The following is a 72,089-nucleotide window of genomic DNA, read 5'->3' as shown; positions in this document are numbered from 1 at the left end:
AAAGTCTAACCTCTGTTGAGTAGTAACGAGTCCAGGTCAAGACACCTACTAGAACATAATAAATAGAATAAAAATGTAATAACAAGAAGTAACAGAAAAAAGAGAAATAAGTAATATGAAGCAAGTTAATAACATAGACTAATGAAAGGATCGAAAGAACAAATATAACATAAAGGAAGCAATTGAAAAGAACCACAATGATCATATACAGACAATAATGGATGGAACAAGGAAGAACAAAACAACAAGAAGTGTTCCCACCAATAACTCTTTGCAACATGAGATAAACAACAAGAATCACAACGAGGTACCGCCTCATGTACAATAAGAATCAAAACCAAGGTACCACCTCGTATATAACAAGAATCACAACCTAGGTACCACCTCGTATATAAAAAGAATCACAATCGAGGTACCGCCTCGTATTCACATTTCTCAATTTCAATCACAATCTTTTCTTATACTGCCGCGTGAGCCTTACATTTAAATAGTTTTGAAAATATTTTTCCCCAAATAGCTACATGCACTTTAGCCCACCTAGTGATGCCTCGTGGCTTCACGTAATTCCTTTACAAGCAACACGCACATAATTCCCACCTTATGCCACCGCATTCACATTAACCCCTTTCCTTATACTGCCGCATGCGTATCAATATCACATCGCAATAACAACTCGCACCACAACTGCCCATATGTCACAACTTGCCAATAATCAACAATATCAATGTTTCCATAACAATAGCCCATGGCTCAACCACAATGTGTACAAGAAAATCAACAATAGCAATGAATGTAAATTTCTCAACAAGAAGGATATCTCAACAATAAAGAACTTCGCCTAAACGAGATAACGTCTTTCACAACTTCAACACCAATAACTCAACAATGAGAGAGATAATGTGTAATCACGATATTAAATAATAATAAATCACAATGGAAGAGATAGCGTATAACAATTACTTCAAATATTGATGATCAACAATGAAAGAGATAACATGTACAATGATTTCAATAATGATAATCAACAATGAAAGAGATAACATGTACAATGACTTCAATAATGAAAGAGATAACATGAAAAAAAAAGAGGCAACATGTTCAACTAAAGAATAAGAGCAAATTATTAAGTAGGATGTAGAACAAGTGTTAACAAAGTCATTTAAGACATATAAGGATACACTAACACTAGTAAGAATAGATTGAATATGAGAATTTAGAACATGATTTGACAAATCAATTAAAGCATGGAAAGCATCTAAGTAGCATAACTGGTCAAATAACACATACAACTCGTGTACCCACTTATCACCTTGCGTACACGGCTTTCATATAGAAAAAATGACACAATCAATCCCAAATCCTAGGGGGTAGTTCCCCCACACAAAGTTAGGCATGATACTTACCTCAATTAGGCTAATTCAACCCTCGAAAATAACTTTTCCCCTAAAATTCGCCTCAACATGGCTCAAATCTAACCAAAATTGACTTAATATCATCAAACAATGCATGGGAAAACAATTATAATAAATAAAGCCATGATCTTTATACTTTTTTCTAAAAAGTTAACAAAAATCAACCCAAGGCCCACCCGGTCAAAACTCGAGTCCAAGGGTAGATTCCGACTACCTATAACCCCATGAGTCTATATATATGATTAGTTTCAAAATCTGAGTCCAAATCGACTCTCAAAACTCAAATTCTTATTTTTTAAGAACTTGACAAAGTTTCACAAATTTTCACTTTGATTCACATGATTTTGATGTTAATATCTAATATATATTGATGGAATATAGGTGGAATTAGATTAGAATCACTTACCCAAAATTTGTGAAAGAAAGTCCCCTCTCCAAATCGCCTCTTACCGAGTCTAGGGTTCTAAAATGAGAGAATATGATATGAAATCCTGTCATTCTAACATTTTGTTCATCTGTAGACGTCGCAATTGCGACACTGGGTTCGAAGAAAAGCTCGCAATTGCGGCACTGACAGCTTAGGTAAATTCTTGAAAATGCGAAGATGGGTGTGCATTCTCTCATAAAAGCGACAATGTTGTCGGAAATGCGAACCTAGCCCAGCCCACGATACCTTATCAATTGTGACCCATGCATAGAAATTGTAATACTTGTGATCCCCTGCTAAGGTCATAATTGCAACCCTGGTGGTCGCAAATGTGACACCAGAGGCCGATGCACACCAGATTTCTGATTTCAGTCCAAAACACTCTGGTGCTTGTCCTAAACTCATCCCTGCCCTCGAGGCTCAAAACCAAACATCCACACAAGTCTAAAAACATCATAAGAACTTGCTCGCGTGATCAAAGCACAAAAATTACATCTAAAACTATGAATCAAACACTAAAACGCATGAATTTCAAAGTAAATTTCACGAACCTCTAGAATTGCAACTAAACGTCTGAATCCTATCAATTAAACTCCAAATGATAACAAATTTTGTAGACAAATTCTAAATCGCATAACGGACCTGTTCCATGTCCCAAAATCAAATTCTGAACTTGATAGCTAAAAGTCAACCTGCGGTCAAACTTTTTAATTTCAAATTGCCATATTTCGGCAAAATAACACAAATCAACCTACGAACTTCCCAATTCAATTCCGTGCATACGCCCAAGTGCAAAATCACAATACGAAGCTATCAGAGCCATCGAAACACCGTTCCAGGATCGTTTTCACAAAAGTCAAAGTTTGGTCAACATTTCTAACTTAGGCTTCTAAGCCAAGAATCAAAGGGTCTAAATTAACCTGAAATGTTCCCGGAATAAAACTAATTAACCCCTAAAGTTCCAAATCCCGGCTTAATCCCCTGGGCTTTTACACAGACCCTTTGATCGTCCGGACGTCAAAATGCAAGGAAAATTCGTACTCTGAGAAACTGCCACTACCGCGGCGCATGAGGCGCCACGCGTGTACAATTTCCCACTGCCTGTCAGAACCAACTCTTTGGATTTCCCCACATATACCTCGTATGGCGCGTCACCCCATGCTGTGCGCCTGTGTAATTTTTATAGAGTGAAAATCCTATTTCGGCTAGGAGAAGGTGATCTCTTCTGGGGCCGACCCTACATGGTATAAATACATGAAAAAATATTATTTTCTGGACTTGTGACACAGATTCGACCTAAGGAGGCTAAGGAGGAGTTGGAAGAACATGGGCACAAGGATTTCATCATTCCTTCCTCGCTCACGACACGAGTTTGTATTGAATTTATGTTTTCCTATCTTTTCATTATATTTGTGATGAATTGCTCCATATCTATGGAGTAGTTCTCTTTAGGGTTTGATGGATTTGATGTATCGATGATTATTTGTGGATTATAACTCTAGTTTTATGTATTTAAGCATTTTTGGATGATTTCACTGTTGCATCTATATTTACCTGTTCATGTAATCGAGAGAGGCATAACTTGTGATATTTTTGCATAATATTGTTGGTTGAGTTCATTAATTCTTCTTAGTAATCGAAAGAGGCTAGTTGAATTATTGATTAAACCTAGTTAGGAGAATAATCGAAAAAGGTTTTCATAAAGATCAATCCACTACGCATTCTTGCATATTTTCACGTGCTTAAATTGGTTCATCTCGTAAGGTTAAGAATTAATTGAGAGAGAAGTTTTTGCTGAACGTTTGAACTAATAATTGAGTTAATTTGAGAGACTCACTTAAATATTAGAAGTGAATTATGTAGATTTAGATCCCAAACAATTATCTTGCACCTACCCTATCAACCCCTATTTTCACCCACTGATAACCTCCTTGCTTACCATTGTTGCGATTGTCATTAGTCAATAGCTTTAGATTCTTAGTTAATTTTAGTTATTATTATAAATATCGATTGTTGATTCTCATGGATAGCAATCAAGCTAGAAACTACGAAATTACTGTTTAACTCCAATCCCTGTAGAGATGATAATCTTACTACACTATATTTGATTAGCGAGTATAATTTAGGCCTGTGTTTCGAGCTTGTCAAATTTTGTGTTGTAGTAGTGGGAAAATTGAAAAACAAACACAAAACTGAAAAAAATTCAATTTTTCCCGACGATGGATATTATTCGGCGGGTAGACAAAACGATTTTATTTTGTTAGGTAGCGTATTAATTCTCCTTTGGTTTTTCTTTGTGCCACGGTTTTTTTCCAAGGGTTTTGTTTGAACCAGGTGTAGTTAGTTTTTATTTTTATTAGGAGTAGGAAACCTTGTGCTATGATTTGAATTTAAGGCAATATCTCTAGACTTTATGATGCCTTGAGAATAGTGAATACTTTAGTTGTGATGCTTAGGCTCAATTTGTGACTCTTGTATAAGTACCTTAAATTGTTTGATCTTAACTTTGCTTAATATATTTGACTAGAGTGTCTTGATAGTCTAATCTTGAGTGAGTTATGTGCCATGTGTGTGTGAGGTTTTGTGTATTCTGTGTATTGCATTTGATATCTAGAACTTGCCATGTGTGTTTGCAAAGCGAAATAACAGTTTTATTCAGTCTTGGAAGTGATATAGGTATATCTTTGTTGAGACAGTTATATGCTTTTGCCCACCTAATTGTTATGTATCTTAGCTAACCTCATTGAGCCTGTAATCGTGTTTCTTTGGAAACCACATTACAAGCCTTACCCATTTGTTTGAATTGACCAACTATTTGAACCTTTTACCTCTCGTGAGCACTTCAATTTGTTATGAACTTTGTAAAAGTTGAAGTGTGGGGTGGTTGGTTTGTATTTAGAGTGGAACTAATGAAATAATGAGAAAGGTGCACTGTATTCAAAAAGTAAGAGGCACTTGAATAGTAAAAGAAAATAAAATAATAGTGTATGATTGTGCAAAATGTTCCTTGATAGTGGTGACTCTTGATGTAATTATTCTTAAAGAAGTAGGGAGTTAATGTATATTGATGTGAAGGTGGAGTTATGGTTCGACATAAGTGTGGGGTTTAAAATTTTATTGTATATGTATTAAAGTGCTTAGTGAGGTGTAGTCGCTCTTATATCTAAATGTATCCTACCCATCCCGCAACCTATATTACAACCAATTAAAGTTCAACTTGATCCTTGACTGAATGAGCTCGATTAGGAGAGTAGTACACTACGGGCAAGCCTATGGTACGTCTTTTGTGGCATATGAATGTTGTTTCTGAGAGTGAGTGAATTCTTTCTATCTTGAGTTCCTAATTGTTCTTAATTTCTATTATGTGTGGAACTACTCTCTATTATTGTGTGAGGGCAGTTGATTCATGAAGGAAAGGTAATGCTTGACCCCCGTGTTAGAGTAAATGAGCGAGTTATAAATTATGCATGGTGCTGTTGAGTCAATTCTTGTGGCGAGGATGTTACGTTAGAGTGCTTTATCTGTTTTAAATATTCTTGGTATGATGAGTTGTGAGAATTGTTGAAAAATGTCGTGTCTATATGAAGTGTAGTTTGTTTGCTCGAGTACGAGCAATGGTTTAAGTGTGGGGTATTGATGGTAGGCTATAATCTCGTATTTTAGTCGCTTATTGCACTCTAATTCATTGCACTTTATTCGTTTTGAGCATTAATTGATAGTGTTTTGCGCTTATTGTGTGTTTATGCCTTGTAGGAGTGATTCCGAGCTATGTAGATGTTATGGAGCTAATTCGAGTGATTTGGAGCTTTGAATTCTATGTAAAAGCCCAAGGGATTAAGCTGGGATCATTTTTGGGGGTCGATGACCAAGTCTGGACGTCAAAACACACGAAAATCCGTACTATGAAAAATCCCCACTGCCGCGGCGTGTGGGGTGGTGTGTGGGGTGCTGCGCGTGGCGCACCGCGCGTATACAATTTCCTGCTACCTATTAGAACCAACTCTCTGGATTTCTCCACTAATGCCCCGCATGGCGCGTCGCCCCATGCAGCGCGCCTGTGCAATTTTTACAGAGTGAAAATCCTAATTCGGCTAAAAGAAGGTGATTTCATCTTGGCCCGACCCTACGTGGTATAAATACATGGAAAAACATTATTTTCTGGACTTTTAACACAGATTTGACCTAGGGAGGCTAAGGAGGAGTTGGAAGATCACGAGCACAAGGATTTCATTATTCCTTCCTCACTCATGACACGAGTTTGTATTGAATTTATGTTTTCCTATCTTTTAATTATATTTTTGATGAATTGCTCCATATCTATGGAGTAGTTCTCTTTAGTGTTTGATGTATTTGGGATATTGATGATTATTTGTGGATTATAACTCTAGTTTTATGTATTGAAGCATTTTTGGATGATTTAACTGTTGCATCTATATTCGCTTGTTCATGTAATCGAGAGAAAGCATAACTTGTGATATCTTTGCATTATATTATTGGTTGAGTTCATTAATTCTTCTTATTAATCGAAAGAGGCTAGATGAATTATTGATTAAACCTAGTTAGTAGAATAATCTAAAGAGGTTTTCCTAAAGATTAATCCACTACACATTCTTGTATATCTTCACGTGCTTAAATTGGTTCATCTCGTAAGGTTACGACTTAATCGAGAGAGGTGTATTTGCTGAACGTTTGAATTAATAATTGAGTGAATTCGGGAGACTCACTTGAAAATTAGAAGTGAATTATCTCGAGTTAGATCCCTAACAATTATCTTGCACCTATCCTATCAACCCCTATTTTCTCCCATTGATAACCTCATTGCTTACCTTTGTTGCGATTGTCATTAGTCCATAACTTTAGATTCTTAGTTAATTTTAGTTATTAATCATATAAATCTCAATTGTTGATTTTCCTGAATAGCAATCAAACTAGAAACTACGAAAATACTGTTTAACTCCAATCCCTGTGGAGACGATAATTTTACTATACTATATTTGATTAGCAGCATAATTTAGGTGTGCGTTTCGAGCTTGTCACTCCTTGGGTTCAAATTATGTCAAAAGTCCATAAAATAATATTTTCCCATGTATTTATACCAAGTAGGATTAGGTCCAGACGAAACCACCTTGTCCTAGCCGAAATATGACATTGGCTCTGTAACAATTACACAGGCGTGCCGCATGCGGCGAGGCGCCATGCGGGGCATTAGTGGGGAAATCCAGAGAGCTCAAGATTTGACAGGCAACAAGATTTGGGCAGCCATGGAACACCACGCACCAGCCCACGCGCCGCGGTTGTGAAGTTTTCTCAGACTACGGATTTTGGTCCTCGACCTCTGAACACGATCGTGGCTTAATCTCTTAGACTTTTACTCAAACTTCAAAGCTCCAAATAGATCGAATTAACTCCACAATATCTACATAGCTCGAAATCACTCCTACAAGGCACAAAACACATAATAAGTGCAAAACACTACCAATTAAAGCTGAAACACAAATAAAGTGCAATGAATTAGAGTACAATAAGCGACTAAAACACGCAACTATAGTCTACAATCAACACCCCACACTTAAACTATTGATCCTCCTTGATCAATCAAACTACACTTCATATAGATACGACCTTTTTTCAACAACTCTAATAACTCATCTCACAAAGAATATTTAAATTAGACTAAGCACAATACCGTAACATCCTCGCCTCAAGATTTGACTCAAAAGCACCATGCATTTTTTCACAACCCGCTCACTTACTCTAAAATAGAGGTCAATGAAATTACCTTTCCTTCATGAATCACGTGCCCTCACACAACAATAGAGAGTAGTTCCACACATAATGGAAATTCATGAACAATTAGGCACTCACGATAGAAAGAATTCACCCACTCTCAGAAGTAACATTCATATGACACAAAAGGCGTACCATAGGCTTGCCCGTAGTATACTACTCTACTAATTGAGCTCATTCAGTTAAGGATCAAGTATGAATTTAATTGATTGTAATGTAGGTTGTAGGATGGGTTGGATACATTTAGATACAATTAACCATTCAAAACCCCGCACTTATGTCAACCCATAACTCCACCTTTACATCAATATACATTAACCTCCTACTTCTTTAAGCACAAATACATCACGTTACCAATATCAAGGAATATGTTTTCATAATCATACACTTATTGTTTTCTTTTTGTTTTCACTTCAAGTGGCTCTTACTTTTTCAAAACAGTGCACCTTTCTCCTTAGTTCAATAGTTCTACTCAAAAGCCAACCCAGCCACCCTACACTTCTACTTTTACAAAGTTTATAACAAATTCAAGTGCTCACGAGAGGTAAAAGGTTCAAATAGATGGTCAATTCAAACAAATGGGTAAGGCTTGTAATGTGGTTGTGAAAGAAATAGGATTACTGGCTCAAAGGGGTTAACTACGATACATAATAATTAGGTGTGTAAACATATCATTGGCTCAACAAAGAAACACCTATATCACTCCCAAAACTGAATAAACTACTATTTCGCTCTGCAAACACACATGGAAAGTTTTAGACATCAAATGCAATGCACAGAATAACACAAGACCTCTCACACACATGGCGCATAACTCACTCAGAATTGGACTATCACGACACTCTAGTCAAAGTAGTTAAGTAAAGTTAAGATCATACAATTTAAGGTACTTATACAAGAGTTGATGATGGTAGGTTATAATCCCGTATTTTAGTCGCTTATTGCACTCTAATTCACTGAACTTTACTTGTGTCTAGCTTTAATTGCTAGTATTTTGAACTTATTATGTGTTTTATTCCTTGTAGGAGTGATTCCGAGTTATGTAGATGTTGTAGAACTAATTCGATCTATTTGGAGCTTTGAAGTCTGAGTAGAAGCCCAAAGGATTAAGCTAGGATCGTGTTCGGGGGTCGAGGATCACTTTTGGACGTCAAAAATCAAGGAAGAAGCAATAGCTAAAGAAATGCACTAGTGCGACGCAACAGTGTAATTTTGTGTCAGTAATTGACAAAGTTCAGAGGTTGGGTTTTTGTGGTCTGACAAAAAAAAGCACTAATGCTATGCACCCTGCTATGGAAAGTGCGACGTATGAAAAGCAATAAGTTTGCAAGTTTTTCTATTTCGGGTAATAAATGGGGATTTCATCTAGGCCCGACCCTACTTGGTATATATACATGAAAAAATGTTATTTTCTGAACTTTTGACATACTTTAGACATTAGGAAGCCACGGAGGAGTTGCAGGAGCAAAATCATAAGGATTTCATCATTCCTTCCTCACTCAAGACCCGAGTTTGGTTTGAATTTATGTTTTCCTATACTTTTATTATATTTGTGATGAATTACTTCATATCTATGGAGTAGTTCTCTTTAGCGTTTGATGGATTTGGTGTATTGATGATTGGTTATGGATTATAACTCTAGTTTTATGTATTAGAGCATTTTTGAATGATTTAATTATTGCATCTATACTCACTTGTTCATGTAATCGAGAGAGGCATAACTTGTGATATCTTTACATTATCTTGTTGGTTGAGTTCATTAATTCTTCTAAGTAATCGAAAGATGCTAGTTGAATCATTGATTAAACCTAGTTAGGAGAATAATCGAAAGAGGTTTTCCTAAAGCCAAATTCACCACGCATTCTTGCATATCTTCATGTGCTTAAATTTGTCCATCATGTGATGTTGAAACTTACTCATTAGATGAGTTTTGCCGAACATTTGAACTGATAATTGAGTGAATTCGAGAGACTCACTTAAACATTTGATGTGAATTATGTAGAGTTAGATCCCAAACAATTATCTTGCACCTATCCTATGAACCCCTATTTCCTCCCACTGATAACTTCCTTGCCTATCTTTATTCCGATTGTCATTAGTCAATAACTCTAGACTCTTAGTTAATTTTAGTTAGAAATCATATAAATCTCAATTGTTGATCATCTTGGATAGCGATTAAGCTAGAAACTACGAAAATACACATTAACTCAAATCCCTGTGGATACGATATTATACTATACTATCTTTGACTAGTGGTATTTTGCGCTCGTCAAAATTTGGCATCGTTGCTGGGGATTAACAATCAATAGTGTTTGAAATAGTTTGCAGTGAAATTCAGGAAATTTTCTTTTATTTGTCTCTTTTTACGTTTGGTGTTCTTTGACTGTGCGTATGTTAAGGGTTAGATTGGTGCATGACTCAAACATTTGCAAAGGAAGTGCTACCATACAAGCAAGAAATGGAAAAACAACTGCGACAACTGAGCAAGGAAATAAGTCTCACCGAGAAATCACAAAAGGCTGGGCAATCCTCAACCAAAGATATGGCTGGAATCAGTGATGATAATGTAGATTTGGCTGCGAGAGAAGCAGCCCAACGAAGAGAACAAGCTGCACGGGATGCTGAGGAAGTAGCTATTAGATATGCACAGATTATTTACGAAGATGAGAGGGGTCATAGAATTGCTCAAAATCAACCTTTGGGTGAAGACCAGTTCGAAAATATAGCTCCCACACCTGGGAGACCACTTGGTGATTATGCTAGACCGGTCTACAATCAAGGTTTATCAAGTGTTAGACCACCCCAATTGTAGCAAAGAATTTCGAGTTGAAGCAAGGGTTGCTTCAAACTCTTCAGAATTGTTGTGTCTTCAAAGGAAAGCCAAACGAAGACCCAAATACACATCTAATGGACTTCGAGGATATTTTGAACACCTTTCAATACAATGGTGTGTCCAAAGATTTAGTGTATTTAAGGGCATTCTCCTGTTCTCTTAAAGATGATGCACAACAATGGCTTCGAAGCTTGCCCACGGGATCAATTAGAACTTGGGAGGAGATGACCAGAAAATTCCTTGATAAATATTTCTCCTCAGCTAAAACGAGAAATATTAGAAGAGAAATCCATAGCTTCCGCCAGAAAGATACAACTCCAGGACTTAATTTGAAGCATGGAGGCTTAAGGAGATTGTTGGAAAGTGTCAACATACCGAAATTGAACTATGGATGCAACTCCAGGACTTTTGGGATGGATTGACACCGGACTCGCGTAGAACATTAAGCAATGCAGCTGGAGGCCCGTTGATGAAGAAGACATCAGAAGAGATAGTTACAATTCTTGATGAGTTATCTGAAGATGCGAATCAATGCCTCTCTGATAGTGCGGAAAGAAGATCAACTAGTGTTCACTAGGTTGATGCTAACACATCTGTGCAGGTATAACATGATGCTATGGCCAAAGAGATAAGGAAACTGACCTTATCCTTGATTCAAAATGAGCCTCATGCAGCATGTGATATATGTGGAAGTGGACACCCTACTCATGAGTGTCAATCCTCAAATGAGGAAGTGAATGCTGTGGAAAACTATAATTTCAATGCAATGGGTCAGAGGCACCCCAGTTTTTCATGGAGTTCACCTTGAGGTACTACAAATGCTTGGAAACAAAATAACTCTAGACCATAGGGACAAGGATATCTAGCATACCAAAATCAGGAGAGGCAACAATTTCAGCTTCAACAGCCCATTCAGCCTGGTCTAGAGGATCTAATTAAGGCTTTCATTATCAAGACAGATGAGAGGCTGGATGCTCATGGAGCAGTTATCAAAGAATTGGGCACTGGTTTGCAAAACTTGGATATTCAAGTGGGACTGATTGCGACAATATTATCTGAGAGGGTTCTAGGTACTCTCCACGCTGATACAGAAAATAATCCCAAAGAAACGGTAAATATTGTGACCTTAAGAAGTGGGCAAGTGTTGAAAGATCCCACCCGACCCAAGATGATGTGATACTTGAAAAAGAAAGTTGGAAGCAACTGAAAAATGATGTTGATAAAAAGAACAAGGGCCCAATGAAAACCGAGAAGAAAAAAAAGGAAGAAACTTCGAGAAGAGAGGAACCTGAAGAGAGCAAGCATATGCCTGTTTTACCTTTCCTTCTAAAGCAAAGTAGAGAAAAGCTGGACAAGCAGTTTGAGAGATTTCTGGATATGCTGAAACATGTTCATGTAAATTTGCCATTCACAGAAGTTCTCTCACACATGTCGGCTTATGCCAAATTCTTGAAGGAGATCCTTACGAAGTAGAGGAACATAGAGGAGACCGCAGTGGTGAACTCACGGAGCATTGCAGCACGATATTGCAAAATAAACTCCCATAAAAGTGTGGATATCTAGGGAGTTTTACTATACCTTGCTCATTAAGAACTATAAATTTTGATAAGTCTTTATGTGATTCTGGTTCCTCAATTAATTTAATGCCTATATCTATTTACAGGAAACTAGAGAAAGAAATCAGAGAGATAAGGTCTGCACCAATATCTTTGCAGCAGGCAGACCAAACGACTATAATACTCGAGGGGATAGTGGAAGATGTGTTAGTTCAGGTGGATAAGTTTGTATTTTATATGGATTTTATAGTGGTGAATATGGAGGAAAACAAGGAGGCCCCCCTTATCTTAGGAAGACCATTCTTAGCGACGGGTAGAACTATATTAGATATACACGAGAGAAAACTCATGCTTAGAGTGTGTGAGGAACTATGATGTTTGTGATGAATGTAGAAAAATGGGCATAAAAATAAAAACCAGCTGCAAGTGTTGGGTGGAAAGTGAAGGGCTCAAAAGAGAAGGCTATAGTGAGCTACAAAGATAAGTGTAGGGTGTATCCCAAAAAGGCTGAGAATAAGCTGTCGGCATGGATATGCGCATTAGTCCGAAGATGAGGAATGGAGCCAGGCTTCGACTCAGATCTCGACTAAATGTACAAGGAAGTTTACTTTACCTTATGCTTTTTAATTATGTGTCATAGGGACATGCCACAACTTATAGTATGGGGTGGGGGATAATTGTATGTTGTATGTATATGTGTTAGTCGTAGTAGTTGGAGATAGAAAAAATTGAAAAAACCATAAAAATTGAATATTTTTTGATTTTTTCCGACGATGGATATCATTCGATGGGTTTCTTGAGGTATTAAAGTCGAAAGAAAAAAGAAAAAAAGAGGTTCTTTTGTTAGGTAGTGTATTAATTTCCCCTTGAATTTTCTCTGTGCCGCGATTCTTTTCCAAGGATTTTGTTTGAATCGGGTGTAAATAGTTTTTACTTTTGTTAGGAGTAGGAAATCTTGTGCTATGGGTTGAATTGAAATAAATATTTCTTGACTTTATAATGCCTTGAGAATAGTAAGTTCTTTAGTTATGACGCTTAGGCTAGGTTTTTTTGACTCTTGTATAAGTATCTTAAATTGTATGATCTTAACTTTGATTAACTACTTTGACTAGAGTGTCTTGATAATCCAATCTTGACTGAGTTATGTGCCATGTGTGTGTGAGGTTTTGTGTTATTATGTGCATTGCATTTGATGTCTAGAACATGGCCTGTGTGTTTACAAAGCTAAATAGTAGTTGTATTCAGTCTTGGAAGTAATTTAGGCAATTCTTTGTTGAGCCAGTTATATGCTTTTACCCACCTAATTGTTATGTATCTTAGTTAACCCCTTTGAGCCTGTAATCATGTTTCCTTGGAAACCACATTACAAGCCTTACCCATTTGTTTGAATTGACCATCTATTTGAACCCTATACCTCTCGTGAGAACTTAAATTTGTTATGAACTTTGTGAAGGTTGAAGGGTGGGGTGGTTGGTTTGGCTTTTGAATGGAATTATTAAATAAGGAGAAAGGTGCATTGATTTGAAGAAGTATGAGCCACTTGAATTGAAAAAGAAAGAAACAAATAAGTGTATGATCATGAAAATTATTTTTTGATAGTGGTAACTTGATGTAATTATGCTTAAAAAAGTAGGGAGTTAATATATATTGATTATGAAGGTGGAGTTATGGTTTGACATAAGTGTGGGGTTTTGAACAATAAAATGTATGTATTAAAGTGCTTAGGGAGGTGTAGTCACTCTTATATCTAAATGTATCCTACCCGTCCCACAACCTACATTACAACCAATGAAAGTTCTACTTGATCCTTGACTGAATGATCTCAATTAGTAGAGTAGTACACTACGGCAAGCCTACGGTACGTCTTTTGTGGAATATGAATGTTGTTTCTGAGAATGAGTGAATTTTTTCTATCTTGAGTTCCTAATTGTTATTAAATTTTATTGTGTGTGGAGCTACTCTCTATTATTGTGTGAGGACACTTGATTCATGAAGGAAAGGTAATATCGTTGACCTATACGTTAGAGCAAGTGAGCGGGTTGTGAAAATTGTGTGGTGCTTTGGAGTCAAATCTTGAGGCGAGGATGTTACGTTAGAGTGCTTAATCTGTTTTAATTATTCTTGGTGTGATGAGTTAGGAGAGTTGTTTAAAAAGGTCGTGTTTATATAAAGTGTAGTTTGATTGCTCGAGGACGAGCAATGGTTTAAGTGTGGGATGTTGATGGTAGGCTATAATCTCGTATTTTAGTCGCTTATTGCACTATAATTGACTGCACTTTACTTGTGTTGAGTTTTAATTGCTAGTATTTTGTACTTATTATGTGTTTTATGCCTTGTATCAGTGATTCCGAGTTATGTAGATATTGTGGAACTAATTCGAGCTATTTGGAGCTTTGAAGTTTTAGTAGAAGCCCAAAGGATTAGGCCGGGATCGTGTTCGGATGTCGAGGATCACTTTTGGACGTCAAAAATCAAGGAAGAAGCTACATCTGAAAAAAGGCACTAGTGTGACGCACTTGGTGATGCACTGTGCGATGCAATAGTGTAATTTCGTGTTAGTAATTGACAAAGTTCAGAGGCTGAGTTTCTTTGGTCCGACTAGAAAAATCACTAATGCTACGCACCCTGCTACGCACAGTGCGACGCATGAAAAGCAATAAGTTTGCAAGTTTTCCTATTTCAGCTAGGTATAAATACATGGTAAAATATTATTTTCTAGACTTTTGACATACTTTAGACCTAAGGAAGGCAAGGAGGAGTTGGAGGAGAAAAAGCACAAGGATTTGATCATTCCTTCCTAAATCAAGACACAAGTTTGGTTTGAATTTATGTTTTCCTATACTTTTATTATATTTGTGATGAATTACTCCATATCTATGGAGTAGTTCTTTTTAGGGTTTGATGGATTTTGTGTATTGATGATTATTTGTGGATTATAACTCTAGTTTTATGTATTGGAGCATTTTTGGATGATTTAATTGTTGCATCTATACTCAGTAGTTCATGTAATCGAAAGAGGCATAACTTGTGATATCTTTACATTATCTTGTTAGTTGAGTTCATTAATTCTTCTAAGTAATCAAAAAAGGCTAGTTGAACCGTTGATTAAACCTAGTTAGGAGAATAATCGAAAGTGATTTTCCTAAAGCCCAATCCACTACGCATTCTTGCATATCTTCACATGCGTAAATTAGTTCATCATGTGAGGTTGAAACTTAATTGAGAGAGGAGTTTTGCCGAATGTTTGTACTAATAATTGAGTGAATTTGAGAGACTCACTTAAACATTAGAAGTGAATTATCTAGAGTTATATCCCAAAAAATTATCTTGCACCTACCCTATCAACCCCTATTTCCTCCCTCTGATAACTTCCTTGCTTATCTTTATTTCGATTGTCATTAGTCAATAGCTCTTGACTCTAGTTAATTTTAGTTAGAAATCATATGAATCTCAATTTTTGATCATCTTGGATATCAATCAAGCTAGAAAGTACGGAAATATTGTTTAAATCCAATCTATGTGGATACGATATTATACTATACTATCTTTGACTAGCGATCATAATTAAAGTTGTGTTTTGCACTCGTCAGTCAAAAACTGAGTCTAAGCGTCACAACTAAAACACTCACAATATACATACATACAAACAACATATCCCCCACCCCACACTTTAAGTTGTGGCATGTCCCCATGACACACAATTAAAAAGCATAAGGTAGAGGACATCTCCCTAAATATCTAGTCGAGGTTTGAGTCGAAGTAGGGTTCCATTCCTCGCGCACGAACTAATGCACACATCAATGCAAATAACTTTTTCTCAGCCTTAGTGGGGTACACCCCACATTTATCTTTCTCGCTCACTGCAACCTTCTCTTTCGCACCCTTTACTTTCCACTCAACACTTGCAGCTAGTCTATACTTTTGTGCCCTATTTGCTACATTCATCTCAAACGTCACAATTTCCTCACCCACTCTAAGCATTAGTTTTCTCTCGTGTATATCTAGTATTGCTCTGCCTGTCTCTAAGAATGGTCTTCCTATGATAAGGGGGACCTCCTTGTTTTCCTCCATATTCACCACTATAAAATCCATAGGAAATACGAACTTATCCACCCGAACTAACACATCTTCCACTATCCCCTCGAGTATTAGAGTCTTTTGGTATGCCAGTTACAAAGATATTGGTGTAGACCTTATATCTCCTATCTCCTTCTCTAGCTTCCTATAAATAGATAGAGGCATTAGATAAATTGAGGCACTAGAATCACGTAAAGACTTATCAAAATGAATAGTTCCTATAGAGCAAGGTAAAGCAAAACCCTCTGCATCTCCACACTTTTGTGGGAGTTTGTTTTGCAATATCGCACTGCAATGCTCTGTGAGCTTGACCACTGGGGTCTCTTCTATCTTCCTCTTCTCTGTAAGGATCTCATTCAAGAATTTGGCGTAAGCAGGAATTTATGAGAGCACTTCTGTGAATGGTAAGTTTACATGAACCTGTTTCAGCATATCAAGAAATCTCTCAAATTGTTTGTCCAGATTTTCTCTATATAGATTTTGGGGTAAAGGTAAAGCAAGCATATGCTTTCTCTCCTCATGTTCCCCCCTTCTTGTTTTTTCTACCTTATTCTTTTTCTGAGCTTTCATCGAGCCTTTCTTCTTCTTGTCATCATCACTTTTCAGCTGCTCCCCACTTTCCTTTTCAAGTCTCACATCATTTTGGATTGGGGTGAGGTCTTTCAATACTTGCCCACTTCTCAAGGTTACAGTATTCACTGTTTCTTTAGGATTTCTTTCAGTATCATCAGTGAGAGTTCCTGGAACCCTCTCAGATAATATTGTTGCAATTTGTCACACTGCTTCTCTAAATTTTGAATTATTGCCCCTTGTACTTCAAATCTTTCATCAGTTTTTACAATGAAGGCGTTCATGAGATCTTCTAGACCAGGCTGATTGGGTGTTGAGGCTAAAATTGTTGCCTCGACTGATTCACAAAACCAGGAGCTCCTTGTCCCTAAAATCTGGGGTTGTTTTGCTGCCATGCATTAGTAGTACCCCCAGGTGAACTCCATGAAAAACTGGGGTGCTTCTGACCCATTGCATTAAAATTATAATTTCCCACAACATTCACTTTCTTATTTGAGGCTTGACATTCATGAGCAGGATGTCCTCTTCCACATATATCACACGCTGCATGAGGCTCACTTTGTATTGTAGCCAAATTCAACTTCCATATTTCTTTATCCATATCATCAAGTTGTGCCTGCACAGATGTAGTAGCATCAACTTGGTGAACACCAGTTGATCCTCAGACAACTCATCAAGAATGGTAACTAACTCCTCTGGAGTTATCTTCATCAAAGGGCCTCCAACTGCCTTGCTCAATGCTCTCCGCGAGGGCGGTATCAATCCATCCCAAAAGTCCTGGAGTTGCATCTAGAGTTCAATTCCACTATGTTGACACTTTCTAACAATCTCCTTAAACCTCTCCCGTGCTTTGAAAATAGTCTCGGTCTCTTTCTGGCAGAAGTTATGGATTTCTCTTATAAACTTGCACGTCTTAGTTGAGGAGAAATATTTATCAAGGAATTTTCTGGTCATCTCCTCCCAAGTTCTAATTGATCCCGTGGGCAAGCTTCAAAGCCACTACTTTATCAAAAACTGCATCTTGTGACACCCCATTGTATTTAAAGGTGTTCATAATCTCCTCAAAATCCATTAGATGTGTATTTGGATCTTCGTTTATCTTCCCTCCGAAGACAAAAAAATTCACCCTTGCTTCAATTCGAAATTGTTAGATGCAATTAGAGGTGGTCTCAAACATGAAAATCCTTGGTTATAGACCAGTCTAGCATAATCGCCCGGTGATCTCCCAGGCATGGGAGTTATATTTTTGAACTGGTCTGCAGCGAAGGGTTGATTTTGAGCAATTCTCCGACCCCTCTCTTCTTTATAGATAATCTGTGCTTCTCTAATAGCTGCTTCCTCAGCATCCCATGCAACTTTTTCTCGTTGTTATGCTGCCTCCCTCGCCGCCAAATCTACATTATCATAATTGTTTCCAACCATAAGTTCTTTGGTTGAGGATTGCCCAACCTTTTCTGATGTCTCGGTGAGATATCTTTCCTTCCTCAGCCGTCATAGTTGTTTTTCTATCTAGGGCTCGTACGATAGCACTTCTTTTGCGGACGCTCGAGTCATGCACCAATCTAAACCTGTAACCTACGCACAGTCAACAAACACCAAACATAAAAAGAGAAAATAAAAATAAAAAGAAAAAATTCCTGAATTAGCACTACAAACTATTTCAAATACTATTGATTTCCAATCCCCGACAACATCGCCAAAATTTGACGACCTCGAAACACACACTTAAATTCTGCTCGCTAATCCAATATAGTATAGTATAATTTCGTATCCACATGGATTGGATTTAAATAGTATTCTTGTATTTTCTAGCTTGATTGCTATCCAAGATGATCAACAATTGAGATTTATAGGTTGTTTAACTAAAATTAACTAAGAATCTAAAACTATTGACAAATGACAATCGAAACAACGAATAAGCGAAGAAGGTTATCAATAGGAGAAGATAGGGTTTTGATAGGATAGGTGCAAGGTAATTGTTCGGGATCTAACTCTAGATAATTCACTTCTAATGCTCAAGTGAGTCTCTCAAATTCACTCAATTATTAGTTCAAACGTTCAGCAAAAAGTCCTCTCTCGATTAAGTTTTAACATCACAAGATGAACCAATTTAAGCACATGAAGATATGCAGTGTTCGGATTTTGCTTGCGTTTTGACGTCCAGACTTGGTCCTCGACCCCCAAATACGATCCCGTCTTAATCACTTGGGCTTTTACTCATACTTCAAAGCTCCAAATAACTTGAATTAACTCCACAACATCTATATTGCTCAGAATCACTCTACACGGCATAAAACACACAATAAGTGCAAAATACTACCAATTAAAGCTCAAACACAAATAAAGTGCAGTGAATTAGCGTGAAATACATGACTAAAACATGAAATTATAGCGTACCTTCAAAGCTCTCGGTGGGCGTGGCTGTTGGGACTGGCTCGAGCCTGGTTGGCTGGACTGACCGGTGAAGGCACCTTATGCCGGAGGTGCACTAGAAAGTGGCTGAGCAAAGTGTGCAACCTGAGACCTTGGAATAACCGGAGCACCACTAGAAGTTGGAAGTGTAGAATGAACTGGACGGCCCACATTGCCTCTACCATGACGGGATGTAACTGTAGCATGGCCAGCACTAAATCCTCCACTACCTTGAGGCCTTTTGGCCTTCCTATCCTCTCTCTCACGGCCCCGTATACCCTCCAACCTCCGTGCAATCTCTACCACCTGCCGATATGGGGTATCTGTCTCAAAATATCGAGCCATGCTAAATCTAATACGATAGTTGAGCCCCTCGATAAATCGACAGACTCACTCTCATACTATAGAAACCAAAAGAGGTGCATGTCTGAACGAATCACTAAATCTGACAGCACACTCTGACACTGATATAGTACCCTAGCACAACTCCTCAAACTCCACGTGCTACACATCCCTAAGGGTTTGAGGAACAAACTCTCTCAAGAACATCTCTGAAAACTTAGTCCATGTGAGCTAAGCTGCATCGGCTGGGCTACCCTCCTTATAAACCCCCCCACCACTGATATGCTGCTCCCAACAGTTGGAATGTAGTAAAGCAATCCCACTCATCTCCACAATACCCATCGTGCGGAGAATACGATGTCACTTTTTTAGAAAATCATGTATATCCTCCGACGCTAAACCATTGTAAGTAGGAGAGTGATACTTCTTGAACATCTCAAGTCTAAGCTGCTCCTCCTCATATGCCCATGCCCAAACCTCGGGTTGAACCGGAACAACAAGACGTGCTGGCATAACCTGTGGGAGCTAATCAACATTGACCTACTGCTCTAGAGTATGGGCCGTAGGAGTCTGAGCTCCTCCCCCAGCCTGATATGTCGGTGGTGAAAGTGAAATCAACCCTACCTAAGCTAAATAACTGAACAAGCTCAAATACTGTGCGAGGGTCTCATGAAGTTCAGGGGTGGCAACAGGTGCCTCGGGTGCTTAGCCCCCAACTGGAGCTACTGGTGGCTCCTTTGTCACAGCTCGGGCAGGTGATCTAGCTGCAGCATGTGCCACTCCTTAGATCTTTGGATCCAGCAGTGTGTGTCCTCACCATCTGTGAGAGAATAGAATGACAAATATTCAAAATTTTGAAGTTAACAAATTCAAACGATAAGGAATCAAAGAAGTGAAGTTTCCTAATAGTTCCATAGCCTTTTGAAGATAAGTACAAACGTCTCCGTACCGATTCGCAATGCTCAACTAAACTCTCTTATGACTCGTAACACATATGAGCCTAGAGCTTTGATACCAACTTGTCACGACCCCTTTCTCCCACCTTAGGATATTGTGATAGCACCTAGCCTCTAAGACTAGGTAAGCCTAAGATTTAATAATAACTCAACGAGATTAATCAACAAGAATACTAAAATACAACTAACAAAACTCATATAGTCTTCCAAAACAGAATGTCAGCAACTTTCCTAAAAGTGCTGGAACTGAGTCCTAAGCTCTACAGAATAACTAGAATGTCTACTACATCACTGTTTGAATGGAAAATACAACAAGATAGAAAGATAAATGAAGGTGACTCTGAGGCCTGCGGACGCCAAGCAGATATACCTTAAAGTCTCTGAAAAATAGCAAACAGTCGATCACTAACATCCGGCATGAGCAGACTTACCTAGATCAACACAAAACGATGTGCAAAAATATAGTATGAGTACACCACAACAGTACCCAATAAGTACCAAGCCTAACCTCGGTAAAGTAGTGATGAGGCCAGGTCAAGACACCTACTAGGACATAATAGAAATAGTGAAAATGGAATAAGAAGAAGTAATAGAAAATGTAGAAATAAGTAATATGAAGCAAGTTAATAACATAGACTAATGAAAGGATCATAAGCATAGAGATAACATAAAGGAAACAATCGAAAAGAACCACAATGATCATATGCAGACAATAACTGATGGAACAAGGAAGAACAAAACAATAAGAAGTGTTCCCACCAATAACTCTTTGCGACATGAGATAAACAACAAGAATCACAACGAGGTACCGCATTGTGTACAATAAGAATCACAAACGAGGTACCTCCTTGTCTATAACAAGAGTCACAACCAAGGTACCGCCTCATATTCACATTTCTCAATTTCAATCACAATGTTACCTTATAATGCCGCGTGAGCCTTACATTTAGATAGTTTTGAAAATAAAATTCCCGAAATAGCTACACGTAATTTAGCCCTCCTTATGACGACGTGCGACTTCATGTAATTCTCTTACAAGCAACACGCACATAAGTCCCACCTTATGCCGCCGCATGCACATTAACCCATTTCCTTATACCACCGCATGCACGTCAATATCACATCACAATAACAACTCGCACCACAAGTGCCCATATGTCACAACTTGCCAATAATCAACAATATCACTATTTCCACATCAATAGTCCATGGCTCAACCACAATGTGTACCGAAATATCAACAATAGCAATGAATGTAAATTTCTCAACAAGAAGGATATCTCAACAATAAACAACATTGCCTCAACGTGATAATGACTTTCACAACTTCAACACCAATAACTCAACAATGAGAGAGATAATGTGTAACCACAATATTATATAAGAATAACTCACAACTGAAGAGATAACGTTTAAAAATGACTTCAAATAATGATAATCCACAATGAAAGAGATAACATGTACAATGACTTCAAATAATGATGATCAACAATGAAAGGGATAACATGTACAATGACTTCAATAATGATAATCAATAATGAAAGATATAGCATGTACAATGACTTCAATAATTATAATCAACAATGAAAGAGATAGCATGAAACAATAAAAGAGGCAACAAGTTCAACTAAAGCATAAGAGCAAATTATCAAGTAGGATGTAGAATAAGTGCTAACAAAGTCATTTAAGGCATGTAAGGATAGACTAACACGAGTAATAATAGATTGAATATCAGAATTTAGAACATGATATGACAATTCAATTAAATCATGGAAAGAGTCTAAGTAGCCTAACCGGTCAAATACCACATACAACCCGTATACCCACTCGTCACCTTGCGTACACGGCTTTCACATAGCACAAATGACACAATCAATCCCAAATCCTAAGGGGTAGTTCCTCCACACAATGTTAGGCAAGATACTTACCTCAACTAGACCAGTTCAACCCTCGAAAATAGCTTTCCCCTAAAATTCGCCTCTGCACGGCTCAGATCTAACCAAAATTGACTTAATATCATCAAACAATTCAAGGGAAAATAATTACAATATATAAAGTCGGGATCTCTATACTTTTCCCAAAAAGTCAACAAAAGTAAACTCGGGGATTGCCCGGTCAAAACCCCGGGTCCAATGGTCGATTTCGACTCCCCATTACCCCACGAATCCATATATATGATTAGTTTCAAAATCCAAGTCCAAATCGACTCTCAAAACTCAAATTATTATTTTTCAAAAACTTGACAAAGTTTCACAAATTTTCACCTTGATTCACATGGTTTTAATGTTAATATCTAAGATATATTGATGGAATGTAGTTGGAAATAAATTATAGTCCCTTACCCAAAATTTGTAGATGAAAATTCCCTCTCCAAATCGCCTCCTACCTAGTCTAGGATTCTAAAATGAAAGAATATGATATGAAAAAGCGGCCTAGGCATCACAATTGCGATACATATGATCCCCTGCTAACATCGCAATTGCGACCCTGGTGTTCGCAAATGCCAAACAACAGAGGCTGATGCACACCAAATTTCTAATTTCAGTCCAAAACACTCTGATGTATGTCTGAAACTCATCCTACCCCTTGGGGCTCCAATCCAAACATCCACACAAGTCTAAAAATAACATACGAACATTCTCGCATGATCATTACACAAACATAACATCTAAAACTACAAATCGAACACTTAAAAAATTTAATTTCAAAGTAAATTTCAAGAACCTCTAGAAATGCAACTAAATGTCTGAATCCTATCAATTCAACTCCAAATGATATAAAATTTTGCAGACAAGTTCTAAATAGAATAACAGATATATTCCAAGTCACAAAATCAAATTCCGAACTCGATAGCTAAAAGTCAACCCACAGTCAAGCTTTTCAACTTCAAATTGCCAAATTTTGACGAAATCACACAAATCAACCTACAGACTTCCAAATTCAATTTTGGGCATACGCCCAAGTTTAAAATTATGATACGACGCTATTGGAGACATCATAACACTATTCCGGGGTCGTTTTCACAAAATTCAAAATTTGTTTAACATTTCTAAGGGTCTAAATCAACCCGAAATCTTCTCGGAACGAAACTAATCAACCCTGAAAGTCATAAAAGCATAAACACACGTGTGTGAAACATCAAAAAGGTTAAACAAGGCTCAATTACATAAAACGACCAGTTGGGTAATTACAAAGTGTCCCAATTAAACTCCGAAATATCCCCAAAACCAAACCAACCACCCCGGAAAGTCACATAACCCCAAATGAATATAGAAGAATCGATAAATGGGGGAACGATGCTAAAATATTTAAAAGGACCGATCAAGTCATTACACATTGATGCTCGATTCAACAAGTCATAAACTTAAGCATTCTTCTAAGCCATAATTTTAAATCATCACGTAGTCATAGACTCAATGAAACATGAATAAGAAGTTCACATAGTCTATACAAGGCATAATCACAAGTCAAATATTACTGGATCTGGGCATAACCTAGCTATGCATATACGCTCGTTACATAGCATATACGTGGCTCCTAAGCCGAGCAACAAGTAGCAAATAATCACATATGAGAAAATTTCCCCCTTACAAGGATGGATAAGAAACTTACCTCAACCCGGTAGTCTTCACCCTTCCATAATAGCTTTCTTTTTCAAATCAACCTCCAAACGACTCAAATCTAGTCAAATACAACTCAATAACGGCAAAGAAAGCCATAGGAATAAAGTCTAAACAATAATGTTTCAAACTTTAATCAAATACCCAAAAGTCAGCAAAAGTCAACTTGGGCCGAGATGGTCAAACCTGAGTCAAGGGGTTGATCTTGACTACACATAACCAGGCGAGTCCAAATATGTGATTAGATTTCAAAATCGAGTCCAAATCGACTCGCAAATCTCCAATTTACACTATCCAAAATTATAAACAAACATCCCCCTCCCCCTCCCAAATTTCTCTTCAAAATCCAATGATTAAAGTGTAGAAAACTATGGAGATTAAAGATATATAATCAAATCCAAGTAGAAATCACTTACTCAAAATTATGGTAAAATTCCCTTCCAAAGTCACCTCTAGCCAAGATCAAAATAGTGAAAACATGTCAAAAATCAACTGAAATCCCTTCTACTATGCCTCTCGTATCTACAGCCCTCAATGTTGCTTCTACGACAAAAGCCTCGCATCTGTGAGCTTCACTTAAGCACCGACCCTTTGCACCTGCGGCTAAATATCTCACATCTGCAACATCGCAGGTGCAATAAAACAACACTGGCATGATCTCCGCAAGCACGACCAACATGCGCTTTTGCGCCTTTCCAACTCAAGGCATGTCTTCATAGGTGCGGACCACAACCTCACAGGCACGACATCGTACTTGTGCCCATACTTTCGCAGAAGCGGCCAATCTCATAGGCCTCAACAGCTTTACATCTGTGACCTCATCCTTTGCATGTGCGACTTCGCACCTGCAATCAAAGATCCGCAGGTGCGACAGACCAGCACCAGATCTTTCAACAATACAACAAAATTTTCTGGAATCAATCCAAAACACACTAGAGCCCTTCGGGCGCCTATCTAACAATACCAACAAGTCCGAATACTTAATATTTACGCATCCAAATGCTGAAAACACTAAAATTAACATCCAAACCAAGGTTGAAGATCAAACTCCAACTCTAAACTTCCAATTTTACAACTTCGCCCAACAAGTCCGCATCACACTTAAACATTTCTTATTTAAACCAAAGTTTGCACACAAGTTCCAATAAACTAAATGAACCTATCCAAAGTCCCGTAGCACCAATCAGACCTCGATAACATCAGAGTGAACTCTTGGTTATTTTTATGAACTCTCTAAACTTTCAAATCCAGGCATAAGCCTAAGTCCAAAATCACCATACGAACCTATTGAAACCATCAAATTAAAAATTCGAGAGTGTTTATGCATGAGTCTTAGGTCAACTCTAGCAACTTAAGCTATCCAAAATAGAACTAAGTATTCCTATTCATTCCCTGAACTCCCCCATAATCACACAACTATCCTCGCAAGTCACAAAATAGCTAACATGTACACGAGAAGCATCAAATAATGAAACGAGGCTCAAGTACACCAGACGACTCATCGTGTTATCACATTCTCCCCCACTTAAACAAACATTATCCTCGAACAAGATTAGAATTATACCTAGAATGCCGCAATGATAAGGATATATGCTCTGCATTTTATGCTCGATCGCCCAAGTCGCCTCCCTGACTGGTTGACCTCTCCACTAAACCTTCACCGATGTAACCTCTTTCAATCTCAATTTCTGAACCTGTCTATTCAATATGGCCATCGGCTCTTCTTCATAAACCAGATTCTCATCTAACTGCACTGAACTGAAATACAACACATGTGACTGATCTTCTTGACACTTCCAAAGCATGAAAACATAAAATACCGGATGAACTGCTGACAAGTTGGGTAGCAAAGAAAGTCTGTCAGCCACATCCCCAACTCTCTCTAATACCTCGAATGGACTAATATATCGAGGGCTAAACTTTCCCTTCTTTCCAAATCTCATCACGCACTTCAATGGCAAAATCCTAAGAAGAATCTTTTTACCCTACATGAAAGCCATATCACGAACCTTCCTATGAGCATAACTCTGCATGGACTATTGTACGAGGTCGATCAACTTCACCTACTCCATAGAATCGCCATCTAAATTTGTACCCAACAATCTAGCCTCACCAGTCTCGAACCAACCAACTGAAGAATGACATCGCCTACCATATAAGGCCTTATATAGAGCTGTTGTTGTATAAAAAATCCTCTAATGGTTGAAACCGATGCCACTAGTCTCTGATGAGCACCCCACGCAAACGGATAAATCTCTTCGATGTAGATCTGAGCAAACTTGTTTGAAGTATAGGAAGTCATGACCGGAATGCACTCCCATTTCCACTATTGTATATCTAATTTCTAAATCAAATTTCCCAGTCACTGATGCTCATATTTAACCCACTGACAATTCAAACACCACGAAACATGTCCAACTATATCTCCTTCATCCTCCGCCACTAATAATGTTGCTTCAAGTTGCGATACATCTTTGTAGCACCTGGGTGGATAAAATACCGAGAACTATAGTCTCATTAAGAATCAACCCCGTTAAACCATCCACATTAGAAACAAAACTTCAACCCTGAAGTCGCAATACACCATCATCACCAATAGTAACCTCCTTAGCACCATCTCACAACAACATGTCCTTAAGGACAAGAAAATGGGGATTATCATACTAACGAGCTTTGATGTGCTCAAACAAGATCAACTACGTGACAACACAAGCAAGAACTCTACTAGGCTCTGAAATATCAAATCTCAAAAATCATCCAAAGCCTAAACTTCCATAGCAAAAGGCCTCTTCGCAATTAAAATAAATGCTAAACTCTCCATACTCTCTACCTTCCTACTTAAAGAATCCTCTACCACATTCGTCTTCCTCGAATGATACAAGATAGTGATACCATAACCCTTCAACAACTCCAACCACCTCTACTGCCTCAAATTCAAATCCTTTTGCTTGAATAAATTCTAAAGATTCTAATGATTAGCATAAACCTAACATGATACACCATACAAGTAGTGCCTCCAAAGCTTTAGTGCATGCACAATAGCCACCAAGTCCAAATCATGTACTAGATAGTTCTTCTCATGGAGCTTCAACCGGCGCAACACATATGCAATAACCATGACGTCCTGCATCCACACACAACCAAGGCCAACATGCAAAGCATCACAATAGACAGTATACATCTTTGATCCTGAAGGCAACACCAAAATGTAAGCTTTAGTCAAAGCGGTTTTGAGCTTATAAAAGCTCACCTCACACTCGTCAAACAACCTGAATGGATCATCATTCTGAGTCAACTTGGTCATTGGAGCTGCAATATGTCACGACCCAAACTGATGGGCCGCGACGGGTGCCCGAATCCTACATGTAAAATATCATTAAGCATGCGTTTAAGATATAAACATGAATAGTGTACGTGAGGGAAACCTGTCCAAAATACACATATACATAAACATGCGGAATACAGTAGGGCGAGCGGCAAGGCTGCTATAGACAACTATATATCCAATACTAAAAGCCGACAAGGCCACATACTATCCAATTGTACAAAACTTTCTACAGACCTCTAATAGAAATACAATTGTACAAAGATGGGACTGAGCCACGTCATACCCATATATGTATACAAGCATATCGTACCAAAATCAAAAGCAACTCCGGATCAAGTGTAGCACGCCAACTCTCGCTGATCAAGGATCCTAAGAAGGGGACCGTCAGCTTGCCTACCTACACCTGCGGACATGAAACGTAGGCCCCGGGAACTAGAGCGTCGGTACGAACAATGTACTGAGTATGTAAGGCATGGAAATCAGTACATAAGAGACATAGATGAAACATGGAATAAGGAATTCCACCTGTAAGTCTAAATAACTTTGCAAATCCTGAAACAATTATAACATCATGCACGTGTATGTAAATGTCGTGTCATGCATAGGTATAGGTGTACATAACATCATCAAGCCTCTGAGGGCATCCTATCATATCATCTCGGCCACTGTGGGCAAAATCATCAACATATACCAACTGATCAGGTGGTGGTGCGTATATAATGCCGTAACCTTTTCCCACATCCCATATACATATATATACATATAAATACGCGTATATAACAACATCTGGTCATGGGTTAATCTACATGTATAAATGAATGAAATGCATGAAAATATGTTAATAATCTCAACATTCCCTTCGGATAAACTTTATCAACTGCGTATTATTCTGAGACCCATGAACAGAAGATATAATAATATGTCACATAGGGAATCAAACACACAGAGACCCAATTCTGACGGCTTTGAGCTGCTAATAGCCTTTCCTGTATAAGTTTAATTTTCTTGATTGCCTGCTGTACCAATTCTAGTCCTACTAACATAGTTTCCCCAACATCGAACCACCCTATAGGCGACCTACACTTCCATCCGTAAAAGGGTGCGTATGGAGCCATCTGAATACCGGAATGGTAGCTATTATTATATGCGAACTCAATAAGCGGAAGATGATCATCCCAGCTACCCTTGAAGTCTATCACACAAGCTCGTAACATATCCTCAAGTGCCTGAATAGTACGCTCAGCTTGTCCGTCTGTTTGGGGATGAAATATTGTACTAAGACTTACCTGAGTCCCTAATCCTTTTTGGAAGGACCTCCAGAAGTTAGCTGTAAATTGAGCTCCTCAATCAGAGATAATAGAGATAGGTACACCATGTAGTCGTACTATCTCCTTAATATAAAGCCTTGCATAATCCTCTGCGGAATATGTAGTCCTAACGGGCAAAAAATGGGCCGATTTTGAAAGCCTATCGACAATCACCCATACAGAATCGAACTTACGCTAGGTACGAGGTAGGCCTATGATGAAATCCTTATTTATTACTTCCCACTTCCGACGCAGCCCTGCAACATTAGGAACACATAATCGTCCTCGATATCTGAGGACCCCATCTTCTGTGATTTCAAACGGTGTCTTCTCCTTCTGAGGGGTGGTATCCCTATAATGAACTAACACATGATCCTCGTACTGGTGTTCCTTTACTTCAGTTACTAAAGAGGATATTGCCGTATCCTGAATAGTAATTCCAATATCACCTGAGTCTAGTAACCAAACTCCAAGGCTAACTAGCTGATGAATCTCATGGGCTATTACCCTCTTTTCTGGCTGTAAATATGACAAACTACCCATAGATCTACGGCTGAGGGCGTCGGCTACTACGTTCGCCTTCCCCGGATGGTATAAAATATCAACGTCATAGTCTTTAAGTAGCTCCAACCATCTCCTTTAACGTAAATTCAATTCCTTTTGCTTAAAGATATACTGGAGGCTCTTATGATTCGTATAGATATCAACATGATTGCCATACAAGTAGTACCTCCATATCTTTAGTGCATGAATCACCGCGGCTAACTCTAAATCGTGGGTCGGGTAGTTCTTCTCGTGTTTTCTTAGTTGTCTAGAAGCACAAGCTACAACCTTACCATGTTGCATCAGCACACAACCCAATCCAATGCCTGAAGCGTCACAATAGATAACATAACCATCGGTCCCTTCTGGGAGTGTTAGAACCGGTGCTGAAGTTAATCTGTCCTTCAATGCCTGGAAACTTCGTTCGCAAACATCAGTCCACTGAAACTTTGCTCCCTTCTGAGTCAACTTTGTCAAAGGTGCTGAAAGGGAAGAAAATCCATCTACAAATCTCCTGTAATAACCTGCCAAACCGAGAAAGCTACAAACCTCTGTCGGTATCATGGGTCTAGGCCAAATCTTTACTGCCTTAATCTTTTGTATATCAACCCAGATACCTTCACTCAAAATGATATGCCCAAGGAAAGCTACAGAGTTCAACCAGAATTCACATTTAGAGAATTTTGCATACAACTTTCCTTTTTGTAGAACTCTAAGCATAGTATGCAAATAATCTGTATGCTCAGCCTCTGAACGAGAATACATCAATATATCGTCAATAAATACAATTACGAACATATCTAAACAGGGTCTGAACACACGGTTCATCAAATCCATGAATACTACTGGGGCATTGGTCAGACCGAACGACATAACACGAAACTCAAAGTGCCCGTATCTGGTCCTGAATGCTGTCTTCGGAATATCTTCCTCCTTAACACTTACCTGATGGTACCTGAACCTCAAGTCTATCTTTGAAAAACACTTGGCACCTTGAAACTGATCAAATAAATCATCAATCCTCGGGAGCGGGTACTTATTCTTGATTGCCAACTTATTCAACTTTCTATAATCAATACACATCCGTAAGGAACCATCTTTCTTCCTCATAAATAACACAGGTGCTCCCCACGGTGATGTACTAGGTCTAATAAAGCCTTTTTCAAGCAAGTACTTTAGTTGTTCCTTCAACTCCTTCAGCTCTGCGGGGGCCATTCTATAGGGAGGAATAGATATTGGGTGAGTATCTAGTAGTAGGTCAATAGCAAACTCAATTTCTTGCTCTGGCGGAAGACCGGGAAGTTCATCAGGAAAAACACCGGGAAACTCATTAACCACAGGGATGGACTGAATGGGTGGTGACTCTACTTCCTCATCCTGAACCCGAACTAAGTGATAAATACAACCCTTTATGATCATCTTCCTTGCCTTGAGATAGGAAATAAATCTACCTCTCGGCGACGCTGTATTACCTTTCCACTCAAAAATGGGCTCCCCTCGAAATTGAAATCGGACTATCTTTGATCTACAATCAACGTTGGCATGACAAGAAGCCAACCAATCCATACCCATTATAACATCAAATTCTACCATATCTAACTCGATTAGGTCCGCTACGGTAGATCGACTATGAACTACTATTATACAACCCCTATATACTCGCTTAGCTACCACTGAGTCCCCAACAGGTGTAGATACTTCAAAAGGTTTAACCAATTCAGGTTTTATTCCAAACTTACTAGCAACCAACAGAGTAACATATGATAAGGTGGAACTTGGGTCAATCATTGCATATACATAATATGAGAAGACTGATAATATACTTGTAACAACGTCAGACGATGACTCCTGATCCTGTCGTCCTGCAAACGCATAAATGCGGTTCTGAGGACCGCTCGAGCTAGATGCTCCGCCTCTGCCTCTATCACAACTCATTGGTTCTTGTGAACTTTGCCTAGGGGGCGCACTGATAATGACGAACCAGCTACAGATCCCTCTGGCTGAGCTATGCTTGCATCACCTCTCGTCGGACAATCCCTCATAACGTGGCCCAGATAACTGCAAGTATTACAAACACCCAACCCCATACGGCACTACTCGGCATGCTGCTTACCACACTAAGCTCATCGTGGCAAGGGCGGCCTCATATGACTTGACTTACCCCTATACTGAGAACCTGAGGCCCTGAAATTCTGACCAGACCCTGAATATGTGGAACGATCAAATCTCTTACCGCCAAACTGAGGGGGCACGCTAGTTGATGGCTGGGCTAGATAACTCAGGTATTGTGGTCTCTGACCACCTCAAAACTAACCAGAAGAACCGAAAGACCTCGCTCTCTTATTCTGGTCCCTATCATGCTCACGATCCATCCTCTGCTTCTACTTATGCTCCTCTACACCCTGAGCGTATGCCTAAATACGAGCAATATCCATGTCTAGCTGAAGTGAGACCGGTATACAATCGTTAATCAAGTGCGGTTCTAACCCCATCATGAACCAGTGAACCCGATCCTCCATCTTAGATACAATAGTGGGAGCATACCTAGCAAAAGAATCAAACTAAAGACTGTATTCTTGAACACTCATGTTACCTTGCCGAAGGGTCAAAAACCTATCAATTCTGGCCCGTCTAAACTCTAGTGGCAGATAATGATGAAGAAAAGCTTCTATAAACTCCTACCACACTGCTGGAGGGGAATCCTCACCTCTAGACAATTCCCAAGACTCGTACCAATTAACTATATCATCTTGGAGTCTATAGGAAGCTAGCTCAACTGACTCAGTCGCATTGGCCTTCATTACCCTCAACATCCTCTACATTCTATCAATAAATACCTGAGGGTCTAAATTAATGAAATCACAAACCCTCGCACTGGCGGACCTATCCGCATGACCAATACCTACTTCCTGACGCCGAGCCTGTACGGCTACTAATCTAGTTAATAACTGAATATCATCCCTCATCTCCTGACCCAGTACATCCAGGTGAGGGGCTGAACGTACAGGGGCGGGTGCTGGAGCTGGTGCCCATCGGAGCCCTCCTGGAGAGGGCGAGGGAAGTGAAGTCTGATATAGAATCTCACTATGAGACGCTCCCCGAGCCCTGTTCACTCTTGGCGCTCGGCTAGTAATCTCACCAGCCACAGACTTTCCCTTCTAGGCAGCTGTAGTCTTTGGAGGCATCGCTGAAAATATAACATATCGTTAGGAACATGAATTCTTATATCGCACGATCTAAGATGAAAAGAGAGGATAATATCCTATATGTCCTGTAGCCTCCTGTCTATAAGTGTGGTGCACAACACACCCATAAACAAAACTCTACTAGATATGGTCTGTAGACAACCCTAGGATAGAACTGCTCTGATACCACTTTGTCACGACCCAAACCGATGGGCCGCGACGGGTGCCCGAATCCTACATGTCAAACATCCTTAAGCATGCGTTTAAGATATAAACATGAATAGTGTACGTGAGGGAAACCTATCCAAAATACATATATACATAAACATGCGGAATATAGTGGGGCAAGCCGGCAAGGCTGCTATAGACAAATATATATCCAAAATTAAAAGCCGACAAGGCCACATACTATCCAACTGTACATAACTGTCTACAGACCTCTAATGGAAATACAACTGTACAAAGATAGGACTGAGCCACGCCATACCCATATATGCATACAAGCATATCGTACCAAAATCAAAAGCAGCTCCGGATCAAGTGGAGCACGCCAACTCTCGCTGATCAAGGATCCTAAGAAGGGGGACAGTCAGCTTGCCTATCTGCACCTACGGGCATGAAATGCAGGCCCCAAGAACTAGGGAATCCGTACGAACAATGTACTGAGTATGTAAGGCATGAAAATTAGTACATAAGAGACATAGATGAAACATGGAATAAGGAATTCCACCTGTAAGTCTAAATAACTTTGCAAATCCTGAAACAATTATAACATCATGCACGTGTGTGTAAATGTCGTGTCATGCATAGGTATATGTATACATAACATCATCAAGCCTCTGAGGGCATCCCATCATATCATCTCGACCACTGTGGGCAAAATCATCAACATATACATATAACGCCGTAACCTTTTCTCACATCCCATATATATATATATATATATATATATATTTATATACATATAAATACGCGTATATAACGCCATCTGGTCATAGGTCAATCTACATGTATAAATGAATGAAATGCATGGAATTATGTTAATAATCTCAACATTCCCTTTGGATAAACTTTATGAAATGCGTATTATTCTGAGACCCATGAACAGAAGATATAATAATTTGTCACATGGGGAATAAAAAACACAGAGACCCCTAGTATTTTTATGAATAAAGACATTTATGAAAACCGTGCATTTGCTCATTTCTTCTTGTATCATTTGGATCATGCCAAAAAGAAAGATGGGATAGCCTTAACATACCTGGCCGAGTAGGGAAAATCCGTGTGATATCCTTGAGAAGGTTTACACCGTATTTCCTTAAAATTGCAAAATATCTATTCGATATATAAAAGACCTGCACCCTTCTATGTTAGTTTCAGATTGCTTTTGATGTTGGCTTTAGGATGCATTTCGTTAGCTTCAGATTGTTTTCATGAAAAGCCTTTTCTAATCTCTCAAATGTTGAAGATATGAATCTTCTAATTTGTAAGATAAATATGTAGCCTTTTTGAACTTCAAGGCTTGTCTTTTATTTAGTTGCCACCTAATCCCAACATGACTAACGAGTCATTGTTTTGGGTGGTGGTTGCTGCCACGTTTGGTTGGGGGAGGGGGGGTTAATTCTTATCTTATAATTTATTAATTAATTAGGTAATGTCCTGTTACCCGATAATTTACCAATTACCCACATAATTAAGAATTATCTCAAATTACTTAAAATACTACTCATTTTCAATATACTTTATACATCATACTATCATGGTCATATGGTACCTTGTATGGTACTAGTCCCTAAATATCGGGTATTATAGCTCGGACCGTATTTTATCCCAAATCGACAACCTTTAACGAAACTCATTTTTTTAATTCGTGTACCCTTTACTCTTCATGGCACTTACTTATCGCTTGTTATAAATAGCATAAATACGTTAACCTCAAGATAATCTCATCCCCGAGTCTATGCCGATTAACTGAAGATGAAACTTTAACGTACGGAAACATAAGATGTAACACAATTGATACAAAACCTTTCCGCAAAGTGGCGATAGTAACCAGCCAAATCAAGAAACTCCTGCTCTTTGTAGTGGTAAAAGGTCTGGGCCAACTCTAAATTGCCTCAATATTCTTTGAATCCACCTTGATCCCATATCTAGATTCCACATGGCCTATGAATGCCATCGAATCCAACCAAAACTCACACTTGAAGAACTTAGAATACAATTCTTCTCCCTCAAAATCTAGAGCATAATCCTCAAATGCTGCTCGTGCTCCTCCCTGCTATGGGAATACACCAAGATATCATCAATTAATACAATGATAAAAGTATCCAAAAAAGGCTAGAACGCATTGTTTATCAAAGACATGAAAGCTGCTTGAGCATTAGTAAAACCAAAAGATATCATAAGAACTCATAATGCTCATAACGAGTCCTGAAAGCCGTCTTATGGATGTTAGAGGCCCTAATTTACAACCGGTGATAGATTGACCTCTAATTAATCTCCGAGAACACCCTAACACCCTGAATCTGATCAAACAAATTATCAATATAATGCAGTGGATACTTGTTCTTGATAGTGACCTTGTTCAATTGCTTATAATCAATACACATCCTTGTAGAGCCATCCTTCTTTTTCACAAACAACATTGGTGCGCCCCAAGGTGAAACACTTAGCCCGATGATCCAAAAACTCTTGCAATTGTTCCTTCAATTCCTTCAACTCAACTGGATCCATGCAATACAGTGGAATAGATATGGGCTGAGTGACTGACACCAAATCAATACCAAAATTAATGTCCCTATCGCGTGGCATGCCATTAGGTATACAGAAAACACATATGGAAACTCCCTCACTACTAGAACTAAATCTACAATATGAGCATCAGCACTAACATCTCTAACAAAAGCAAGACACGCCAAACAACCTTTCTCCTCTATCCATTGAGTCTTTAGAAATGAAATTACCCTACTAGTGGTATGAACAAAAGAACCTCTCCATTCAAACCTTAGCAACTCGGGCATAGCCAACGTCATGGTCTTAGCATGAAAATCAAGAATAGAATGGTATGGAGATATCCAATCCATACCCAAAATTACATCAAAGTCCACCATATAGAGCAATAGAAGATCAACCATAGTCTCATACTTCCCAATAATAACTACACACGACCGATATACACAATCCACCACAATAGAATCACCAACTAGTGTAGATATATGAACAAAATCAAGAGAACCATGAGGCATATCCAAATAAGTAGCAAATTATGATGTCACATACATATAAGTAGACCCTATATCAAACAATATAAGCATCTCTATGGCAGGCCGAAACAATACCGGTGATCATTGCATCTGAGGCCTCTATCTCAAGCCTACCCAAAAAGCATAACAACCTCTAGCTGACTGAGGCTTCTGAACCTAAAAATATCCCCGATACCTGAATACATACTGGAAGAACCCTGAATAGACGGAACACGGTATGATCTCACTGGGAGAGCACTGAAATATGATGGAAGTGGGGTGCTGAATGATGGTTGAAACATTGCTCCAAGGCCCACATGCTGTGTAAAATGAGCTCGTCTACTATGATGGCCTCTACAAAACTGACCCCTACCTCTATATGAGGTACCGTTGAAATTAGCAGAATGACGAGGTCTCATATCCTCACCATGGCCACGCATCTTTAGCAACGAATACACTCGATCCTCAAAGCTATTTCCATGGCCTGGTGAAATGTAGTCCCAATCTCTGACTCTCTAAGCCATAGAAAGCTTGATGCCAAAATTCAAACCTTCAATAAATCATCTCACCCTTGGTGGGGATCAAAATGCCAACATGATGAGACAACTTTGTTATCTCGACTTATACTTAGTCACAGTCATGCAATCCTTTTGAAGATACTCATACTGGGGTCTCAACATATCCCTCATGGAGCGTGGGATGTACTTCTCAAGAAACAATTGTGAGAACTGATCCCAAGTAAGTGAAGGTGCACCTACTAGTCTGCCTAGCTCATAGTCTGCTACCATTTCCTAGCAGCTCCTCTATACTGAAATGTAGTGCAGTCCATCCCGTTGGACTCTACCAAGCCCAAATTGAGAAGCATCTAGTTACATCTATCTAGAAAATCCTGGGCGTCTTATGAAACGCCTCCCTCAAAGTGTGGAGGATACAAACTCTGAGAACTCTTTAATCTCCTCTTCTCAACAGTAGACAAAGCATGCAAAATCTCATGTCTAGCTGCTACAATAGGCTGCTCTAGAGTATGGGTGATAGGGTTTGAACTCTCTACAACCTGAGATGTGGGGGGCCCACCAGAACCACCCTAGACTGAGTCAAGGCATTGATAAAACTAACCATCTTGGCCATGGACTTCTAGAACACTGGTGCAGCAACAAATCCCTCTAAGTGTTGGGTGGGAGTTGGGGCCTCAATATGATCATCATCAAATTGATCCTTTGCCTGGTCCACAGGGGATCTAGTGATACTGCCCTAGCACACTCCTAGGCTTTGGCTTGTGCTCTGCCCCTAACCACCATTGTGCAACCCTTGGTGAAAGCCATGGCCCAAACCTGAGCCTTACCCCTCACAGACAACTACAGATAGAAGTATTGCCTCTCCATCACCGACCGCTGCTGAAGTGCACGTTCTGACCATCTGTGAGATAGTAGAAGAGAGAATTTAGGCTCAAACAATAATCAAAGCATGACATGGAATGAAGATAAAGGAAGTTTCCTAAAACCCTATAGCCTCTCGCAGATGTCTCTATACCGATCAACAGGACTTTACTAGATCTTATTGTGAGACCCTTATAATCTAGAGCTCTGATACCAACTTGTCGTGATCCAAAAATTTACCAGAGGCTATGATAGCACCTAACTCGCTTGTTAGGCAAGCCAACACTCATATCAACAACAAAATTTGATTATAAGCCATTAAATAATTCATGATATAAAAGCAAAGAGGAAATTTTCATAACTCAAATATCAAATGTGCATATATATCATACAGGGTTAACACCTGACCACAACTCTCTCATAAACTCTCCTAAAACCTGGGTGCATAAGAAGTCACAAGCATCTAATAAGAGTACAAGGTCGCAATTGAATACAAAGTCTACCCGAAAATAACAAAGATACAAAGATAGATTTAAATAGTAGGGAAGGGGGACTCCATGCGCTACAGACAAATAAAGTATGCAACTCACTCGAAGTCTGGGAAAGCACTCATACTCTAACGAATGTATACTTCCAAAACAAGTTTCAGAACCTGCACAACATGTGCAGAAGTGTAATATGATTACAAAATACGGTACTTAATAAGTATCAAGTCTAGCCTCAAATAAGTAGTGGTGAGAGGTCAATAGTAGGACCTACTAATAGCTTAATAATCACAAGAGGCATAACAACATATGGAATAAAGCATGATATTATTAATTACGTCTACCACTAGAAGCACAGTAAAGCTAGTATGTAAAGATGCTTTTCAAAAAAGAGATAGAACATAATATCAAATATGTCAAATCTTTTACAATCATGATATGAGTAGAATAACAGTCAGATAAAAATAAGATCCATGACACGAGTCTAAGCTGCCAATGAATGCTCACACTCTAATATCATTTTCACCGCACAACTCCATATACTTGAGACAAATAGACTATCAAAATCAATACCTCTGAGTATTATGCCCTCACAGGACCCAAAGTAATATGGTTAATCACTTGACTACAGAGGAATGGTATAAAATCCAAGCGTCATTTCAGCATGCAACCCACCACTAATAGTATTAAATACATTACAACATGCAACCAAACCCTCAAATATTCTCGTGGCGTGTGCCACCCGATCCATACATATTTACATGGCCGCGTGCCACCCAATACATATATAATGCAATTGTGACATGCAACCTGCTCCATACAACATCACCAGTAACCAATATCCTCTCATAATATCGGTGCTGCCAAAATTCTCATTTTTCACAATGGATAAGGGCCATATTTTTCCTTCTACTATCGAAAATAAGTTATACCTATCCTGCGTTTCAATTTCTTATTAAAAATAACCTTACAATTGTACTTTGGGATTATAATTAACCCCAGACGTTAAATCCCCCTTCAAAACATAAAACTCACACGTGGCACAATCTAATTGAATGTAAAAGACCCACTCCACCTTTCATTTTAAACAACCCGACCCAACCAAATAACCGGCCCCGCCCGAAGCCTCTCACCTTTCTTTGTGATTTGTTTACACTTCTGAAATGGGATGATGATGAAAGGTCATTTGCTGCTGGTATAACGCTTTGTTTACACATTCACTAATTTATTTACAACTTATGAAAGGTCGTGGTGCTCGTTTTACCAAGTATCTTGTTGCCGAGCTCTCAGATTTGAGAGTGGAAATTGAGAGGGAAAGGCGAATGCTGAAAGGCAATGAAGAGCAGTATTTCACCAGAAATGATTTTAAGCAAATAGTCTTCTAAATATTTGGCCAAGATGAATCAACCAATAGGCATGTATTGAACATCCAACGTTCAGTCTCATCTAAACGAAATAAGACATTGAGAATGAAAAGAGACACCAAATATCTCAACAGTAGTGCCCACATATGAATATTTCTCTTGTAAAGGGTTTTCCTTGATTGACAACCATTTTGGCTTCTTTGCCTCTGTTTTTCATGGTAATACTATCATTTTTAAATCTACAATTGCTTGAAAGATAAACAAATTCAAGACTACTTTATTCTTAGGTGTTATAATGAAAGTTAGTTCAATTCAATTTCTCTAAAAGACCAACTTCTATGTTAATATGAAAGCGGGCAATTCTTTTATACAGTACATATTTGTTTCTTATCCTTTTAACACGAACTTACGAATTTGTTTACCCATAAATTTCTAATGTATATTTGCTATGGATTAAAAAAAAACAGAGATGAAAAAAAGATAATAAGAATAAAACTGAGACCGGGAATAAGCGATGATTTGATGCTCTCGTGCTGGTACAATTTCATTCTGTTGACCCATATCCGCAGAGCTTCATCAAAGTGATAGAGAAAGAGTATTCACCGGAAAGCCACCTGAATATTAGGAGTTCAATGTGAGAACAAGTGAGAGAAGATGAGGTTTGCATTTTTCAGATAAGTTTTTCCCACTCCAAGATGTGAATATGGCTCCGGGCGGCACGGGGTTATTTGGTTGGGTCGGGTTGTTCAAAATGAAGTGTGGGATGGATCTTTTACGTTCAATCAGATCGTACCACGTGTATTTTTTAATGTTTTGAAAAGAAACGTCAGGGGATAATTTTAATCCCAAAGTATAACGGTAAGGTTATTTTTAATAAGAAACGTAAACGAATGGTAGATATAACTTATTTTCAATAGTATAAAGATAAATATGATCATCTTCCGTTTTCACAATATTCATCTCTAAAACTCATAGATATATAGATGAGACAACAAAATTAAAGAAATCAAAACTTAATAATTGAAATGCGGATAAAATCATATAAGGGTAATAGATGGCTATGGCTAATCATGTAATTCAATTTATCTTAACAATTCAATAAGAAATTTCATCATTCAAAAGTCTTATCATGAATGAAAAAATCCATTTAACCTCCAAATCATGAATCAATAAGACACGTATACGACTACAGTTCGACAAAGAAGCTCAATATGGCAAAACAATCATTTATGCCCGATTCAACAAGTCATAATTCAAATCATCACGTATTCATAGAATCAACAAAATATGAATAAGAAGTTCACATAGTCCAAACAAGGTCGTCTTCTTATGTTTCTTCTTGATGACGTACTCGCAATTGTGGAAAGTTGATCAGTGTTGGGTTTTCGTATATCTTCTCTATATGCAAAGTCCTTGGGAGTATAAATGATTTTACTACATTTCTCTTCTATACGCTGGCCCCGTACTCGTATACATGCCTTTTTAGGCATCGCTTTGCTATATGGCTCATATGTTAATGAAATGAGACACAGTACATATCTTCTCTATATGTCTCTCTCTCTCCATGTAAATTTGACTTACCTTTTTTCCCATATCTCCTTTATTTTTATCCTGACTTGCCTTTCGGGGAAGTTTGGGAATGTATTGGAATACGTAGTTCTAATAGCTTAAGTTGCTAGAGGTCACCTAGGTTTGATTTTGAGTAAACTCCCTCGGATTTGTGATTTGATTGTTTCAATGGGTTATTATGGTGATTTTGGATTTAGGCATATGTTCAGATTTAGATTTGTAGGCTCCTAGAAGATTTTCGCTCTATTTGTCCAATGTTTAAAATTTAACGGTTTGGAGAGTTCATAGGATTGACCGAAAGTTGACTTTGATGTTATTAGGGTTCGATTGGTGTTTAAGGACTTTGGATAGATTCACTAGTTGATTGGAACTTGTGTGCAATGGTTGGATGAAATTCGAAATATTTATGTGTGATTCGGACATACTTGCGATGTTGGAAGTTAAGAGTTGGATTTTGATCTTCAATCTTGGTTTGGATGTTAATTGTGATGTTTTTAGCATTTGGATAGGTTGATATTAAGTATTTGGAGTTTTTTGTATGCTTGGATGGGATCTCGGGGTGCTCATGTATGTTTCAGATTGATATCGAACTTTTTTTGTGTTGTTGGCAAGTCTGGTGCTGATGTGTTGCACCTACAGAGCTTTAATCACAAGTGCGAAGTCACACATGCAAGGGGTGAGGTCGCATATGCAAAGAGGTTGAGGCATGGGAGATTGGCTTCTTTTGCGAATGATGGGGCTGGTGCGATGTTGCACCTACAATGTTGTGATCTGTAACTGTGAAGGCAGCCCTTGAGCTGGAAGGGCATAGAAGCACAAGTTGGTCACGCTTGTGGAGACCGCACTTGTATTGTTTTGTCGCTCTTATAATATCACATATGCAATATGTTTAGCTTTAAGTGCGAAGGGTCGGTGTTTGAGTGAAGCTCGGAGATACGAGACCTTTGTCGCAGAAGCAACGTTGCAAAGTCGACAGTGATTGCTGCAAATGGGAGAGTCCCGGCATAAGGGTTTTAAGTCAATTTTGACCCATTTTCACTATTTTGAGTTTTGGAGCTCGGCTAGAGGCGATTTTAGAAGGGTTTTTACCATAATTGTGAGGGTAAGTACTTTCAACTTGGATTTGAAGTAGAATTATTGGTGGTGGAGAATTAAGAAATACATTGTCGAATATGTTGTTCGACGTTTGAATTGTCAGCAGGTCAAGTGTGAGCATCAGAGACGTGGTGGTTTGCTTCAGAGGTTAGACATACCAGAGTGGAAGTAGGAGTGCATCATTATGGGCTTTGTGGTTGGTTTGCCATGGACATTGAGGAGATTTGGCATTGTTTGGGTCATTGTGGACAGACTGATCAAGTCTGTACATTTCGTTCTAGCCATGACAACCTACACTTCAAAGCAATTGGCTATGATTTACATCCGAGAGATTGTTCGCTTGCATGGTGTACCTGTTTCTATCATCTAAGATCGCGGCACACAGTTTTCTTCGCATTTCTAGGGAGTCATTCAACGTGAGTTGGGCACGTAGGTTGAGTTGAGCACCGCATTTCACCCTTAGACGTATGGGCTGTCCGAGTGGATCATTTAGATTTTGGAGGATATGTGGAGAGCCTAAGTCATAGATTTCGGAGGATATTAGGATCTGTTTCTTCCATTATTGAATTTTGCATACAACAACAGCTATTAGTCGAGCATAAAGATGGCTCCATATGAGGCATTATATGGGAGGCGATGTCGTTCTCCAATTGGTTGGTTTCAGCCGGGTGAGGCTAGGTTTTTTGGCACAGATTTTATTCGTGATTATTTGGAGAAGGTGAAATTGATTTACGAGAGTCTTCATACAACACGATCTAGGAAGAAGAGTTATGCTGACAGGAAGGTTCGTGATGTTGTATTCATGGATGGTGAGAAGGTTCTTCTCCGAGTTTCGCATATGAAGGGTGTGATAAGATTTGGGAAGAAGGAAAATTTGAGCCCTTGGTATATTGGTCCATGTAATCTGTTAGAGAGAGTTAGTGATGTGGCCTATAGACTTACTTTGCCACCCAGCTTATAAGGAGTTAATATGATATTCCATGTTTCCATGCTCAAGAAGTATTATGAGGATCAGGCAACCATATTGGATTTCAGTTTAGTGCATTTGAAGGAGAATCTGGTTTATGTAGAAGAGCCGGTAGCCATGATCTAAGGATATTGATATCTAAATATATTGCATCAATGAAGGTCCAGTGGAGAGGTCAACCGATCAAGGTGGTAACATGGGAGACTGAGCATGAAATGCGGAGCAGATATCCTCATCTTTCTGATATCCCAAGTATGATTCTAAACCCGTTCGATGATGAACGTTTGTGCATTAAAGCCCTGTTTCCCTTTTTGATGCTTCCTATACAAGCCCACACTTTAGAACCCGGCAAAACTTACAAATCTTGATTACCCGTACCAATACTAATCCAAATATATATATTTTATCCAAAATCGACTCCAAATCGATGTTCAAATCTCAATTATTCGCTTTCCACAAGTTTTGCCAAAAACTCCCAAATTTCACATTAAAATCCAAGCTTTTAGGTGTAGAAACCTATGGAAAATCATGATATAAAGTCAAATCCAAGTGAAAATTGCTTACATCCAAAGTAGTAGTGAACTTTCTCTCCAAAATATCCACTTCTCGAAGTCTAGGGTTCAAAGTATGAGAGGATTTGAGGTCGATTACACAAAACTAACCTAGGAACCTCCAAATCCAAATCCGGACATATGCCTAAGTCCAAAATCGGCATACAAACTTATGGGAAACATCAAAACATAAATCTGAGGTCGATTACACCAAAGTAAAAGCTTCGTCAACTCTTATAACTTAACCTTACAAAATGAGACTAAGTGTTTTAATTAACTCCAAAACCTTCCCAAAACAAACCCCAATCATCCCCACAAATCAGCAAATATCAATGCTCGACTGAAAGGAGAGGAAAATTTCTTCACTTTCGGTACAGGTGTGGACTCCGCGATATCTGCGTCGCCGAAGTTTTGTTGATGCATTCCTCTGTAGAATGAAGAACAAGAGAGATCCTCAATACACATACGGGGAATATCAAATAGGGGAATAGGGCTAAAATACACAAAACGGCCGGTCGGGTTATTACATTCTCCCCCTCTTAAACAAACGTTCATCCTCGAACGAGTTTAGCGTCATACCCAAAAAGCCAAAATGGTGAGGATATCTGCTCCACATATCATGCACGGTCTCCCAAGTCGCCTCTTTGACTAGTTGACCTCTCCAGTGAATCTTAATCTATGAAATATCTTTCAATCTCAGCTTTTGAATTTGTCTATCCAAACTAGCCACCGTCTCCTCATCATAAGTCAAATCCTTGTCATAATGCACCGAGTTGAAATCCAACACATGTGACTGATCCTTATACTGCTTATGAATCATGGAAACATGTAATACCGGATGAACCCCTAAAAGGCTAGGAGGCAAAGCAAGACTGTAAGGCACCTAACCAACTCTCTCCAATACCTCAAATGGACCAATATACCGATGACTCAATTTTCCCTTCTTCCTAAACCTCATCATGCCCTTCATAGGCAAAACTCTGAGTAGAACCTTATCTCCCACCATGAATGCGACATCACGAGCCTTTATATATGCATAACTCTTCTGCCCAGATTGTGCGGTGCAAAGCCTCTCCTAATTCATCTTCACTTTCTCCAAAGCATCTCAAACCAAATCGGTACCGAATAATCTAACCTCCCTTGGCTCAAACTAAACAACCGGAGAATGGGATTGCCTCCCATATAAGGCCTCATATAGAGCCATCTCAATACTAGAGTAGTGGCTATTATTAACTCCACTAAAGGTAGAAACTGATCCCACTAGCCTCCAAAATTAATAATGCAGGCTCTTAACATATCCTCCAAGATCTGAATTGTCCGTTAGGATTGCCTCTCCATCTGATGATGAAATATTGTACTCAACTCAACCTGCGTGCCCAACTCATGCCACATAACTCTCCAGAAATATGAGGTACACTAAGTGTCGTGATCTCTGGAAATCCCCATTAATGGCCTGCATGGCGCGTCGCCCCATGCGGTCCGCCTGTGCAATTTTTATAGAGTGAAAAACCTATTTCGGCTAGGAAAAGGTGGTTTCATTTGGGCCCGACCCTACTTAGTATAAATACATGGAAAAAATTATTTTTGGGACTTTTGATACATATTCGACCTAAGGAGGCTAAGGAGGAGTTGGAAGAACACGAGCACAAGGATTTCATCATTCCTTCCTCACTGAAGATGCGAGTTTGGATTGAATTTATGTTTATCTCTACTTTAATTTTATTTTTGATGAGTTTCTCCATATATATGGAGTAGTTCTCTTTAGGGTTTGATGGATTTGGTGTATTGATGATTGTTTGTGGATTATAACTCTAGTTTTTATGTATTGAAGCGTTTTTGGATGATTTAATTATTTCATCTATATTCACTTGTTCATGTAATCAAAAGAGGCATAACTTGTGATATCTTTGCGTTATATTGTTGGTTGAGTTCACTAATTCTTCTTAGTAATCGAAAGAGGCTAGTTGAATCATTGTTTAAACCTAGTTAGTAGAATAATTGAAAGAGATTTTTCTAAAGACCAATCCACTACGTATTCTTGCATATCTTCACGTGCTTAAATTGGTTCATCTTGTGAGGTTAAAACTTAATCGAGAGAGGAGTTTTTGCCGAATGTTTGAACTGATAATTAAGTGAATTCGAGAGACTCACTTAAACATTTGAAGTGAATTATCTAGAGTTAGATCCCAAATAATTATCTTGCACCTATACTATCAACCCTTATTTTCTCCCATTGATCAATTCCTTGCTTACCTTTGTTGTGATTGTCATTAGTCAATAGCTTTAGATTCTTGGTTAATTTTAGTTAGAAATCATATAAATCTCAATTGTTGATCATCTTGGATAGCAACGAAGCTAGAAACTACAGGAATATTGTTTAAATCCAATCCCTGTGGATACGATATTATACTATACTATATTTGATTAGCGAGCATAATTTAAGTGGTGTTCTAAGCTCGTCAGTAAGCCCTATGCATACTCATCAAGGTCACCACTGAACGGAGGAGGACGAAATCTCTGAAAATCTATCTAACTTGTTCTCCTCCTAGTAGTCAAGGATGGTCTAATCTCGGTCTGATCTGCAACGATTGGTTGTACCAGCAAGACCCCCAGTGTCTAATAACACTGAACTAGCTGCTCTAGTGTGTGGGCGGCAGGAGTCTAGGCTCCTCCCCCAGCCTGAGGTAGCTGGTGCAACTGAAATCATACCCGCCTAAGCCAAATAAGAATACACACTCAAGCTTAGAGACAATGTCTCCTAAACATGCTCCTCAACTGGATCAACTGGTGGCTCCATAGCTGCTGCTTGAGCTGGGGATCTAGCTGTGGCGCGTGATCCACCTCTGCCTCTACATCGGCCCCGGCCCCTCACAGCCCTGACAAGAAGCACTGGTGCCTAGTCAGTGGATCCGACTGATCGTGTCCTTACTGTCTGTGAGAAAATACAATAACAAATATTCAAATAGTAGCATACTGAAATCTGCACGATAAAGAATGAAAGAAAGAGAAGTTTTCCTAAAATTTTGTAGCCTCTCGAAGATAAGTACAAACATCTCCGTACCGATCCGCAAGACTCTACTAAACTTGCTCATGACCCGTAGAACCTATGAACCTAGGGTTCTAATACCAATTTGTCACGACTAAAAACACAGAGCGCCTGTCTATCATACACGAATGCAAGTCTAGCTCCACGAACATAAAGGCACTTCCACAGCCAGGAAATACACCAACGCGAATGCAGACCTTGCACGTGAACGTGATGCCTCTGAACCCATATCTCCGCGAATGCAACATCTCCAATGCGAACGTGAAGAGTTAAAGTTCCCCTACAGCTTCCATTCTCTTCGATCGCGAGACAAGCTCCACAAATGCAAAGCACTACTACACGTCAGAAAACAAGCAATCCATTACCAAGAAGAAATGATCTTAAACCAACCAAAAATACACCCGAGCCCCCGGGGACCCCGATTAATCATTTCAACAAGTCCCAATACCTTATCCAAACTTGAATGAATTCTCCAAACACCACGACTAACATCAAACCCAAGAATCTACGTCCAAAACATATGTTAAGTTCCTCTTAAGTTCATTAACTTCCAAACTTAGAACTAAGCGTCTGATTGAAGACTAACTACTCCAGATTATACCCAAACTTTGCACATAAGTCCCAAATGACAATACAAACGTATTCCAATTTCCGGAACAACAATACGAGCTTGATATCATAAAAGTGACCCTCATTCAAACTTCGAAATTCTCCATATACCCAATTTTCTGACTTTTGGTGAATTGAGCCAAATCAACCTAGGAACCTCCAAATCCAAATTCGTACATATGCCTAAGTACAAAATTGACATAGGAACCTAGTTGAATAATCAAAACACAAATCCAAGGTCGTTTACACAAAAGTCAAATATTGATCAACTCTTAGAACTTAAGCTTTCAAAATGATATTATCTCAATTCACTCCATAACCTTTCTAGAACCAATCCCAGCCATCTCCACAAATCACCTAACATCAAATAGACATACTGGGAACATCAAATAGGGGAACACCGGTCAGGTCATTAGAGTCGACCACCTATTCCCTGCTATGCACACCAAATTACCTCAAACTGAAATGTCCGCTCTAAAAAGTCCTCCAAGGAATCTCGAACTATCCTTTCATTTCTCCAATGTCACATCACAACATCAATAATATTACAGAAGTACTCCCAAATCTTCATCATAAACCAATGCCAATCACAAATTTCCAAACAAGAAAAACCTCCGGTAAAACCTTAAGTATCATATCTTGAAATTCAAACCCATTAGAACTATTTTGAGAGCCAACAACTCTACTCTAGTGCCTTGATACATACATAAACATTCCACGAAACCCGTGTTCTACCTGCACAATCTCCCATCGGAAGAAGTAACCTTGCACATAGACAATAGAGTGAACATCTTCCCATTCCCCACTATTCCCACAATAAGTACCAATCTAAGTCATTCAATAATCTCCATACATCATTCAAGTATAGCACATCACATATCTGACAAATCTCTACCCAAGTCTACTTCGGTGCCACTGTACTCAAGTCATAACAAATCAACAAATCACCTTAGTCCTGCAACTATAATAATATATCCCTATATGATATGAGCATCGATTGTAACCCCCCTCCCCCACCCCCCAAGCCATAATCCCATCGACCGAGAATGTACAATAACCTTTCCTCCTTAACTACCAAGACCTATCACTATTACTCAACTAAATTTCTAATAAGCTCATGTAGCATTAATCACAACACATATCAAATTATCTGCCAAAATGCATACCTCTCCTTTTGAAAGTTATGTCATATATCTCAAGCAATCCAAACTCCCATCATAGTACATATATTCCACTAGATAGAAAGAAAACTCTTCATAAGTACCTTATCAGATATCACACAACCTCATACCTCATCTCAGGAGTTAGCCCACCTATTTATCCCTAATGCAACATTTTTATACGACTATACCATGGTTATAACCTCTATATAATCAATTGATCCTCCCGAGTCTATACTTGTTAGAAGCTGTAAGAATCTGTTTAATGATACTAATGAACAACTGAAAGATCCATCAATATATCCATACCTTAATATCTCACCGTGCACAGAGATTATGATCAAGCATCCATATTCTCTTTGCATCCCAAGCAAATCCTTCTCGTCATATCTATATACGTATAAAACGTATTTCAAAGTTGCATCATAAACTCTACCACTTCACTTAGAAATATTTTTTCCATTTTATTTGAAGGTTGTAGAAGCATCCACTCAATCCCAGAGCAAACAAAGGTGAGAATATAACTATCTTACCGCTCAATGAGCCATCACTCCCAATTCAAGGGACATTACCAGGCAAAAAAGATCAAAATCACATGCTCATTTAACTGAGTCCCCCTAGCTAACACTTCGGTCTATACCTGGCCATAATTCCTTTAGACCAACCTACACTCATAACATGGTAAATAATCACAAATCCCATCTGTAACATCATCACAAGACACCGGTGCCCTACCGATATCGAGTTCTGAACATCGCATACGAATGAATAGAAGGAAACTGAAGATTTAAACTTCAAGTTGAAATAATGTCACATGATAAGGAAAGAAAGAAAGAGAAGTTTCCTAGTAGATAAATATGGACGTCATCATACCAATCTGAAAGACTCTACTAGACATCTGCTCATGACTCGTAGAACCTATGAACCTAGAGTTCTGATACCAACTTGTCATGGCCTAAAATTTCACAAAGTCGTGATGGAACCTAACCCAACCCGCTAGGTAAGACAACCAATATATAGCATAGTTCGAATTGAAGATCATCAAATAAAAAATAAAATAAAAATACAGAAATAAATAAAAATATCTCCAAGAACTAGTAGTAAAAGTTATGTGTAATGACCAAAAAGGTCATTTTGAGTACTAGACTTAATTTTAGTGTTTTGAGACCTTCCACAACTTCGTTTGATGTTTCTTGATTTGCATTCATGGTCTATGTCACTATCCAAAAAGTATTTATGTAAACTTTTGAAGAAAATGTAATTATTGACTTAAAATGAGGGTAGAGTTGATCACGGTCATCATTCTTGGTAAACAACCTAGTATCGGTATTTTGACGATTCTGGTAGGTTCGTATAATATTCTTGGACTCGTATGCACATTTGGATGGGGTCTGTGGTGAACCAAATGAGTTACACTGCATTATGTGAAAACAATTGTGGAATTGAATTTTCAAGTTAAGATCATGAGTTTTGATGATTAATTCTTGTTATTTGGTATTATTTTGTTGATTTGAGACAACGAACAAGTTTGTAGGATGTTAGTACACATGTGTGCATGTTCGATTTGGAGCCCGATGGGCTCGGGTGAGTTTTGAGTGTGTTATGGATGGATTTTCAACAGTTGGTACCCAGCAGTTGCTGGTGTCCAGTTCCATATCTCTCACTTGTGAGGTTAGGCTCGCATATCCGAGCCTTGATTTTGTGGTTAATAGATCATATCTGTGATATCCGGGAGGGGCTGTTGACTTTGCAAATTCAAATATGTGATCGCATTTGTAGACTATGGGTGGTCACATTTGCGACCTTTGGTTTGCTTTTGCGAATGGGAGCTGGGGACTGGCAGCTTAGCGAATGCGAAGCTCAACTGACATTTGCGATGGAGGGTCAGATCGCATTTGCGCAATTTTCATCACATTTGTGTCTTCTGTGCATCTGATGCACTGTTCGCATTTGCGTTCAATGCCTCACATTTTCGGACATCATATTTGCGAACAAGTGTTAGCAAATGCAATGTATGCAGCTGGGTAAAAGATTGGAAAATTAGGACATCTTATTTTATACTATTTTTCAACCCCAAACACTCTAAATGCAATTGTTAAAGAGGATTTTCTTCCCAAATTTATTGGTAAGCAACTTTAACTAGTTTTCAATCAATTTCAATTACTTTTTCATGAATTTTAACATAAATCTATGAATTCCAAGGTAGAAATTAGAGGTTTTGGATAGAATTAAGGGATTTTGTAAAATTAAGATTTAGACCACGAATTATGGTCGGATTTCGAAATAAATTACATATCCGGGCTCGGGGGTGAATGGGTAATTAGGTTTTGGTCCAAATCTCGGATTTTGACCAATAGCGCTCGAGGTTGAATTTTGTTGACCTCTTAAATTTAGTTAAAGATTGAACCTTTTTCACTCATGGGTAGTTTCTAAAGCTTATTTTGAATTGTTTGAAATATATTTGGATAGATTTGGTTGGTTTGAAGGCTTATTCTAAAGAGAAAGCCATGTTTGGTTGTTGCTTTGGTTGCGGAGCGAGATAAGTGTCATGGTTAACTTTGACTTGAGGGAATTATGACTTGTTGGTTTATTTTCTACCTGAATTATGTGTAGGGATAACGTATATACAAGGTGACGAGTGTATATGCATCATCATGGGTTAAAGCATGCAGGTGAAAATTGTTTAATTGTACAATGTTGTTTCATTTTCTATGCCTTCCATGTCTTAATTAGATTGTTACTCATTAATTATTCGCTCCCATGTTTATTTCTTATTTTGAAGTAATTGTGATATTGAAAGTTGAAATTGCTCATTCTAGGACCAAGGTTGAAGTTGAAATTTGATTCCAACTTTGCTTGATACTTTAGATTAATGTTGTTGCTCGGTAAGGAAGAGTGAAAAGCACGAAGGGTATTGTCGTGCCTTATTTGAATATTGTTATCATTGATTGAGTGAATGGGAGGATTAAAGCACAAAGGGTGATGCACTTAGTAGATACCACTCAGTGATTCAATGTAGAGCTGCACCCCGTTCGCAGACCCTAGAGTTGGATCTAGACGCTCATGTACTTGTGACACCAAAGATATTGGTATAGTTTATGTTACGTCATTGGTTAGTTATTAGATATTTATTGCTCTCATTTTTGATATTATATGTTAAGTTAGCTTGACTGGCAATTGGTGCTATGCGCCATCACGACCCCGCTGTGGGGATTTATGGTTGTCACAGGTTGGTATCAGAGAGCTAGGTTGCATAGGTCTCACAAGTCATGAGCAAGTTTAGTGGCGTCCTGACGATAGGTACAGAGACGTTTCTACTTATCATCTAGAGGCTATAAGGCTTTAGGAAATTTCACTTCTTTCTTACTCTGTCGCGCGACTTTATTCTATAGCTAAAGTTCAAATCATTCTATTCTTGTTCTCTCACAGATGATGAGGATACACACAACATTCATCGCTGATCAGGAGTTGGAGCCCCAAGTTGCTGCCACTACCAGGGGTAGAGGCCAAGGCTGAGGTAGGTCTAGAGGTAGAGGCAGAGCCCATCCTAGAGCACGTGCTGCAACACCGATTGTAGAGCCTCAGATCTAATAGGAGGAGGAGATCCCTATTCAGACTGCGCCAGTTGGACCAGCTCAGGTCCTAGAGGGGTTCACTGCCACCCTCGTACTTCAGGATGCTCTAGTCCATCTAGTGGGCCTTATGGAGAGTGTGGCCTAGTCCAATGTTCTCCCTATGAAACCAATTGTCTCAAAGGTCGGGGGAGGAGACCTGGCTCCAGCTACCCACATACCCAGCTGAAAGAGCACTTTAGCCTATTATTGCTACGCAACCTAGGGAGGGACCCGATATGTTGTCTGAGGGGATGAAGAGGTTGGATAAGTTCACCAAGCTATTTCGTATTCGCTTTAGTGTTACACATTCTGAGGACCCTCAAGATTGCTTAGACTATTGACCTGAGGTATTGCACAACATGGGTATAGTGTAGTCCAATGGAGTCAACTTCATAGTATTTCGGATGCATGGCTCTGCCAAGAAGTTGTGGTAGGAGTATGTTTGGGTAGACCAACAGGTTCACCTCCGCTCACTTGGGATCGGTTCTCACATCTTTTCTTGGAGAAGTTCATCCCTTTTACTCTGAGAGAGGACTAATGCTGCCAGTTTTAGGGCCTTCAGCAAGGTAGCATGATTGTTACCCAATGTGAGACCAGATTCATGGATTTTTCTCACCATGCAGTGGTCTTGCTCCTTACTAAGAGGGAGAGGGTGAGGATATTCATATATGGCCTTACTTATGGTATCAGGCTACAAATGGTTAGAGAAATTGAGGTTGATATTCGGGTTGTAGTGATTGTTAGGCGGATCAAGAGGGGTCGAGAGGCGACATCGGAGAACAAGCCTCGTCATTTTGGTGGGTTCAGTAGTGCCTCATCTGGAGAAAGAGGTTCATTTGTTAGAGGCCATCCCAGCAGGTCGATTCAGTCATCTCTTTAAGTATCACACGGTGCTTCGGGTAGTCGTGGTTCTTATGGGTCTTGACCTGATCAGCTAGCATACATCGCACCTCAAGCTCCGGTTAGTGCACCGCAAATTCAGAGTTATCAGGGTGGTTATTCAGGTCGACAAGATCAGTTCCAGGGTCAGCAGTCGAGGAATTGTTATACTTGTGGAGATTCAAGGCACATCGAGAGGTTTTGCCCCAAGTCACAGAGCAACATACCATAGCAAGGTACTCATGCCATGGAGGCCATCCACGTAGAGGCCGTCAAAGAGGTGGAGGATAGACTGGTGGGGCTCAGCTCCGCTTCTATGCATTCCCAGCTAGACCTAAGGCAGAGGCATCTGATGCAGTCGCCACAAGTATTATTTCGGTTTGCCATAGAGATGCCTCAGTTTTATTTGTTCTGGGTTCCACTTATCTGTATGTGTCATCCTATTTTTCTCAATATTTTGTTATGTCTCATGATTCTTTTAGTGCTCCTGTTTATGTGTCTACGCCTGTTTGGGATTCTATTATGGTAGAACATGTCTATTGATCGTGTGTGATCTCTATCGGGAGTTACGAGAATAGTGTAGACTTTATTTTGCTCAGCATGGTAGACTTTGATGTTATTTTGCACACCGACTAGTTGTTACCATATCACGATATTATGGATTGTCATGCTAAGACCGTCACATTGGCGATGCCAAGATTGCCGAGATTGGAGTGGAGAGGTTCCTTGGGTTATGTTCCCAACAGGGTGATGTCTTTTCTGAAGGCACAATAGATGGTTGAGAAGGGGTTATTGGAATACTTAGCCTATGTGAGGGATGTTAGTGATGATACTTCTACCATTGAGTTAGTTCCGATAGTGAGAGGCTTCCCAGATGTGTTCCCAGCAGACCTACTGGGCATCACGCACAATAGGGATATCGATTTTGGTAATAAGTTGGTGTTGGGCACTCAGCGCATCTCTATTCCACCGTAACACATGGCACCAGTGGAGTTAAAGGAACTAAAGGAACAACTTCAGGAGTTTCTTTATAAGGGCTTTATCAGACAGAGTGTTTCACTACGTGGTGCTCCAGTCCTATTTGTGAAGAAAAAAGACGATACTATGAGGATGTGTATTGCCTACAGACAGGTGAACAAAGTTAGAGTCAACAACAATTACCCACTACCGCGTATTGATAATTTGTTTTATCATCTCCATAGTGCCAAGGTATTCTTGAAGATTGACCTGAGATTGGGGTACCATGATTAAACGATCCGGGCTTCAGACATTCCGTAGACGGCTTCAGGACTTTCTATGGTCTTTACGAGTTTCGGGTGATATCGTTTGGACTAACCAATGCCCCAGAAGCCTTTTAGCACTTGTTGACCAACGTGTTCCACCATATCTTGATTCCTTTGTCATCGTGTTCATTGATGACATATTGGTGTATTCTCGCAGCCGGGAGGATCATGAGCAGCACTTGAGGATCGTACTCCAGACTTTGTGGGAGAAGTGAGGTTTTGGTTGATTTAGTGGCTTTCTTGGGCCATGTGGTATCTGGTGAGGGCATTAAGGTGGATTCGAAGAAGATTGAAGTAGTTTAGAACTGGCCTAGACTTGAATCAACTACAGAGATTCGGAGCTTCTTAGGTTTCTTGGAGGGTTTTTCATCCATCGCAGCTCCTTTTACTAGATTGACCCAGAAGGGTGCTCCTTTCAGAAGGGCCGACAAGTGTGAGGCGAGCTTTTATAAGCTCAAGACTGCATGACTACAGCTCCATTGTTGGTATTGCCTATAGGTTCTGGATGCTACACCGTGTATTGTCACTACTAGAAAATGAGCCTATTGCAACAATATTTTTTTAACGATTATAAAACCGTTGCTATAAAACAGATATACCAACGGTTATAGAACCGTTGCTATATTACAAATATAGCAACGGTTATAAGCGTTCCAACAGAATTTGGATGATATTAGCACACTTTTGATATCAAACTGTTACCATTGCAATTAAACCGTTGCCATAGCACTTTTTTAACCAACAGTTTTCTAAACCGTCCCCATAGAAATATTTGTGGGAACGGAGTTTTGGGAAAAACTGGTACTAGAACGGTTCTTTTTCTCCTCATCAGATTCCCCCCTAAATTTTGCTAAACCCGCCAAACAAAAATAATTCCTATTTTTTTAATTAATTTGAAAAATATAAATATAAAACTCTATAATTTATATTGTATATCCAGGCCAGTCGATATCCCCAAAGTTCCAAACCCCTAAAGCGCCTCTGACGAAATCTCCAAAGCCCCATTATGTTCTCCGACCAAAAACGCAATTCTCCACCATATTTCAGCCATAACACTTCCACCAAACCCCCATGTAAAAGACCACCTTCTTCCCATATTAAACCAGCATCGATTACTCGAAGCAAACCTATCTCTCAATCTCTCTCTCAGAGAAAAAGAAATTGTGCAGAAACCTTTTTGACGATATCCGACTGCTCGAAGGATAAATTGCAAAAAATATGTGGCGTCTAAAACTCCAAGGAAAGAAAGAAACTAACCTCATTCCAAGACTTAGGATTTGAGCGGATGAAATCACTTAACATTGGTACTTTCTTTCTCTTAGGTTTTTTCGCCTACTTTGAATGTGCTCTCTTTAATTTTTGTCAAATAAGGGTACAAAGGGGCCATCACTATATTGTCTAAATCTCAAAACCTGGGTTTTTCTATATTCAGTTAATCTCCTCCATTTTACTAATTTTGTTGCTTCTTTATTTCACTATTTCTTCCTAGTAATATTCCATATTTGTTTTTTTCCTTTTTGGATTTGTGGTCCTTTTTTTTAATTTCATCGATCTGTATTGATTTCATGTGTAGATTTCATGGGGATTATTGTTTTGTCTAAGGAATACATGTAAATTTATTTAATTTTGGTGATTTTGGGTACATATTTTGGGCATCTTTATTAGTTTTCTTTTGCGCCTCATTTTTTGATTTGTTGAATGGTTTATCACTTTATCTTTAAATTTATGAATAGAGAATAGAGAAGGGTTTTGTTTTTATGTATAGGGTTGGAAATGAGGCCATGCGAGTTTGCGATTTGAAACTATGTAGCTTTTGAGTAGAATCTTGATTGCCATTGTTTGACATGCTAATGTGGATTATTTTGCATTCTTTTACTTTTTTCTTGTATTTATTTCTATAGTTTTGCTTGTGTTTAATTCTTATTCCATTCACTTTAATTTAGTAGAAATGATTTGGGTTTTATTTATTGACAGTAGGGAGGCTTAATTTATTAGTTTGTTTTGCTGCAACAGTCTTATCCTTATGTGCTTTGGCTACAAAAATTTGATCTTTTGCTATATCTTTACTGATTATAGTTAGCGATTTTAACTATTTTTTAGTTTCCTTTGCTTGAATGTACAGATGATATTTGATTTATATTGGATGCACTTTTTCTTTGTTAAAGATCAAATCTTTTGTTCAGCTTGAATATTAATGAACCTTGTGTAGAAATCAAAGTTTGAACTTGTAACGACTCAATCGGTCGTTTTGAGCATTTGCACTTCGCACGGTAGTTTACAGGCGTGAGTAGATCCGTATGATATATTTTGATTTGTGTGAATCACTGGATTTGGTTTTTAGGTTATTCATGACTGATTTGGAAGAATTATTCTCAACTAGGGAGCTTTAAATTTGAAAGAGTTGATCAAGTTTGACTTTTTAGCATTTGACCTCGGATCAGAATTTGATGGTTCCGTTAGCTCTGTTGGGTGATTTTGGACAAAGGAGCGCATCCGGATTGTGATTTGGAGGTCCATGGTTGAATTTGGCTCGAAATGGCAAAAGTTAAAATTTTGGAAAGTTTGACCGGGAGTGAACTTTTTGATATCGGGGTTGGATTTTGATTCTGAAAGTTGGAGCAGGTCCGTAATGTTGAATGTGACTTGTGTGCAAAATTTGAGGTCAATCGGACGTGATTTGATAGGTTTCGGCATCGGTTGTGGAAATTTGAAGTTTCAAAGTTCATTGATTTCGGGTTGAGGTATGATTCGTCGTTTTGATATTGTTATGTGTGATTTGAGGCCTCGAGTAGGTCTGTGTTATGTTATTGGACTTGTTGATATATTAGGACGGGGTCCCGAGTGGCTCAGATGAGTTTCGAATCACTTTTGTTGCATAGTGCATTGCTAAAGGCTGTTAGTTCTGGTGTGATAGCACCTGCGGCTGGAATTGCGCAGGTACGATGGTCGCAGAAGCGACAAAGGAGTCGTAGATGTAGTGCGAGAGGCGTAGGAACGAATTTAAGCGTAGGAGCACAAATTGGACTCGCACCTGCGTGTGCACAACAGTGGAGTTTTTACCGCAGGTGCGAAGGCAGACCTCCAATGCTTTCCCGCAGAAGCGTGTTTTGGTTGCAAATGCGACGCCGCAGAAGCGGCTGATGTGCCACATGTGCGAAAGTGCCGGGCAGAATGATAAATACAAGGGTTCGCGATTTTGGCTTCATTTTTACACTTTCAAGCTCGGATTGAGGCGATTCTTGGCGCAATTTTCATCTTGTGGACTGGGGGTAAGTTTTCTTTACTCGATTTTGGTTATATTTCCTTAATCTATCTTCATTTTTGGTAATTTGATTGTGAATTTTAAAGAGGAAATTGGGGGTTTGGCCTAAATTTTCATAATGTGAAGTTTTGAGTTTTGAACATCGAATTGGAGTCAGATTTGAGTGAAACTAGTATGGTTGTACTCGTAATTTAATATGTTATTGGGTTTTGTAAATTTTGTCAGGTTCTGAGGTGCGGGCCGGGGTTTGGCTTTTTGCCGGTTTTGGACTTTTGATTCAATATTTGATCTTTTTCGATCGGGATTAGTTCATTTAGCATTGTTTGATGTACTTAAGTTGTTTTTGGTTAGTTCTGGGCCGTTCGGAGGTCGTAACGTGCGGGATGGCATCTTTGGAGTACGTTTGACTTGCTTGACATTGGTATTGGCTTGTTCGAGGTAAGTAACTCTTCTAATCCTGGAGCTGAAGGTACAAAACCCCGAATTATGTGTTATGTGATTAGTATTGAGGTAACGCACATGCTACGTAATGGGCGTGTGGGTGTGCACCCTGTGAATTGTGTTTCCACTATTTTCATGGCATTATATAGTGGGCCTATTTTGTTGATATTTGTGTTATCACCATGTGTTAAAGTAACTGAGCTATCAATCATGCTAAATATCATGTTTAGGATTTATGCTGATACTGTTAGGACCATAGTGGTCATGTCATGCTGTCATCTCACTGATTTTATTGATATATCATACTCAGTCATATTCATGTATTTATATCATATCTCAGCTTCAATTATTGTTTATTGATACATCATGTCATTGTTGTCGGGCTAGTTTCATGACATTGTGAGCCCGTGAGTGAGACTGGAGAGATTGATGACTGAGTGAGGCCAGGGGCCTGTTTGTGAGGATGTTGATACAATAACATGTGAGTTGTCCATGCAGCACGTGAGTTGTCCGTGCGGATCCAGATATTGATACTATAGCACGTGAGTTGTCCGTACAACACGTGAGTTTTTCGTGCGGATCCAGATATTGATACTATAGCATGTGAGTTGTCCATGCAGCACGTGAGTTGTCCGTGCGGATCTAGATATTGATATTATGGCACGTGAGTTGTCTGTGCAAATTATAGCTCTTGAGCTCTAGGAGCCCCTCCGGAGTCTGCACACCCCAGTGAGCGCAGTCGACTATAAATATGTGGATCAGGTTGCACGCCGCATCGGGTATTGTACAGCGCTGAGTGATTAAGTATGCTGAGCATTGAGCATAGTGAGAGAGGATGCGAGACAGTGAGATTGAGTACTATGAGAGTGTGATTATACGAGCTCATCTTCGAGATGTATTGCATTTGATATGCGTACTTGAGATACATGCATAGAGATGCATTTCCTTCTGCGACCTAGTTTTGTGACATTTATGATTTTACCTGTATCTTGACAAGTAGGCATAAAGATGTAATTTATTCATACTATCTGAAAAATGAAACATCTTACTTATTGTTGAAAGGATATTTGGAAAAAATCACTGTTTTTAAACTTACTCGTATTTGGCTTTCACTAAAAGATTTGGGTTTTCACTGAGATACTTGAAAAGAACTGCCTATTTTTTGGAACTGTGAACGAACTAGGCATTTTATTTCTGAGATAACTCTTTTGTTACTTGTACTATGTTGTTATGAACTGTTGTGGAATATTGGTGTTGAACCCGACCTTTGTGTTAGCTCGTCACTACTTTCAACCTAAGGTTAGGTTTGTTACGTATTATGTACATGGGGTCGGTTGTACTTATACTACACTTCTGTACCTTGCATGCAGATACTGACTGCTGATGTTTCTATGTTCGATGGGAAATGGATTTGAAGATGTACCTGCGTCCTGGTTGTAGCTGTCTCTTGTTCATGGTAGCCTTAGATCTATAAAACTCTGTTAATGTCTTTTTCAAACAGACAATGTATTTACTTCATTTTCGCTTTGTAAACTCTATTCTTAAAAGCTCATGATTCGTACTACCAGTCCTTGGAGAATGTATAAGATTCAGATATTTCTTTACTTAATCGCTTTACTAATTGTTATTGGAATTGGTTAGTAGTTAATTGGCTTACCTAGCGGGTTGGGTTAGGTGCCATCACGACTAGTGGATTTGGGGTCGTGACAGGTGGTATCAAAGCTCTAGGTTCATAGGTTCATAGGTTCTACAAGTCATGAGCAAGTGTCTAGTAGAGTCTTGCGGATCGGTATGATGGCGTCCATACCTATCTTCGAGAGGTTACAGGACATTTCGGATATACTTCCCATCTTGTTATCCTTATCGTGCGTCATTGATTCAGCTTGAAATGTAACTCTTTGAATTCCTTCCACGCATTCGTATGTGCATGTGAGCGCTCGATATCAGCTGTGTGTTGGCGGCTTGTGATTCCATGGTTGAGGTGGGAGATGAGATTTTGGCATGCTGATGATGGGCCAGTCCAGAGAACTTGAGGCCGAGTTTTGACGGTATCTTGAGCATAGAGATTTCGATTGTGTGAGTACGTGCTTTTGGGACTTATATGTCCGGTGGTGTTCCTGTTAGTGAAATTTGTGATTGGATGATTATGTGGTGAGTATGATGTGACTGCGAGATGTGTTCAGATTGTTCGAATATGACGAGAAGAGTTTACTTGAGATGTAGCAAGAACTATTGGGTGTTTGATTTCTATCTTGATTTGGCGTATGGCCTCGAGTTATGGGTGTGTTGAAGGACCTCTCATGTTGTTTAGTTGTGGAGTGCAGTAGATTTCATGCCGTGTTATGAGTTCAGGCCCAGGAAGATAAAGTTATTGCGTAATAGTTATGACTGTGGAAGAGTATAGAGAGATGTCAGCTTGAGGCAAAGCAGGTGGGTTACCTCCGCTAGGTGTCCTGAGGTTGTGCGATCCCTATGTTGTTATTGTAGAAAGTTATCCTTTACCAGCGAATAATATGTATTGCAATTTGAGTTTGGACCGCTTGTGGAAGTTGGCTTAACCATCACGAGGGTGAATGCGAGATTTGCAGATGATTTAAGGTACTAGATGGTTTGTGTTGCATGAGCCAATAAAGGATTTAGTGGAATATCACTACGATATTTTGGCAGTAATAGAGTATGGGCATTATGAGTTATTGTGTGTTTTGATATATAGCTTTGAGCCAAGTGGGGGAGTCTGCTATCGACGAGTTTATTGCACTATTATGTGTTGTATTGGTTTCGGTTTGAGGTATACTGGTGAATCAGCTCTGACTGCAGGGGTTGAGATTGAGGATGACTCGAGTAAGGGAATTTATGGATACGGGTTGTATTACACTCTACGGGTATATAAGAGTCATGGAATAATTGAGTGGTTAGTCGTGAAGGATGTAGTGTGCATGGAGTAGGAATTGCTCAGTTTCTTAGGAGTGTGGGTTCCTCCCTTGGGTGTTGCTGTGCTAATGGGGCGCAGGTCATTCGGTCAATTTGGTCGGTTTAATTGAGATTTTATAAGAGTGGATGACCCTTGAGAATGGTTCTAATGGATTCTAGATTTATACGTAGCGATTTGGAATTTTCAAGATTTGTATATGGCTAGAAATTGAGGGTTACATTGGATGGTGTCGAGACTTGTTGCATTATTTTATACCATTGTGGATTATGCATTTCATCATTAAGAAGGTGAAGGAAATAGTTTTAGGTTCACATAAGGTCTCTTTAGAGTGGGTATCACGGTTGAGGTGCTTTGCGGTGCTTAAGAGGGAAGTCAGCGGCCTATGGGCCTTAGGGCGTTGTGGTTTATATTAGGGTCTCTTGTGTGTTGAATTTCGGTTAAGGATCGTGGTATTCCAGCAAGGAGAAGTATCAACTTGAAGGCAATTTGGAAGGGACTTGGAGAAATAGGATAACGTGGTAGTAGGTCGGATCAGCACAGTAATGGATATAATCGGTTCTTTGGGTACTTATGATGTGGCTAGTCTCCAAAGGTGTTTCGTGGCAATGCTCTTGGGTTTTGGTGACCTGCGCGGTTGGGTTGAGTTAGAGAGATTCGGTTATGATAGCTTGGATATGTGCAAATGGACTTCGAAGAGTTCTCAATGGTTTCTACCACGGTTCGAGGAGTATATTTCCTACTGGTGTGAGGAGCATGTGGTGTATAGTGATTTTCTCCTGGATGAGATGAAATGGAAGGTTTCTGACTGAACGGGTATGTATTCTGCTTGTGACTCAGAGTTGATTATGAGTTTTTTGTACTCTTCACAGGATGGCATGGTAGATGCAGTATGTTGTGTGTGATTGAGAATTGCATGTGCAAGGTCACTGGTCAGTTTCGAAGGGAAGGGCATAAGTTCATAGACAGCATGGACGGTTTCAGATGACTAGTTAAATGATATTACTATTTGTTATGGCTTGATGAGAGTATACATTTTAGAAGGGGCAATGTGTTTTGATTATGGATACTTCACTGGTACTGCGACACTCTCCTGGTTGATCGACTGCTGCTATTCAAATTTTTCTAGGTGGCACGGAATAATTTTAGAAGTATTCCTCGCGGGATGATCGTGTATGAGAGATGTGTTAGACATTCGGGCGATGGATATGGAATCAGATATGGTGATTCATGTGTTTTATGGATTTGGAGGCTGGGAGTTCTCAGGAGCAGATTGTTTCATGGTTGTGGACTGTGAGATTGTGGCCGAAGCTAGCCAGATGATAGTATGTGTTATTATTCAGTCATTGTGGACTTTTGGAGGGTTATTTATCTATTTGTGGATGACCAGAGTCGATTTGGGGGTCCATTGGTAGGCCCAATTAGGATGTGTATTCTACACCGAGCCGAATTTGTTGGTTCCATACTGCTATTGTTGAGGGATGTGTCATTCGGTTGTTGTTGAGCTTATCCATATTCTGAAATGATCTATGAGTTATTCTTCTATGCTACGAGGAGTTGTGATTCGTTGGTTATAAGCACACCTGGTACGGTTCTATTTGGACTTTATAGTGGAATTTGAGCGAGATGAGTAATTGGTTATTGCATGGTCGATGGCGTATGGGTTATGTTATTTCAAGTTTTGTGTGGATTGTGTCATATGCTTCTTCATGGTTATGTTAATGCACTTTGAGTACTTGATGTCAGATTGCGCGTTGTTATTGATTTTGATCATGGGGGCTGAGGTATTTCATATGGACCAGTGTTTGGATGGGGCCACGCATTGCAGCGGAGTTATGTTGAGATATTATCCCTTGTGATAGATTCATGTGTTTTGGTTCTACCGTATGTGATAGGTTCTTAGCATTGCGTTGTGGTGGTACTTGTTGAGCTTGCGGGACAGTTCTCTCGTCTGAGTCATTCTTTCCAGGATTGAGTATATTTGGAAATGTTGCTTATTAGTGCACGGATTGTACGGGTTATGGCTTTAGATTGTATTGATTTGTCATGTTACTAGAGTGGTCGTGTTGGATGAGATGAGGTCATTGGACCTAGAATGGATACTATCGGAATAAATTACAGCATGGTTGGAAGGATAATATCGAAAGTCGGCTTAAAATTTGCTATAGTTCTTGTCGAAGGAGAGGGAGTTCCATGACTAGTTGATCTGATGAATGGTTATGAGTTTCAGCGTGTTCCTTTCATCATCGGTAGTGTACGAAGGTTTCAGAATGGAGTCTTGTTGGATATGAGGTTTATTACCGGCATTGGGTTGTTTTGAGCAGCTACTGTGATTAGAAATCATTGCTTCGAGTATCTGTGTTATGTGATATATCATGCGATTGTATCTTGAGTTATGGTTGCGGCTTGGTACAGCTTGTTCAGATTATACATGGTGTAGGTTGCGAGATTCAGATCTTATAAGAAATTTCGGATGTTAATAGTTAGATTCTAAGGCTTGTGGGCTAGGTCGAATTGAGAAATATCAGTTATGTTGTGTTATCGGACCTGTATGGGATAGGGTGACGTAGGATCACCCCCGAGTATGTGCATGTCAAGGTTATACAGTGGTTTGATGGCTTTGAGAACAACTCTAGACACGTTCGGGGACGAACGTATGTTTAAGTGGGGGAGAATGTAACGACCCAACTGGTCTTTTTGAGCATTTGTACTTCGCTCGGTAGTTTACGGGCGTGAGTAGCTCCGTATGATGTATTTTGATTTGTGTGAATCATTAGTTTTGATTTTCAAGTTATTTGAGACTGATTTGGAAGAATGACTCTAAACTAGGGAGCCCTAAATTTAAAAGAGTTGACAAAATTTGACTTTTTAGCATTTGACATCAAATTGGTATTTTGATGGTTCTGTTAGCTCTATTGGGTGATTTTGGACTTAGGAGCGCGTCCGAATTGTGATATGGAGGTCCGTGGTTGAATTTGGTTCGAAATGGCGAAAGTTGAAATTTTGGAGAGTTTGACAGGGAGTGGACTTTTTGATATTGGGGTCGGATTACAATTCCGGAAGTTGGAGCAGGTTCGTAATGTCGAATATGACTTGTGTACAAAATTTGAGGTGAATCGGACGTGATTTGATAGGTTTCAGCATCAGTTGTGAAAGTTTGAAGTTTCAAAGTTCATTGATTTCGAGTTGAGGTATTATTCGGCGCTGTTGTTATGTGTGATTTAAGGACTCGCGTAGGTCCGTGTTATGTTTTGGACTTGTTGATATATTCGGCCGGGGTCCCGAGTGGCTCGGATGAGTTTCAGACGAGGTTCAGATCACTTTCATTGCATAGTGCATTGCTGAAGGCTGCTGGTTCTGGTGTGATCGCACCTGCGACTGGCTTTGCGCAGGTGCGATGGTCGCAGAAGCGACAAAGGAGTTGCAGGAGGGAAGGTGTCGCTGGGAGCAGGAGCCCACAGAAGCAGAGGATTTATTCGCATCTGCGAAGGTGCAGATGTGGTGCGAGATGTGTAGGAACAAACTTAAACGCAGGAGCGCAAGATGGGCTCGCACATGCGTGTGCGCAACAACTGAGTTTTTACCGCAAGTGTGAAGGCAGACCAACAGTGCTTCTCCGCAGAAGCGTGTTTTGGTCGCAAATGCGATGCCGCAGAAGCGGCTAATGTGCCGCAGGTGCGAAAGTGCTGGGCAGAATGATAAATACAAGGGTTCGCGATTTTGGCTTCATTTTAACTCTTCCAAGCTCGGATTGAGGCGATTCTTAGAGAAATTTTCATCTTGTGGACTAGGATAAGTGTTTTTTTCTCGGTTTTGGTTATATTTCCTTAATCTATCTTCATTTTTGGTAATTGGATTGTGAATTTTAAAGAGGAACTTGGGGGTTTTGGCCTAAAGTTTCATAATGTGAATTTTTGAGTTTTGAATATCGAATTAGAGTCGGATTTGAGTGAAACTAGTATGGTTGGACTTGTAATTGAATGGGTTGTTGGATTTTGTAAATTCTGTCGGGTTTCGAGGCGCGGGCCTGGGTTGGGCTTTTGGCCGGTTTTGGAGTTTTGATTCAACGTTTGATTTTTTTCGATCGAGATTGGTTCTTTTAGCAATGTTTGATGTACTTGACTTGTTTTTGGTTAGTTTCGGCCATTCGGAGGTCGAAACGTGCGGGTTGGCATCTTTGGAGCGTCGTTTGGCTTGCTCGGCATTTGACATTGGCTTGTACGAGGCAAGTAACTCGTCTAATCTTAGAGCTGAGGGTAGGAAACCCCGAATTACGTGTTATGTGATTGGTATTGAGGTGACGCACATGCTAGGTGACGGGCGTGTGGGCGTGCACCCTGTGAATTGTGACTCTGTTGTTTCCATGGCACTGTATAGTGGCCATATTATGTTGATATCTGTGTTATCACCATGTGATATAGTAACTGAGTTGTCAATTATGCTAAATATCATGTTTAGGCTTTATGCTGATACTGTTAGGACCCATAGTGGTCGTTTCTTGCTGTCATCTCACTGATTTTATTGATATATAGTACTCAGTCATATTCATGCATTTATATAATATCTCAGTCTCAGTTGTTGTTTATTGATGTATTATTTCATTGCTGTCGGGCTAGTTTCATGACATTGTGAGCCTGTGAGTGAGATTGGAGAGATTGATGACTGAGTGAGGCCGGGGGCCTGTTTGTGAGGATATTGATACTATAGCACGTGAGTTGTCCGTGCGGATCTAGATATTGATACTATAGTACGTGAGTAGTCCCTACATCACGTGAGTTATCCGTACGCATCCAGATATTGATACTATAGCACGTGAGTTATCCGTGCGGATCCAGATATTGATATTATGGCACGTGAGTTGTCCGTGCAGCAAGTGAGTTGTCCGTGCGGATTATAGCGCTTGGGCTGTAGGAGCCCCTCCGAAGTCTACACACCCCTAGTAAGCGCAGTCAACTAAAAATATATGGATGGGGTGCACACCACAACGAGTATTGTACAACGCTGAGTGATTAAGTGTGCTGAGCATTGAGCATAGTGAGAGAGGATGCCAGACAATGAGATTGAGTACTATGAGAGTGTGAGTATACGAGCTCATCATCGAGATGCATGGCATTTGATATGCGTACTTGAGATACATGCATATAGATGTATTTCCTTCTACTACCCAATTTTGGGACATTTATAATTTTACCTGTATCTTGACATGTAGGCATAAAGACGTACTTTCCTCATGCTATCTGAAAAATGAAACATCTTACTTATTATTGAAAAGATTTTGGAAAAAATCACTGTTTTCAAACTTACTTGTATTTGGCTTTCACTAAAAGATTTGGGTTTTCACTGAGATACTTGAAAAGAACTGCCTATTTTTATGGAACAGTGAACGAACTGAGTATTTTATTTCGGAGATAGCTCTTTTGTTACTTGTACTATGCTGTTATGAACTGTTGTAGAATATTGGTGCTGGACCCGGCCTTTGTGTTAGCTCGTCACTACTTTCAACCTAAGGTTAGGTTTGTTACTTATTGAGTACATGGGGTCGGTTGTACTCATACTACACTTCTAAACCTTGCGTGCAGATACTGATTACTGATGTTGTTGTGTTCAATGGGAGATGGATTTGAAGATGTACCTGCGTCCCGGTTGTAGCTGCCTCTGGTTTATGGTAGCCTTAGATCTATAAAACTCTGTTAATGTTTATTTCAAACAGACGATGTATTTACTTCATTTTCGCTTTGTAAACTATATTCTTAAAAGCTCATGATTCTTACTACCAGTCCTTGGGGAATGTATAAAATTCAAATATTTCTTTCCTTAAATCGCTTTATTAATTGTTATTGGAATTGATTAGTGGTTAATTAACTTACCTAGCTGGTTGAGTTAGGTGTCATCACGACCAGAGATTTGGGGTCGTGACCTAACTCCTCATTTTCTTGGCTTGACATTTTACACCTGTTACTTCTTTAATGCCAGACATCCACTACTGGCTTCAGCTCTCAACGGAACATAATCATATTGAAGCTATATGTTAGAATTATATACACATATCCCTTGGTTTAGGACCTATAAGATGTTTAGTTTACAATTATTATAATAAATGATTCCATAGAAAAAAATCAAATAAATTATTTATAATTTAAAGTATTGATTGCCCTTAATTTGTTCGTTTTCAAGTGAAGTGACTCTGCACCATGTCTCGGAGGGACTCCTTACTTAGGCAGAGTGTTCTCCTTTTTTTCATTTTTGGGAGAATCCTGCATCTTGAATGATGCTATATAGTCATATCAATCAGGTAGTTTTCTATGGATTATGTGATAAAACAATAGGCACCATAATTGGAAAGATCTGAAAACCTGCTGGGGTTGAAGCCCAGAACATTACTTCTTGGCTTCTTTCTTAAAGGATACCCTGGTTTTGGTTTTAAGTTTTACTCTTCTAATATTAGCTCTTGTAATCCTGCTAAGGAAAAAGCTTATACCTACGGAATATACACTTAGCTTCTGCTTTGTCAATACTATCCATTACCCATTCTTACATATATGATTTTGCTGTATGTACGAGCATGAATTTGAATACCTTAAGAAAGTTGAAATTTTGCCTTACAGAAGAGAGGGAGGGAAAATATTCTTCTGCTTCAACTGCGAGTATGTTTCTTGCAGACATAAATGATGGTTATGACTTATGCACTCAATTAAAAAGAAAAATTAAGGAAACAATAAGCTGGTTATGCAACTTTTTGGTTGAACTGTTTTAATTTATTTAGATTTTAATGAGTATAACCTCTTCACGGCGACTATAAGAAAAACCTTAAGCATGTTCAATAAGTAGTTCATATCAATCTCTCTTGAGGGGACATATTATATAGTTTCTCTTTGTTTGAAAATAAATTGGGATATTTTATATAATTGTAAGAGGTTTGATATGCCGAGGGTCTATCAGAAACAATCTCTCTAACTCTCCAGGTAGGGGTAAAGTTTGCAAATATACTACCTTCTCCAGAGCCCACTTGTAAGACTATACTGGCTATGTTATTGTTGTTGTCCTATGTTATAGTTTCTTAGATGATATTGTTTTGAATCTTCTTTTACTTGATTTGATTCTTCATTTAGTGGTTGTGTGGGAAGAAATCGTTGTTGGTAGCTGAGGAGAAATTACTGCTGGTAGCTAAGGAAAAAGTCGATGTTGATTCTTGAATTAATACTAAACTTCATTTGGTAAGGGAGTTATACAGAATGCAAAGCCAAAAACGATAATCATCCCTACACTTATCTTGAATTAATATCAAACTCCATTTGGTAAGGGAGTTATACAGAAATGCAAAGCCAAAAACAAAGGTGAGGGGATTTGTAAATTTTTACGAGACTCCATATTATAATAGCAACGGGATTATTCGGTTCTAAGGGAGTATGTTAAAATCCTTCTCAAGAATATCATACGGAATTATCCCTACACCAGCTATGTTAAGGCTAATCACTTTCTTTATTTTGGCATGATCTTGTAATTACATGTGTTTGATAACGAGGCATAAAGAGAAGTTCATACTCCCGAATTTATATACATTATTCTAGTCTCATAAATAACAGTATTCTCATTATCGAAACTTTATATTCAGTTAAATATTATCTTCTTCCAGTCAAGAGAGCAGAGGGTCTATATATATATATATATATATATATATATATATATATCGAGCTATAATCGATGGGCAGGCCCCTATTGGGCAACCTCTGATCAAATGGTAAGTTTTATATCGAGTTTACTGTGGTCGAGCGCCTATGAGCGAGCCCAGTTGGCCGAGATACAGAGCCTAGTATGGCCGAGCACCTATGAGGGAGCTTACTACGGCAAAGCAGTTATATATATATACCTAGCCTTATAGGCCGGACAACTATTTTACTTACTATATTGAAAGAGTTGAGTTAGTATCAGTAGGTAAGCATATCTTTAGATTACCTTTAACTCCCAATTACATTCAGTTATTATATTATCAGTTCAGTTTCAGCTTTCAGTTATTCTGTTGCTTTACATACTCGGTACATTATTTTTTACTAACGTCCCTTTCTCTGGGGACACTGCATTTCATGCGTGCAGGTTCATACATACAGGCGGGTAGACCTCCTCAGTAGGTATTTGCGGAGTTCAGCTTTATTGGTAAGCTCCACGTCCTTCGGAGTTGCCGGGTCTAGAGATTTTGTGTACGTCTTGTGTATATATGTATATATGTTATGGGCAGGTCGGGGCCCTGTAGAGGCTTGTAGACATCCATCAGTAGAGGCTTGTAGACATAATGTGTCAGTTAATGCAGTATGTTGGGCTTGTAGGCCTTGTATGTATATTTTGTTGGTTTGTCAGTTGTAGTAGTTATGACGGCCTTGCCTGCCCAGCTTTATATTGATGTTTAGTCAGCTTTGGTATCCATTCATTTTTATATTTTGCTTCTCAAATTGTCTTGCAATGTGGCCCATGGACAAAGCATGACATTATATGTTCAGATTCCCTTAGTCGCAAGTTGGTACGCAAGGATAGATGAGGCACCGAGTGCCGGTCTCGCCCCCCAGGTTAGGGGCATAAAAAAAGTGGTATCAGAGTAGTTCTATCCTAGGGAGTCTACAAGCCGTGTCTAGTAGGGTCTTCTTTATAGATGTGTTGTGCACCACATTATATAAGCAGGGGACTACAGGGTATTTAGGAGATGGTTACCGTTCTTTCAAATCTAAATCGTGATATAGAACTAAGTTATAGGAAATTTGTGTTAAACTTACATGTTGGCATTTTCATGCACAGATGACGGTGACTAGGAAGACTACGGCTAGTCAGAGGAGATATATAGGAGTAGGTGATGGGACCAGCAGGGTACCCCCAATAGATGGGGCCCAATAGGAGGCCCAGGAAGAGACCCCTACCCAGGCATTACCGGCTCCTCCACCACCTGAGGAGATTCCTAGAGAGACCGCACATTCAGTTCCCCCTCCGCTTCTATCGGACCAAGACTTGAGGAGTACGGTGCATTTGTTGACACAGTTGGTAGCTACCCAGCAACAAGTTAGGGCATCCGCTAGTGCAGGATCTTCTGAGGGGTCTGGGAGTTCAAAGGTCCGAGAGTTTATTGGTTTGAGTCCGCTGGAGTTCACGGGGATAGATCAAAGGAAGGACCCGCAGGAATTCATAGATCAACTTTACAGTATCTTTCGGGTTATGCATGCCACGGAGAAAGTGGCAGTTGAGCTAGCAGCTTTTCGACTTCGAGATATAGCCATCCTTTGGTACGAGGGATGTGAGTGGTACAGGGGATGTGATGCACCTCCAGCTATTTTGGAGAATATTTTGGATGTCTTCCTTGACCAGTACTTACCGTGGGAGATCTGACAAGCTCGAATCGATCTATTTCTAGCCCTCAAGCAGGGCAATATGAGTGTTCGAGAGTATAGTCTCTGTTTTGACTCATTGGCCAGATATGCACCATCCATTGTTGCTACTATGTGGGACATGATCCACAGGTTTATAGCAGGAATGACCCCAGAGTTGACCGAGGCATGTGCCACTGCTCCATTGCAGGATAGTATGGATATTTCCCGGATTCAGTCATTCGCCCATAATATAGAAAGGGGTAGGCATCGGCAGCAGGGTACAAAGAGGACTGAGTCAGGGCAGCGTAAGAGGATAAGATTTGCCAGGTCTCAGGAGCAGTCTTAGGGCAGTTATAGGCCCCAATACTTCGAACGGCCACCTAGGCCTACGCCACCTCAGTTACATGGTTATAGGTATGACCGCTATACTTAGTCTGGACCAGGTGAAAGTTCCCGAGTGTCGGGTTTGCAGCAACATCGAGGTTAAGGTCAGACATGGCCATTTCTACCGCGGTGTGACATCTGTTGTAGAGGACACTTGGGCAAATGCCGAGCTGGTTCCGATGCTTGTTATACATGTGGACGTCCGGGGCATATGATGCGAGATTGCCCAAATAGAGATTCTGGGGGTATGGCATAACCAGCGAATTCAACAACAGGATCATCTATGTCTGTGCATCCTTCAGGGCGCGAGTCTTGGTCTTTGTCTGGTAGAGGTCGGGGCAGAGGTAGAGGTTCTAGTTCAGGTGGTAACCATAATCGTATCTATGCTTTAGCGGGTCGATAGGACCAGGAGTCTTCACCAGATGTTGTGACAGGTATGTTGACTATTTTCTCTCACGATGCTTATGCCTTGATAGACCCAGGATCTACTTTATCGTGTATTACCCCATTTGTCGTAGGGAAGTTTGGTATAGTGCTTGAAATACTAAGTGTTCCTTTTGGGGTATCTACACTGGCTAGACGGGTTTACCGAGGTTGTACGGTGTCACTTTGAGGTTGTCAGACCTCAGCCGACCTAGTTGAGCTAGAAATGTTGGATTTTGATGCTATCATGGGCATGGACTGGTTGGTAGCTTGTTATGGCATAGTTGATTGTCGAGCAAAGACAGCTAGATTTCATTTTCCGAGTGAGCCAGTCCTTGAATGGGTAGGTAATACAGCGACACCCAGAGGTAGGTTTATTTCCTCTCTGAAGGCAAGGAAAATGATCGTCAAAGGGTGCATTTATCATATTGTGGGAGTTAGAGATGCATATGCTGAGATACCTGCACTTCAATCTATTCCAGTAGTCAAAGTGTACGCAGATGTATTTCCAGATGAACTTCCAAGTATTCCTCCAGAGCGAGAGATTGATTTTGGCATCGATTTGCTTCCGGGAACTCAACCAATATGCATCCCTTCGTATAGAATGGCACCTTCCTAATTGAAGGAGTTGAAGGAGCAGTTAAAAGATTTTTTGGAGAAAGATTTCATCAGTCCCAGTACTTCACCTTGGGGTGCACCGGTACTCTTTGTACGGAAGAAAGATGGCTCGTTGAGGATGTGTATCGATTATAGGCAACTGAACAAGGTAACTATTAAGAATAAGTATCCATTTCCAAGGATAGATGACTTGTTTGATCAGTTGCCGGGAGCTAGATGCTTTTCAAAGATAGATTTGAGGTCGGGGTACCACCAGGTCAGAGTTCGGGAGAAAGATTTCCCAAGACAGCCTTCAGGACCTGATATGGCCACTTCATGTTCCTTGTCATGTCCTTCGGGTTGACAAATGCACCTGCCGTATTTATGGACTTGGTGAATAGCCTATTCTGGGCATTTTTAGATATGTTCGTGATAGTATTTATTAATGATATTTTAGTTTATTCATGTTCAGAGGATGAGCATGCGGACCACCTGCGAGCGGTACTCCAAACCCTCCGTGATAGTAAATTGTATGCTAAGTTTTCTAAATGTGAGTTCTGGTTGAAATGTGTAGCATTCTTGGGACACATTGTATCCGATGGAGGTATAAAGGTAGACACGCAGAAGATTGAGGCTGTGAAATCCTGGCCTAGACCTACCACTCCGATAGAGGTTCGTAGCTTTCTAGGTTTAGCAGGATACTACTAGATATTCATAGAGGGTTTTTCTTCCCTTTAGGCACCATTAATGAAGTTGACGCAGAAAGAAACTAAGTTTCAATGGATGGAGGCTTGCGAGCAGAGTTTCCAGGAGCTTAAGAACAGGTTGACCTCAGCGCCAGTTCTTGCACTTCCAGAGGGTCCAGATAGTTATGCCATGTATTGTGATGCCTCAGGTGTCGGGTTTGGATGTGTCCTGATGCAACATGGGAAAGTAATTGTGTATGCTTCAAGGCAGTTAAGGAAGCACGAGCGGAATTATCCGACCCACGACCTCAAGTTAGTTGTGGTTGTCCATGCACTTAAGATATGGCGGCATTATTTATATGGTGTTCATGTTGATATATTCACATATCATAAAGCTTGCAATATATCTTCAAGCAAAAGTAATT

General features: G+C 39.4%; 1 protein-coding gene and 1 long non-coding RNA gene across 3 annotated transcripts; both read left to right on the top strand.

Moving 5' to 3' along the window:
- The first annotated feature begins 42,090 nt into the window (after positions 1 to 42,090).
- Positions 42,091 to 42,821, top strand: LOC138902275 (uncharacterized). Its single transcript, XM_070190118.1, has 2 exons — positions 42,091 to 42,385; positions 42,502 to 42,821. Exons 1-2 carry the CDS (start codon positions 42,091 to 42,093, stop codon positions 42,819 to 42,821), a joined length of 615 nt encoding a protein of 204 aa, XP_070046219.1.
- An 11,718-nt stretch (positions 42,822 to 54,539) lies between these two features.
- Positions 54,540 to 66,046, top strand: LOC138903476 (uncharacterized). 2 transcript variants are annotated; one of them, XR_011412593.1, is made up of 5 exons: positions 54,540 to 54,899; positions 55,937 to 56,864; positions 57,209 to 57,295; positions 58,669 to 58,754; positions 65,807 to 66,046. It is a non-coding gene; the product is annotated as an uncharacterized lncRNA (long non-coding RNA). The 2 variants fall into 2 exon arrangements; XR_011412592.1 differs by lacking the exon at positions 65,807 to 66,046 and having other exon boundaries at positions 58,669 to 58,931.
- The last annotated feature ends 6,043 nt before the right edge of the window (positions 66,047 to 72,089 follow it).

This window comes from Nicotiana tomentosiformis, chromosome 12 (assembly GCF_000390325.3).
Source record: "Nicotiana tomentosiformis chromosome 12, ASM39032v3, whole genome shotgun sequence".
NCBI classification, from domain to species: Eukaryota; Viridiplantae; Streptophyta; class Magnoliopsida; order Solanales; family Solanaceae; genus Nicotiana; species Nicotiana tomentosiformis.
This window is presented reverse-complemented; position numbering and strand designations above follow the sequence as displayed.

Coding starts and splice junctions, on each gene's coding strand:
- LOC138902275 (XM_070190118.1), top strand. CDS start 42,091: ATGGCTCCATATGAGGCATTATATGGGAGGCGATGTCGTTCTCCAATT. Junction 42,386..42,501: donor CCCTTGGTATATTGGTCCAT/GTAATCTGTTAG, acceptor TATGAGGATCAG/GCAACCATATTGGATTTCAG.